At 44.9% G+C, this 72089-nt stretch overlaps 1 protein-coding gene across 1 annotated transcript; it reads right to left on the bottom strand.

The window, feature by feature from the left end:
• Positions 1–49315: 49315 nt before the first annotated feature.
• Positions 49316–58522, bottom strand: LOC147684863 (parvalbumin beta-like). The gene is made up of 5 exons (XM_086940732.1): positions 58395–58522; positions 56512–56579; positions 54387–54519; positions 51082–51191; positions 49316–49638 (listed from the first exon to the last, which is right to left on the bottom strand). Exons 2-5 carry the CDS (start codon positions 56570–56572, stop codon positions 49613–49615), a joined length of 330 nt encoding a protein of 109 aa, XP_086796858.1. The 5' UTR covers positions 56573–56579; positions 58395–58522; the 3' UTR covers positions 49316–49612.
• Positions 58523–72089: the final 13567 nt, after the last annotated feature.

Raw genomic sequence — 72089 nt, 5'->3', positions numbered from 1 at the left:
CCCGGCTTGCTTGAATCCAGTGGCAAAGTGAGCAAGGGACTCACGTCTGAGCATACCCTGCCGCACTTATGGCGGCCAAAAGCGGTACAAAAGGGGGTGGTGATGGACGGAGCATATGAATCAATCAAACACTCACACCCAGTCAAAAGATCTGGGTTTAATCCATCACCGTTCTTTAGCCCACTCTGCCACCCCAGTTCAGACATGGCTATATGCAAATCAGTCTGACCCTGTGCCTCATGGGAACAGTCCAGCCCGAACTGTCAAGCCATGTCTTCCCTGGACCGGAAACAAGCTTCCGAGGACAGGTTTCTGGCATTCCAGCCGTCTTCAGCCCGGCTTGCTTGAATCCAGTGGCAAAGTGAGCAAGGGACTCACGTCTGAGCATACCCTGCCACACTTATGGCGGCCAAAAGCGGTACAAAAGGGGGTGGTGATGGATGGAGCATCTGAATCAATCAAACACTCACACCCAGTCAAAAGATATGGGTTTAATCCATCACCGTTCTTTAGCCCACTCTGCCACCCCAGTTCAGACATGGCTATATGCAAATCAGTCTGACCCAGTGCCTCATGGGAACAGTCCAGCCCGAACTGCCAAACCATGTCTTCCCTGGACCGGAAACAAGCTTCCGAGGACCGGTTTCTGGCATTCCAGCCGTCTTCAGCCCGGCTTGCTTGAATCCAGTGGCAAAGTGAGCAAGTGACTCACGTCTGAGCATACCCTGCCACACTTATGGCGGCCAAAAGCGGTACAAAAGGGGGTGGTGATGGACGGAGCATCTGAATCAATCAAACACTCCCTGACCACAAGGGAGATTCTTCAGTCTTCTACGTTGAGTAGGATGTCGAAGGGTCCAGAGTTTTGTTTCAAAGTTTCAGTCAGGATGATCTAAATAGCATTGGCACAGCTCCTACCTTTATTCCAAATCAAGGGGCTGGATCACCTGCTAGGTCCCTCCTATGGGTGGGACCCAGGAAGGGGGTGGTTACACCCCTTTCCCTTTGTCCAGTTTCGCGCCAGAGCTGGGGCTGGAGTGCCCCAGCACCGGTTTGAACTGGGCTATGCATGGGACGCCTTGTGCGCCCCAGGCAGTGTCTAGTTTCATTCAAACCTTCCTGCTACAATCCACTATCTCCTGTCTGGGGTGGTGTAACACCTCCCTGTGACAGGATACCATTTGTCCAGGCCTCTCCTGCCGGAGTTCCGGTCAGCAGCAGGAGGCCAGACTTGTGTCTGTGGCAGCAGCATCCATTTTGTGATGCTGGGGCTCTGGCTAGATTTAACCGCATTTAAGCAAAGTAACATGTCTTCTCCCTCTAGAAGGGTGGAATGCTACCCCCGTCACCAGAACTGGCGAGGGGGTAGTATTCCAAAGCGTATGACACCTTACACGACATGTTTTGATAAAGCCAAACGAAAGTTAGCAAGTAACCGCGAGTATTATAATGCATTTAAAAGTATATGGTATAGCAATATCCCAGAACAGCTAGGGGAGTTTGTCCCGAAAGCTGCAGACAGGCTCAGCTCATGCTAGAGCACCATCTCACATAAATCCAAGCACTCTGCCTCCAGGATTGATAAGGCCTGCCATAGGAGTGACTTATAGGTGCATATGTGTCCAGATATTTCTTAAAGATAGTTCTGTAGTAGGGGATCTCTGTGTATAGTCATAATCTAGTGAATAGTCCCGCCCATGTGCGTGGACCCCGGCAATCAAAAATAATCTCTTAAGTTGTCAAATCATGCAGAAACTGCAAAGACACTTAAGAGAGAATTTAAAGACAAATAATGCAGCCTATATCCACAGGCTACACTGTCCAGTACTTCAACTAGAAATTCCACCAAATAACACCACACATAATACAGCCAGCCCAGTTTCTACCATAGAGAAACTTGCCTCCACCATTAAAAGACTCTGGAATGATAGAGAGGAAGGCATGGACAGACAAGCCCCATAGGCTGCCATTATGTGGCTTAAATAGGATACTGTGCCTTTAAGAGAGCCTTCTAGAACTTTCGCCCAGTATCCCAGAATGCATAGCAGGTCCCTCTACTTTCAGTTCTTTTTTCCGGCTCCTGCTAACAGGACCCTGGCATTGAGCTCTCCCTTGTTTCAAGGGTTTATTGGATATTTTGGCACTTTTGTGTTTTAAAAGTGTTTCAGTTTACTTTCTTGGTGTTCTCTTTCTCTTTTGTGTGCTGGTTCAGGCGTTTTAGGGCTCTAAAATGCCTGGTCTTTTTGATAAGTGTCCAGCATGTGGGAGGAAGAAGGCCAAGAGTGATCCCCACGACGTCTGCATCGTCTGCCTCCCTGAAGATCATGTCCCTGAGGACTGTGTCATCTGCCAGCAGTTTACTGCTCGGACTCTGAGGGACAGGATGAAGATTAGGCTTTCTGGCCTTGAGGAGAGGCGTCTGCAGGCTGCAGGTGGGTCTGGGCAGGCTGTAAAGGTTCCCTCTGCCTCTGCTGAGGCCTCTGGGGGGCCTCCCAGAGGCAGGAAGTTCAGCAAACGGTCCCGGTCGACGTCGATTGCATCGACGACGACGTCGAGAGGGATGACGGCGGTGTGTTCCCCTTCTCCCCGGGGCTCCGGGTCGAGACGGCGTGACGGCTCGACGTCGAAGGGCCTGGAGAGGTTGCTGTCGAAGCCACCGTCGACGTCATCGTCGACATCAAGGTCTTCCTATCGACGTCGGAGACGAAGTGACAAGCATCGGCGCTCGCCGTCAAGGCGACACCGCCGATCGCCGTCGAAGCACCGGTCGACGTCGAGGGGCTCCTCAACGTCGAGGGCATCAAGACGGAGGAATCGACGCTCGTCGTCGAGGACGGAACGTTCGATGTCCCGGAGACGGCATACGACGTCACGGAGGAAGAGGTCGACGTCGCGGGGACGGCGTTCGACGTCGAGGAAGAGGAGGTCGACGTCGCGGAGGTGGCGTTCGACACCGGAGTCGCAGAGGCGACGTTCGACGCCGGAAAAGCGACGGTCGGCGTCGAGAAGGAAGAGGTCGGCGTCTAGGAGTCGTTCTGTCTCTCCAAAACGGCGCAGAGGGATTCTGGTCCAAAAAGTCAGACTGCTTCTAGTGGAGGACGCAAGAGGAAGCGATCACCGGCTGATGGGGCTGGATCTCAGCCCCCTTCGCCTAAGGAGTCGCCGGGCTCAGTGTACTCAGAGGTGTACACGCCATCTCGGCCTAGGTCGCCACCTCCGCCTGTACCTAAAGAGGATCCTCCCCCCAACCCTCCGCTTCCATCAGGCGACCCTCCAGTTCCTCCGCATGGGCCCGCCCCTCGGTTGGTGGTTCCTCCGCCGAGGTCCACTTCGTTGCCTTCTCTACCTGTACCTCCTAAGGGGACCCCGAAACCTAAACCCCGAGAGGAACCAAGGAAGACCCCACCACGGAAACCGGTGGAGCGGCCACGGGCTGGCAGGTCTCGCTCTCGCTCTGGGAGGAGGGAGAGATCGCGACACAGATTGTCCACGCGGTCGAGACGCCGCCATAGGAGGCGCGATTCTCGCTCTCGCACAAGGTCCTCTGGTACCAGGACTATTCTCCGACCTTGTCGGGGTCACCAGACACGAGGGTGTCCCCGATTGATGACCTGGTGGCGTTCCATGATGTCCTTTTAAGGGGCGCTGCGAAGTTGGGCATATCCTTGACGGTGCCTACCCCTAAGACTTCAGTCATTTTTGAGACATTGCATCAGAAACACCTGTCTCGTCCACTCCTGCCTCTGGTGCCGGGCCTGGAGGAACCGGCTATGGCCCTTTTTCTCACCCTTGCGTTGACGAAAGTGGCTCCATCGAGGTTGCTGAAAAAGTACCGGGCTCCCGATTCGGATCCGGCCTTTCTGAGGGCGGAACCCCCTCCGGACTCTGTAATTGTGACGGCGGCCCGCAAACAACATGCCACCACCCCGTCATCCACGGTTCCCCGGGAAAGGAGTCCAGATGGATGGATTCGGCAGCGAGGAAAGTGTGTGAAACATCGGCTACCTCCATGAAGGCTGCGAGTGCCACGACGCTGTTGGGCGGCTACGACCGTGCCCTCTGGGACTCCCTCGAGCAGTTTGCGGAGCACTTACCTCGCGAGAAGCGCGAGGACTTCCAAGAAGTGCTGAATGAAGGGATGCTGGTGTCGAACCAGATTATCAGCGCTGCAGCGGACTCTTCCCTGTTGGCAGCTCATGGGTTTTGCCATGGGGTTAACCAACGACGTCACGCCTGGCTCCGTCTTACGTCCCTGAAACCGGACGCACAGCAGAGGGTAGCCAACCTGCCATTCTCCGGCGAGACCCTCTTCGGGAAGCATGCGGACGATGAGATGGCCCGCATGAAGGCGGAGGCCGAGACGCTCACGGCTGTGGGCCTGGAGAAGCCTAAAGATACGAAGAAGACGTACCGCCCTTTCCAACGGCGGTTCTGTGGGCAAGGCAGAGGACGTGGCCAGGCTTCGGGACAGTCACAACATCAACAACAGTTCCGTAAGCCGTTCCAGAAGCGCCAGAAGGGCAGGGGAGGCCAGCAGTCGGCTCCGGCGCCCAAGGGCCAGGCTGGGTCTAGGCCCTAGGAACCTACTTCCCCCGATCTGTTACCCACTCCGGGAGGGGGAAGCATTCAATTTTTTCTGGCAGAGTGGAGAATAATTACTCAGGACAAGTGGGTGCTGAATATTGTTTGCAATGGATACAGTCTTCGGTTCACAAGCCCGCCTCCAGCGATCCCTCCGGTCAGCTCGCAGTTTCAGCTGCGCGAGCTTCAGGCGGAAGCGGATATCCTGTGAAGGAAAAGGGCGATAGAAGACGTACCTCTGTCCCAGAGAGGAAGAGGTCTGTACTCCCGGTTCTTCCTGGTTCGCAAGAAGGACAAGAACGAGTTCAGGCCCATTCTGGACTTGCGACAGGCAAACAAATGGACTCGCAGGGAAAAGTTTTGCATGCTGTCGTTGCATCAGATTTATCCTCAGTTGCAACAGGGAGACTGGCTGTGTGCTATAGACCTACAGGATGCTTACTTCCATGTGCCCATTGCACACAAACACAGGAAGTTCCTGCGGTTCCAAGTCGGCGCCAATCATTATCAATACACAGTACTCCCATTCGGACTGAAGTCTGCGCCGAGAACATTCTCGAAGTGCATGGCGGTGGTAGCAGCACACCTGAGGAAGAGCAAGGTGTTTGTCTACCCGTACCTGGACGATTGGTTGATCAAGGCATCCTCCTTCTCGGAAGCGTGAGCGCACTTCCAGAAGACGTGCGTTCTCTTGAACAAGCTGGGGTTGCACATCAACATGGCCAAGTCTGTCCCGACTCCGGTCCAATGCATACAGTACTTGGGAGCCTCCATCAATACGCTGTCAGCAAGTGTGTCTCCTTCGGAAGAGCGACGATTATCTCTCCTTCGAAAGGCTCAGGCTCTTATGACAACTCCATCTACAACAGTGAGGACGGTGTCTTCTCTACTGGGATCGATGGCCTCTTGTATCTTCCTGACGCCACACGCACGACTGCACATGAGACCGCTGCAGGAGTGCTTGGAAGACCAGTGGGATCAGAGGAAAGGATCCTGGGACGACAAGATACGACTGTCTCTGCATGCTCTTCAGTGTCTGAAGTGGTGGTGTTCGGCGGAGAATCTCCTGAGAGGGGTTCCCTTCCACAAGAACATTCCCTCGCAGACTGTTGTGACGGATGCTTCTCTCCTGGGATGGGGAGCGCATTCCGGGAACCTACAGATTCAAGGAACGTGGTCACCGACGGAGGCCACGTATCACATCAATTTCCTGGAACTCAGAGCTGTTCACTTGGCACTGAAGGCCTTTCTTCCGTCCTTCCAGACCAACTCCCTGCTTGTACAGACGGACAATACTTCCACGATGTACTACCTCAACAAGCAGGGGGGCTCGAGATCACGCACTCTGTCACAGGAGGCGCAGGCGATCTGGCACTGGCTCCTAGCCAGAGGATTGACGATAACGGCTACCCATCTGCCAGGTGTGCAGAATGTTCAGGCAGACGTACTGAGCAGGCTGGTTCAGGAAAACCATGAATGGGTCATAAACGACGAAGTACTAGGAGAAGTCTTCGCAAGGTGTGGAACTCCAGACGTAGATTTGTTCGCCACCGCTGAAAACAGCAAGTGCAGAGACTTCGCCTCCAGGTACTACCAGCAGAGGACGCCTACAGGAAATGCCCTTCACAGACTTCCTTTTTCCAGATCCCTGTGATCAAAGATTTTCTGGAAGGATTGAAGAAAGTATTCCCTCCTGTCAGTCTTCCCTCGCCTTCATGGGAATTGAATGTGGTGCTGTCCAGATAGATGAAGGAGCCTTTTGAACCCATTCATAAGGCTTCATTGCAGCACCTGTCCTGGAAGGCGTCGTTCCTCGTGGCCATTACATCGGCCCGCAGGGTGAGTGAAATTCAGGCGTTGTGTTGTACTGAACCTTATATTGTCTTTCATGCTGCTAAGGTTGTTATGCGTACTCACCCTAAATTTCTTCCCAAGATTTCATGTCAACCAGACCATAACTTTGCCTACGTTTTTTCAGAACCCTTCGTCTCCAGCGGAAAGATCTCTCCATTCCCTGGATGTTAGGAGGGTGTTGAAATTTTATCTGGATAAAACCAAAGATATTCGTAGGCCTGACCAGTTGTTTATTAATTATGGATCAGTCAGGACGGGTCTTGCTACCTCTAAGCAGTCCATCTCTAGGTGGATTGTGTCCTGCATACAATTATGTTACCAAAAGGCTAATAAGACCTTAGGAGGTAAGCCTAAGGCTTATTCCACCAGGGGCAAAGCTGCCACGACGGCCTTGCTCCGTAACGTGCCGATTGCTGAAATCTGCAAGGCAGCAACTTGGAAGTCGGTCCATACCTTTGCTAAGCTTTACTGTCTGGACACTGATGCCAGAGCAGATGCTCAGGTTGGGCAGGCTTCGCTGCGGAACTTGTTCGCACAGTAGTGGCGTTATTTTCTTTCTCCACCGCCGCTTTGGTGTGGGGATGGGCTTGCCATTCTATTCACTAGATTATGACTATACACAGAGATCCCCTACTACAGAAGGAGTAGTTTCTGTCCTGTAACTCCAGTTCTGTAGTAGGGGTATCTCTGTTATAGTCATAAGCGCCCGCCCTCCTCCCCGGTGGAGATAAATGTTCATGTAAGGAATGCTACAGGTCTGGCGTGCTACGCCTGTCAAAAAGAACTGAAAGTAGAGGGACCTGCTATGCATTCTGGGATACTGGGAGAAAGTTCTAGAAGGCTCTCTTAAAGGCACAGTATCCTATTTAAGCCACATAATGGCAGCCTATGGGGCTTGTCTGTCCATGCCTTCCTCTCTATCATTCCAGAGTCTTTTAATGGTGGAGGCAAGTTTCTCTATGGTAGAAACTGGGCTGGCTGTATTATGTGTGGTGTTATTTGGTGGAATTTCTAGTTGAAGTACTAGACAGTGTAGCCTGTGGATATAGGCTGCATTATTTGTCTTTAAATTCTCTCTTAAGTGTCTTTGCAGTTTCTGCATGATTTGACAACTTAAGAGATTACTTTTGATTGACGGGGTCCACGCACATGGGCGGGACTATTCACTAGATTATGACTATAACAGAGATACCCCTACTACAGAACTGGAGTTACAGGACAGAAACTACTCCTTCTTAAAGATCTCACTACCAAGAGAGCCCCAGCAGCTGAAATCCACTCAGTGGCCCACTGTGAAGACTTAGCAACTTTTTTGCATGAAAAGATACAAACCATCTACCGCTCCTTCCCGAGGCCCACCTTACTGAGTGAGATTATGAGGCCCAGTTTCACCGTCGATGTAGCCCTTTCAATCCTCCCTGATAGGTCCGGGGAAGTATTTGATAGCTTGGCAACAAAGGTGAAATCTGGGTCACCTGCTGACCCACTTAGACCAGCACACCTGAGAGAATCCTCAACTCGTTGTCTGCCCCATGTACGTCATTTTATTAATCTATCTCTCTCTTCAGGCACAGTCCCTATCAAATGGAAACAGGCCTATGTCACTCCCATCTTGAAGAAATCCACATCAGATCCTCTTAAATTAGAGAATTATCGACCTATTTATCTTCTTCCATGGGCCGCGAAGGTCGCTGAGGCCCATGTAAATAACATCTTGTCTGAACATCTACAGAGGGTCAATATTTTGGATTCTTCCCAGAATGGTTTTCGTGCTGGCCACAGCACCGAGACAGCTCTTCTCTCGATGACTGAATACCTGCGGACTGTGGTGGATTTTGGTCAAACTGCGGCACTGGTGTTGCTCGACCTCAGTGCCGCGTTTGACACAGTCTCCCACGCGATATTACTGCAACGGTTGGGAGATGCATGTGTCTCTGGCATGGCACTCGAATGGTTTCGGTCTTTTCTGGCAGACCAATTTTTAAGGTTGCCACTCTGCCCTATGAGTCTAAATCTTACCCTCTGGAATTGGGAGTTCCCCAGGGATCGGCACTGAGTCCCACATTATTCAATCTTTATGTGCAGCCGCTGGCTGCGGTCGCCAAGCTGTAGGGTATGACTGTTGTCTTCTACGCTGACGACACACAGCTGGAGGTTACTCTTAGTGGGAATTCTGACCTCCACGCCCTACATAACCCCCCCAAACGCAGGGACATTAAACTTAAACTTGACCAGATAAGTCTTCATGTTCTAAGTGGAAATACCTGGAGAGACCATCTGCATTAACATGGTCAGTCCCTGGTCTGTGTTCCACTGTAAAGTCCATCCCCTGTAGGGAAATGGACCACCTGAGCAGTTTGGGATGTTTACCCTTCATCTGATTTAGCCACAAGAGGGGCTTATGGTCTTCTGAAGTCTGAAGTGAGTGCCAAACAAGTATGGTCTCAACTTCTTCAGGGCCCAAACCACAGCAAAGGCCTCCCTCTCAATGGCTGACCAACGTTTCTCTGTAGGGGTCAGACTTCTGCTAATGAAAGCAATGGGCTGGTCTTGACCATCTACATTAAGTTGTGAAAGCACAGCTCCCACCCCCAACTCAGAAGCATTTGTTTGGACAATGAACTCTTTGGAGTATTCAGGACTCTTTAGGATAGGTGCAGAGCTCATGGCCTTCTTCAAGTCATCAAATGCCTTTTGACAGCTAACTGTTCAGTGAACCTTCTTTGGCATCTTCTTGGATGTCAGATCATTCAATGGTGTCACAATGGACCCATAGTTGTTTACAAAATTCCTGTAGTACCCAGCCAGGCCCAAGAAAGCTCTGACCTGTGTCTGGGTGGTTGGGGGAGCCCAGTCCTGTATGGTCTGGATCTTACTCTCCAGTGGTTGAACCTGACCCCCACCTACCAGGTGGCCCACGTACACAACCTTGCTCTGCCCTATCTGGCACTTGGTAGCCTTGATAGTCAGGCCTGCCTTTTGCAGGGCCTCCAGAACTTTCTTCAGGTGGATCAGGTGATCCTCCCAGGTGGAGCTGAAGACAGCAATATCATCTAGATATGCTGCACAAAAGTCATCCAACCCAGTAAGGACTTGATTCACCAGCCTTTGGAAAGTGGCAGGTGCATTCTTCAAACCAAAGGGCATTCCCACAAACTGATAATGTCCACTGGGGGTTGAGAATGCTGTTTTGGTCTTTGACTCCTCAGCTAACCTGATTTGCCAATAACCCGCTGTCAGATCAAATGTGCTCAGAAATTTGGCAGAAGTCAATTTATCTATGAGCTCATCTGCCCTTGGAATAGGCTGAGCATCTGTTCTAGTGACAGCATTGAGACCTCTGTAGTCCACACAGAACCTCATTTCTCTCTTTCCATCTTTGGTACGAGGTTTTTGGCATAAGGACTACTGGGCTGGCCCAGGGGCTCTCTGATGGCTCAATTACTCCAAGTTCAAGCATTTTCTGCACCTCAGTCTTTATACAATCCCTGACATGGCCAGGTTGCCTGTAGATGTTACTCTTCACAGGCAGACTGTCACCAGTATCCACCTCATGGGTGCACCAGTTAGTTTGACTGGATGTGAGTGAAAACATGTGTCTGAAAGACAGTAGAACTTGTCTGCAGTCTTGTTGCTGCTGGTCAGTGAGGCTGCCATCTAAGGCCATACCATCAGCTGAACCATTTATTTATTTTATTTATTTAATTTCTTGTATAGAGCAAGAATCGACCCCGTACGGGGTATCTCTGCGCTTTGCTCGCTAAGTTGGTGCAAAAACAGGGACATTGCAAATGAGCTAGAGGTTACAGTGGTGGGACTACAGTAGTAACCATCATCAGGGTTATGGGATAACAAGTCTGGGAGAGGGTCACTCTCTTTCTCTTGCTCCCCATCTGTAGCCGTGAGCAAGCCCATGTCTGCCCTGTCAACAAATGCTTTCAATCTGTTTACATGGAGCACCCTGTGGGGACTCCTAGGGGTGCCAAGGTCCACCAAGTAGGTGACCTATCCCTTTTTCTCAATGATGGTGTGGGGTCCAGACCATTTGTCTTGGAGAGCTGCTGGGGCCACTGGCTCCAACACCCACACCTTCTGTCCTGGCTGGTACTCAGTCAGCACAGCCTTTTGGTCATGCCAAGCTTTTTGGAGTTCTTGGCTAGTCTCAAGGTTTTTGGATGCTTTCTTCATGTATTCAGCCATCCTGGAGCGGAGACCAAGTACATAATCCACTATGTCAAGTTTAGGCTTTTTGAGAGGTAACTCCCATCCTTCCTTCACAAGACACAAGGGACCTCTTACAGGATGCCCAAACAAAAGTTCAAAAGGGCTGTAGCCAACCCCCTTTTGTGGGACCTCTCTGTAAGCAAAAAGAAGGCAGGGTAAAAGGATGTCCCATCTTCGCCTAAGCTTTTCAGGTAACCCTTTTATCATCCCTTTTAGGGTCTTGTTGAATCTTTCAACAAGCCCATTGCACTGTGGATGGTAGGGTGTAGTGAATTTGTAGTTAACACCACACTCCTTCCACATTGCTTTTAGACATCCAGACATGAAGTTGGTACCTCTGTCTGAAAGAACCTCCTTTGGAAAGCCCACTCTGGAAAAAACTCCAAGTAGGCCCTTGCCACAACAGGAGCTGTTGTGGTCCTCAGGGGAATTGCCTCTGGATACCTGGTGGCATGATCCACGACCACCAGTATGAATCTGTGCCCAGATACTGTTTGGGGGTCCATTGGTCCAACGATGTCTATCCCCACTCTTTCAAAGGGTACCCCCACCACAGGTAATGGTATGAGGGGGGCCTTTGTGGTGCCACCTGATTTGCCACTGGCTTGGCAGGTGACACAGGAGCGACAAAACTCCTTGGTATCTTCTGACATGTGAGGCCAGTGAAAGTGAGGGACAAGCCTGTCCCAAGTCTTGTTCTGACCTAAGTGTCCTGCTAAAGGAATATCATGTGCCAAGGTTAGAAGGAAGGCCCTAAATTTCAGAGGTATAACCAACCTCTTGGCAGCACCAGGCTTGGGTCTCTAGCCTCTGAATAAAGGAGCCCTTCATCCCAATACACTCTATGGGTACCTGAAGCATTCCCAGCAGCCTCAGCAGCAGCCTGCTGTCTGAAGGGTTAAAGAGAAGGGCAAGTTAATTGAGGCTACCCCAGATCTGCCATTGAGGGTCCCCCTGTCCCCAGAAACTCAACCTGATCATGTTCAAGCTCTTCAGGGACAGTCTCGTCTTGGATCCCAGAATCAGCCTTTTGTGAGGTCTGATTCTCGACCTGGGGCAAGTGGGAAGGCACTGCCTTAACCCTCTTGCTCTTTCTCTTGGGTTGTGCTTGGTCTATTGTTCCAAGATCAAGCACAGGTTCAGGTAAGCACTTTTTGGCCTGTGACCTGGTCACAGCAAGGACATGTGCTGAAATACCTAGCATCTCTGCATGAGTCCTGTACTCCACTTCTGTCCACAGTAAATCCTCTAGATCATTGCCCAAAAGACAGTCAACTGGGAGGTCTGCACTTACCACCACTCTCTTGAGGCCATTCACCCCTCCCCAGGAGAAGTTAACGACTGCCACACTATAGGGAGTAGTGACATTTCTAGCATTGGTCACCAGGTAAATATCACCCAGTATGAATTGTCCAGGGTCCACAAAGTTAGGTGTCACCATTGTGACACTGGCACATTGTCCCTGTAGGCCTGAGCCACTTTACCATTAATCAAAGGCGTCTGCCTGTACTTGCCCAGAGTACTGGGACTCATAGCAAGGGACATGTCCATGTCCCCCTCACAGATCAAGACTGCCTGAGTAGGAACTCTGACTAGTCCAGGCTCCATCTCAGTACCCATGGTTAAACCCACTATAGCTTTAGTTTGGGGACCACCACAGCTGACTGTACTAGGGGGTGCAGTTGCCTTAGGGGCTGCAGTGGCAGGGGCTCCACCTTTCCTAGTGCAATCACTAAACCAGTGAGAAACGGACTTACAGTAATTACACCAAGGTTTCTTTGGGCCATCATTCTTCTTCTTTTTTCTATTTTGGGACCCCCCCCCTCTTTATTACTATTTTGGGGGCCTGAAGAAGACTTCTGGTCTTTTTGTTTCTGATCTCCACCCTTCTGGTCTGCCTTCTTCTGATCACCACCTTGGTTCTGGGGTTTCTGCTTAACCCTAGTTCTGACCCATGTATCTGCCTTCTTTCCCAATTCTTGGGGAGAGGTCAGATCTGAGTCAATCAGGTGCTGATGCAACAACTGGTTCTGGCAATTATTAAGGATCTGTTCTCTCATTATTAGATTGTACAATCCTGTATAGTCTGTAACTTTTTTTCCCAGCAACCAACCTTCCAGAGCCTTAGTGGCACAATGAACAAAGTCAGTCCAGTCCTGAGTCTGAGTCTTTTGGGTGTCTCTGAACAACAACCTGTATTGCTCAGTGGTTAGGCCAAACCCTTCAATCAGAGCACTCTTCAGGACAGAGTAGTTTTTAGCATCCTCAGGTCTAACAGTGAGGAGCTCTTCTCTCCCTTTTTTCTGAAAAGGAGAGCCACAAGATTGCTGCCCACAGATCCTGAGGAACCTGCTGTACCATGCAGGCTCTCTCAAGAGCGGTTATCCATTTGTGGATGTCATCCCCATCTCTGTAGGGGGGCACAATCTTACTCAGGTTTCTATGATCATAGGACCTGTCTTTATCCTTGGGGATAATGCTGCCACCAGTGGAATCTAATCCACTTAATTTGTGCTCCCTTGCTAAAGCAATTAGCTTGGGCCAGGGCTACCTCTTCCCTTTCAATCTGGAGTTGGACAGCTCTCATCCTAGCCTCATGTTCTTTTCTCTGGGGGGAAGTCATTCCCCTTTGAGATCCCCTAGAGGCATTAGACTGGTTAGATTCCATGGAAGGAGATCTAACCCTTCTATTGCCAGGGTTAAGTCTACTATTGGGCCTGGAAAGGTGGACACCTTCTCCATTCCCATGTAGACTTAAGTTGGCCTGGTTCAACATTCTAACTTGAACCTGGTCCTCCTCCCCCTGATCTTCTGACTCATTTCCATCCTCATCCTCGTCTACCTCTTCAGGATCAACTTCTGGAGCATCAGAATTCTCAGGTGGGTTTCCCTCTCCTATCTTACTTGAAGGACCTGTAGCAGATTCCTTCTCAAGATCAGCTTTCTCTAGGATTGCTATGAGGATAGGGGTGGTGGGGTTGTGACCCCTTTTCAGCCCCCTTGAAGTACATAGGGCACTCACGTCCTTGTGGCTGAGTTTTTCATAACTGGATGGTGCTTTGTGAGAGTCACCCACAGGTAGAGAACTGGAGGGTTCACCTGTGCCAGGCATGACTAGTGAGGTGAAAGTGATGCACCAACCTACACTATTTGTTTTCCTACTGGAACCTCCCTAGAGGTTGTAGTCAGGGTGTGCTAAGCCCTTCGGTCTACAACCACTAAGTTCAGTAGAACTTAAGTATGCTAAGCTTTGTTTATATGTACCTAGGTACTTGATGTGATCTTTCAAATGATATTGTCAAAGATTACAATTGGTAAAACAACAGCAAGCTCAAATCCCAACCGCTGCACACCAATGTGAGAAGTTGGCCTGGTACATGGTGTTCACTATTCTAGTGAGCACCTTGCACCAGTCCAAACGACCCTTATGGTGATTGGTTGTAAGTCAACCTTCTAGACCAGCTATCCTAATGGTAGCGTGGACAAAGCAGTCTTATGCTAAACTCAAGAGAGCATGTGAAGCCAGCTGTTTTACCATATGCAATCCCTTTAATATCAAATGAAAGGACACCACACAAGTTATATATTACAAAATATATGTATTTATTTCTAGAATATTCCCCTTAACTCGTTATGAGCACAGGAGCACAAGCCTTAAACAAAGAACACAGTATAACATACAATAAGCTGCACAATTAAGGATAGGCCGGGTGGCCACTCAAACCATATATTAAGAAAGTGGTATAAGTACCACGTCACAAACAATGAACAGGCCTAGGGCCTTGGGAATCGCTGGGCCTACACTGGACTAACGAAAGTTAGGTCGGGAGAGGTCCACAGGATACGGGTGCAGAGTCTATAGGCAACCGCGTTTACCATACTAGTCAATGGTGCGTAAAAATCAGAAAGTTATAGGTTTTGGAGACTTCTGGCTGGACTAGAACTTATCCACTTAAAACTAGGACACTAGAGGTGTAATCCACTATAGGAGCACCGGAGTTAGATCGTTACCTCACCCACAGAAAGCGGGTGCATAGGTGCCAAAGTGTGTCGGGTTTCGTCATGAAGTTCTATGGAGCCTGGAGATGAACATGCTGCAGGCGGCCAGGAGAGAAAAGTCCGGTTGGATCCAAGGGTGGATCGAAGATGTAGAGTACCTGAAAGCAGAGGGGACAATGTTCAGGTCACTAGCCAGTGACCAGCGAGGAACCAGGAAGGAACCAGGCGATGTCGGGTTGCAATCAGGTGATGTCGAGGTGTTTGTCTCCGCTGTCACGTGGACCAGGAAGGATCGAGGATGACGGGCTGGTGAACACGAGCTGTCCCACAAAGGCTTTTGCTGTCGGCAATGTCGGTACTCGATTCAGAGTCACCAAGCCTAAGCAAAGGCAACCCAAGCAGGATGCAAAGATGTCTTCTTAATCGGACCGGGAAGGTCAGATCGATGGTTCCTTTTCAGGGGAGCTGGGGCCAGTCTGGAGCAAACAGACCAGCAGTGTAGTTTTGATGTTTCGTTGTCACAGAGGCCACTAGCCAACGGGCAAGCGACCGGACAACGCATCGAGCAGGAAAAATGCAAAAGGGCCCCACGCAGCACTCGGAGAGTGTGGAGAGGTGATCTTTGGAGCACAGGCTGCTCGGGGCTGGGGCTTCTCAAACCCCAAAGCACAGCATCGAGGGAACCTCGGGAGCTGCACAGAAAGCACACTGTTGACTTTTCAAGATGGCCGGTCCCGCGTCTCTCGTCGCCTCCACGGGTCTAAGCTTTGCTAGGACTGTGGATCGGGCTGTTGGAAGTGTAGGATTCCAGGTCTTGTTGGTCTCTGTTGTTCGAGCTCCGGCGGGAACAGCAGCAAAGAAAGTCTCGTCGCGCTGATGGTGCCTGCTTGCACAGGGGCGCCACTCCTTGACCACAAGGGAGATTCTTCAGTCTTCTACGTTGAGTGGGATGTCGAAGGGTCCAAAGTTTTGTTTCAAAGTTTCAGTCAGGATGATCTAAATTGCATTGGCACAGCTCCTACCTTTATTCCAAATCAAGGGGCTGGATCACCTGCTAGGTCCCTCCTATGGGTGGGACCCAGGAAGGGGGTGGTTACACCCCTTTCCCTTTGTCCAGTTTCGCGCCAGAGCTAGGGCTGGAGTGCCCCGGCACCGGTTTGAACTGGGCTATGCATGGGACGCCTTGTGCGCCCCAGGCAGTGTCTAGTTTCATTCAACCCTCCCTGCTACAATCCACTATCTCCTGTCTGGGGTGGTGTAACACCTCCCTGTGACAGGATACCATTTGTCCAGGCCTCTCCTGCCGGAGTTTCGGTCAGCAGCAGGAGGCCAGATTTGTGTCTGTGGCAGCAGCATCCATTTTGTGATGCTGGGGCTCTGGTTAGATTTAACCGCATTTAAGCAAAGTAACATGTCTTCTCCCTCTAGAAGGGTGGAATGCTACCCCCGTCACCAGAACTGACGAGGGGGTAGTATTCCAAAGCATATGACACCTTACACGACATGTTTTGATAAATCCAAACCAAAGTTAGCAAGTAACCACGAGGATTATAATGCACTTAAGAGTATATGGTATGGCAATATCCCAGAACAGCTAAGGGAGTTGGTCCCGGAAGCTGCAGACAGGCTCAGCTCATGCTAGAGCACCGTCTCACACAAAACCAAGCACTCTGCCTCCAGGATTGATAAGGACTGCCATAGGAGTGACTTAAAGGTGCATATGTGTCCAGATATAGGTTTAGATATAGGTATACTATATCCAAGCAAGGGGTGTTTACACGACCTTGCCCCAGCTGAGTGATCAGCCAGTTGTGTCAGCAAAAGATATGCGGCAGCCCCTGGTAGGCCTTGGATGCACCTATGCCCTGGGTACCTATAGTACACTGTACAGGGGATGATAAGGTGACCCAATGTCACAAAGTACATGGATGTGAATTTAGAGAGAGAACAGCAGGCTGTGGGTCTGATTAGCAGGCCCACAGCCACATTATGTCGAAAAACCAGTTAAGCAAAAAGCAAAAAAATGGGGTGACCATAGGAAAGCAGACCCTACTCTCCTACAATTCTTTTCATCTTCAGCAACTTTTGAAACCAGATGATACATCAAAGGCTTCCAAAAGCACCTCAACCTGTTCAGGCGACACGAAGAATTGTCACCACTGATGACTTTTAGCTGTGCAGGAAATAGAAGCATATATTTCAGGCCGTGCTGAAGGCGTTAATTGATCAAATCCTGTCCTCTTCTCTGCCTCTGTCCCATCTGGGTAAAGCAGTAGAGAATAAACACTCCCCTTGGAGCCAAGAATACTACCCATTGGGTATATCCCATCAGTCAAACCACTGCACTCAACCACATCAACGAGGGTTCAACTAGTAAAAAAAATACCACCAAGGAAGAAATTCCACATAAAGCTTTAATTAAAAATAAAACATCTCATCATATTTTCTTAATGCATAAAAAGAGATATATAGTTGTTACAGTTCTCAATAAAAAAACAATCCTAAATTCAATCCCTCCCCCCACAATAAACAATACGGCGCACTAAAATGCACTTCATTTAAAAACATGTGAGTTACAAAATAAATCCCTAACATCAAATGGGAGGACCCTAATGGACAGTATACACAATTTTGTTACTGATTCAAGAATAAACATCAAGCCTGCGTCCTGGTGAAATTAATATTATTCATCGCAGTTTCTCCTTGTAATTGTATTCATTCAAACCAAGCAGTTAATCTTCAATGCAGATTAGGGGCTCAGCCTTCTAGGGATCTTCATAAATAATCGAAAACTGGACACCGACCAGTATGATTCCACATCCTGTATGTTTTTCTTGGGGAATACATTCTCCTACCCCTTTAGCCACTTTCCACCTCAAATGTTCTGTATCATTTCTCCAAATTGCAGAGTATCTTTGTTTCTATCTTTCTGGATGGTCTTTCTGGAATTATATTTAAAGAAACCCCAAATCGTATCTATAGTGGGGTCGTCGTAACTCTCCCCAGTTTTCCACTCGCGGCTCCAATGTCTCTCTCACCATCCAGTTCTAAAGTCGGTAGCTATGGCCATTACGCCGCATCCTCTCCTATTTAGTTAAATGTAAATGACTTATATGACAGATGTGCATGCATCAGATTTCTTAAAGGATATGTTTTGGGTGCATCTTGGGACAATTTGTGCCTTTTGAGAAGTTGTAGTCATTGACAGATGGAGTGTTTTTAGTGTATCTTTGAGTTCTTTTTGCATTTTTTTATGGTTTAATATAGACTTATTAGGCCATCGGTATGTATGTACAAGCTAATTGTTAGTTTTCCAATCAGGAAATAATTATTTCATAAATCATATTTACTTTACTCTTGAAGAACGATTCTTGCGGTACCCAGTATACATCAGGTTCTTTGCCAGAATTGGAAACATAAAGCTTTGCTTGTGTCTCAGACGAAATCTAATGAAGGGTGATATAAGCACCTAAATATGATTGAACGTACACTCTGTGCTTTGTAAATTACAAAAACAAATCAAGTACCATTTGAAAATCTGTAGTAAGAAACTATTTGCCTACTGAAAGTCCGCCTTGTGGTGTTTAAAGTGCAGATGTGCCCTGGAGTTCAGCCAAGCCAGAATGAAAGAAAAGCTGAGCTGGGATTAATTGTGTAGCCTGTCCGCCTGCCATGGCATTAGAGTCACTTATTGCTTGGATTTCCGAGTGGCATTTCAAATGCGCTCCCTGCCAAACAGGCCAGCTGCCGACCCAGGGAAGGAGCGAGGAGTGGTGTGCAGAGCCCTGTCTGAACAGGAGAACTAGTCCTGGACAGCACAGCAGAGGCCAGGGTGTGTTATTACAGCACGGATGCCAAGGCCTGCTCAGATCACTGGCCTCGCCATCTGTTGGAGGGCATCTCCACTCACAGCAAACTCAAAACAATCTTCAGAGAATTGCTACTCTCCATGGACTGATTCCCAAACTACATTTTGTAGTAAGTAAATTAGTTTTACAGTATTACTACCCAATGATACAAAATACAATCTAGACACCTATCGTTTTCATACAAAGAGCTCTGTCATGGTGACAGCGATCTTCCCAAACATAGGTATACTTCCTTGTACTAAATGTGGGAGGGCATGTGGGAGTACTGGGAAAATATAGAATATTTACCCCAAAATGGATGTGGTTTTATGGAAATTTAAGAGGGATTTGGGCATATGTGCTAAAAGTAGCGGTGCGGGTGGTGGAGGGGCGTGGAGGAGTGCGGGAGGGGAGCGCAGGAGGGGGAGCGAGCACCAGGGGTTAATAATAATTAGAAGAAGAAACACTTACCTGGACCTGCCGACCACCTCCCGCATCACGGCTCGTCCTTCCTGGTCCCAGCAAGTACTGGGCCCGCATCATGGAGTCTCTGCAATCCCTGCACTGCTCTCATACTAAGAGAACAGAGTGGGGATTGGTCTGAGGGGCTGGAAAGACGCTCCACTCAGACCAGGGAGTCTGTGGGGGTTTCTCCAGCCTGGCTGTTCAATGCAGCCAGGCTGTAGAAACTTAAGTGTGCATGTATGTTTGTGAGACAGCCTGCCAAACACATATGCGCTATTAGGGAGTGCACAAAGCACTCCTCCTCCCCTTGCCCATTCCTTCCTGCACAAGCTGGCTCAGAGCAGGGAGATGAAAAATAAAACAATGACATTGTTCTATTTTTCATTTGCTGGCTCTGAGCCAGGCAGTGGGGCGATGCTCCTCCGCCATTGCAGAGGAGCCGCCGCTGATGAGAAATAAAAGTCCTTTCAAATGTTGTTTTTATCTTGTCACATTTGTCCTGCCTTCAAATGTTGGCAGTATATTCTGAGAAATTGTTGCTCATTCTTTTAACAAAACTGGAGTGTGAAATGAAAGGCTGTAGGGTGTCAATTGTTTTCTAACACACAACAAAATTGAAATCCTTGAATGAACTATGCACTTATTTTAAAATATATCCGCAATTATGAAGGCACAAGTGGCGCCTCTTTTATGTAATTCTACCATGTGATGGAAACAAAGATTTTAATAGGATCAAAACAAATCAAGGCTCCTTACTTTGTGATGTGCAAATGATAAATATTCACTGAAACCTGCTTTCCACACATTATGGTTTTTGCACTATATAGTTTTAGCAGTACAACATCGTGTCTATGTCAATTTAGTGGCCATTTCAACAGAAATGTGCTCTGTGTAAATAACAATGGAGTGCTCCAAAATTCACCCTTTAGACTCTCCTGCTGAATGGGCATGGCTCATTTGCTATAATTGTTCTTTGTGTGATGCTTGGATTTTTATCATAATCCCTATGACTTCACTGATATAACATTAATGGCAACACCTGCACTTTTAACCCGTTTACCATGGCCGCAATTCCATCACGGTGTGACGGCTTTGGAGAGTGTGTGGGGCCGCAGCAGCCAACGGACGTGCGCAGCACGACGGAGGTAGTGCTCACGACGGCCGTTGGCCGACAGAAGCACGCAACGGGTTAAAATTGTTTATGCACTACTGACTTTAGGAGATCCATGCAAACACAAAACACACACCAACAAAAGAGTAAGACAATTGTAATTCCCAAAGTGCACTGCCAAAGTCACTACAGTGCTAAAGTCCTCAAAGCAGATTTGAATTTAATCCAGCCCAGCCTGTGCATAAGTCAAGCACCACACTTAGCCACCCCTGGTACTGCAAAACACTCCCACTGAAATCAATAATGGCAGGGAAATAAAATAACACCACATGGGAAATAATATTAAATTAATTCCTTTATTTCAACATGTAAATCATTTATATACCTTAGTGAAAATAGGTATGTATTGGTATTGATTCTTTTTTAAATTTAATAAACGTAATTTAAAAACATTAAATTGAAATGTTAAACTTCAAAAAAAATATATATAAAAAGCATTTAAATTAATTAAATATCTAGAGCCTGAGTCACAAACTGCACCTTTGAGCAAATGTACACTTTTGTAGTAATTTATACTTTTATAGTAATTCCAGCACTATACATGGCGAACCATAGGTACCGCAACACACATAGAAAATAATGGAGGTAGGGACTTAAAATAAAACCAGTTACAAAATGTTAAATTAAATTATTCAAACTAGTTACAAATATTAATAAATATAATTTAAAAATCTATAGAAAAAGAGTACATATTTATTATTTATATATGGAATATGATATAAAAAACAGACACTGCCACCATGTGATGAGCTGTTATAATAAAGTGTTGGTGTTTGTAAATAGGAGCCATTGCAGAGCACCGGCAAATACCGACACAAATTAAGCACTGCCTTGATGAATGTGTAACTATCAGGGAAGGTTTTTTACCCTTGATTGTAGGGTTGAACTCATTCTTGTTGGAAATATCTAGAATGAGATACTAACGCTATATTGAAGCATGCAACAAAATGTGGGCGAGGGCTTTTATAAATAATGAAATGGACTCCTTGGCAAAATCTCTCAATACAAAAGCATCTATGTCCTTGTTAAATTACATTGTTCGCTGTACTTTTAGAATGTTTTTGTAAACAATAATTAGCACTCAATATTTTTGTCAGGTTATATTTAAGCCTTGAGATTCTGGTACCATGCCTTGCTGGAATAAACAGAAGAGAGCAAGAAAAAGGCCGAAACTTGCAGGACATATACTGCTGTATGCTACCACCATATACACTATTGCAACTGCCAAATTTAGTATTTTTAGGGCTATTGGAGAAAATCAGTAATAGGATTAAAAGTGTCATGTACCAGACATAAGAAGGAAACCAGTGCATGAGAAAAAATATTGTTTGGAAAGGGGGTTTTTGTTCTACAAAAGCGCTCAGGATATTTGAATCTGATTGTACAACATTATATGTGGTTGGTGTAGCAAAGTACCTGGCATGGTCGTGGCTAATTCGTACCCGATCATTATTGGCTACTGTATCATAATGGAAGTATGTATATCCATAAACTGTTTTACTGCGACAAACTGCTCGTTTTTTAACCTATGAAATGTGTTTCTTAAATTGTAATAATGTGATTGTAATTTTATGACTTTTTATTATGTCTTATTCGACATCAAATGTTTAATATGTATTTTAGAAGTATTTTTATAAGTAGTATTTATTGTATAGGGTTAGGCGAATGCTTTTATGACAAAATGTCGAATAAAGCTTATAAATTGAATTGTTCTACAAAAGAGATTAATATTGTACAACTGGTCAATGGTGCTTATCCAATCAGCCTGGGAGGATGAAAGTGTGAACGTCCACAATGGGATTCAAATTCGAGACCATGGTGTCAAACACAGCTCCTGCCTGCTGATTCATTATTCTACTGAACCGCTGGATACCAAGACTAAGTACAATGAGTGAGCTTGAAAAGGGGCGAGTCTGTGCTGAAGCAGGTAGGGACATTGGCAGAACGGGTGGCTCTGTGGATCCTTATCTGGAAAACAATACGTCAGGAACAAGGGGCCCTATTTCACTTAGGGTGCACCTTCCCTGTTTGCGCCACGGCGCACCTTAAAACTGGTGCCCCGGGAGCAAAAAGGGAAAGTGCCCCCTATTACATTGAATGCGCTGCCCCCAGCGTAGCCGCAAAGTCGTGCTGCCCTGGGGGCAGTGTATTTAGGTGAAAAACTGTGAGGCTTTGAAGCAGCTGCTCTGTGTTTTACTGTGCAGACAGGAACCCGCCTGAACTTTTAAGAGTGGCAAGAGATCCCTGTGTAAGCGGGAGCAGTGAGTAACTGCACCTGCCTGCAAGGGGGTCCATAGGAGCCCCTTACCCCTCTCCAGAGGGCTGCCATCAGGAGGCGCACTGACACTCCACCTTTTCAGTGCAACTCCTGACAGCTTCTTTGCCTCTACACGCCGTCCATAATAGGGCACAGGCACTGAGACAAAGGGATTTTCTCATTTCACACCTTCATGCAAATGAAGGAACACCCTCTGGTGATAACACAGGCGCTATATGTGTTCCAGTACTGTCTGTATTACAGAAATGGACACACAAGCGTCGGAAGCCCTTTTTATAATACCAAGGTGCCCCGGGGTGCACCAAGCGGGCGCACATGCCCATTGCGCCCCCGGGGCACGTTCCATAATATCCTCCAAGTTGTTTGATGATGCAAGAACAGAGTTGCAGAAAACTCAGAATTAAAATGATAAGTTGACTGTAACATAATGGAGTTAGGAAGAAGAGAGAAGTTGTTGAGGTATGCTATGAGGGTGTTATGGAGTTTGGAACAGGATAGGGAAGCAATAGGATATTATACATTTGCATAGTATATAAAACTGCAAAAATAATACATAAATAAACAAATAAATAAAAAGATATATAAATACCAAAGTGCTGCATATTAAAACAACAGGGCAGAAAAGAGAAGTACTAGTTTGGATGCAGATTTAAAGAGGACCGACTTACTCTTGAGTACCTTCCACGTATAGTGATTTCTGCATTTTTAGGATGACAAACTTTTGAGGCAAGATGTTTACTATAGAAATGCTTCCCCAAGATGAGATTGGTTTCCCTAGGGGATATTGTGTGGGTGGAAAGCAGTGTATGTTACTGGGGAACCCCATATATGTGATAGCTGTCATGTTGAACCAGTGCATCCATATCACAACACTAATGGGCTGGCCAGTGGCGTAACATAAATTGAGTGGGCCCCCCTGCAGGGTACTTGGAGGGGATCCTTCCAAACTCAATCTGGAGCTCTCCAACCGAAGTGCGGTGCTGAGGGGGCCCCCTGGCGGTTGGGGCCCCCGCACCACTGGGCCTGTGTTACCCCCCTGGGACTGGCATAAGTGTGGTTACAAGCTCTGTCATCGACACATGCTAAAGGCTTCCTATAATCTTAAAGCCATAAGGCCCTGTTCACCTAGTTTTTTTTACTGGTAGAACACAGCACAGACGGAACATCAGAAGATTCCACCTAGCCAGTCCATTGTTGTCCTAATACCTCATTTAAGGTCTTCAGTAGTCGCAATTAGGATGTTCATCTCTTCTTCAGTTGTATTCCATGTAAGGTGGCATGGCAGCAGTCTTCAACTGGCAACACCAGTGACTATAAAGTATCAGTATCAAATAGTTCTGTTGAAATGACTACCCCTCCGTATGGGTCTGGAGATGTGCGCATCCAGATTCTCTTATTAGGCAACCAGACAGAAGGTAATGATCAGCATGCCGGGTTTTCATCATACTAAATGTTACATTCCCCATCCGTTCACATGGTCACCTCAATATATGTATAAAAGCATGTTCCTGTGACATGGCCTCCCCCTCCTCCCTTATGATCTATAAGTCTCACAGTAATAAGTGGCACTTAAAAAAGTTACAGGCTCTGTATATTTCCTTATAGGTATTATGTAAGGTTGTGGCTTCCTTGATCTCACATTATTGTTTTTTCAGGTAGCTATTATTGATTGATTGATCTATATAATGTGATGGGGCCTGGGTTATTCCTGGTCAGCCATTCCTATTACATAGGACTTTGCATTGTTACCTCCTGACGTGCAGTCAACATAGCCGTCTTGTACAGCTCCAAGTACACTCGCCATTTCATCTTCAAGGTGTACAATTAGCATCTACTGCTTCAAATCAAGACACCAGTAACTTTGATGGCTGGTATCTCGTCGATGAGCCAGTCCAATTAATTCCTTCTATTTGTCTAATCCTGTATACAAATGTTTTACACTAGACCATAGCTATTGGCCTGATTCACAAAGGTAAACTTAGACTTTCGTGTAATGTTACTATTTTTTGGGTATTCACAAACTGCAAGTTTAATTCTACTAACAGTAGTTTTGCAGCTACACTCCACACATATAAATATAGAACTGTCCAATATTTTTTATAAACCTAACAACAAGACAGTCTTTCTGGACTAAAGCCCTATATATTAGCAGGAAGAATAACTCAAGACATTTCTGGAGGTTGGTGAACAGTCTTAACCGGACTTCAAATGTCATAAATAATTCAAACCTTACAGAAAATAGATGGACAAAGTTCATACATAATCACTTTCATCAATCTTGAGATGGACCTTCATGAATCCAGAATGAACCAAAAGGTCCAAGTCCAACAACAACTGTATCACTGGAGGAGCATGGCCTTAGCTTCTCGGAAGACTAGGTCTGCAAATCAATCCAGAAGTGTAGACGTGGTGGAGCCCCTGGCCCAAACAGGATGCCCCAGGAACTATATAAAACCATCCCTAAGTTCTGGGCAAAAACGCGGACCCTTGTGATCATCAGTACACTACAGCTATAAAGCATATCAGACTCATGGAAAGATTCAATTATCAACCAAGTATTCGAAGGGGGTGACCGAGCACAGTCAGAAAACTATTGCTGCATCACCCTCATGGATACTGAGGGTAAGCACTTCCGAGGTCTCCTACTAACAGAGCAAACCTTCTGGGCAGAAGGGAAAAACATCATCCCACCAAATCAAACCGGGTTTATACTAGGTGGGGGCATGCCAAATAATATCCTGGCACTATCAATCATAATAGATAAATTGAAACTAATTACGCAACCATGCCACCTCTGCTTTGTGGACTTCAAGTCCGCATTTGATTGAGTTTGTGCATAATCCGCTGTGGCAGAAACTGTCACAGTCAAGCATTCCATCGAGCCCTTTAAAAGCGACTCAGATGGTATATACAGACACTTGGATAAGAGTAAGAATTGGGGATGGTTCTTTCTCATCTAGAAAAATATATACCTGCCAGGGCCTAAAACAAGGTTGTGTACTGGCGCCATACTTATTCAACTTGTTCTTGGCTGATTTGACCACAGCCCTTGAATAGATAAATGCCCATGACCCAAAGCTAGGGTCATGGGCATTTATCCACATCTCCAATCTTCTATTTGCGGATGATGCGATTCTCCTAAACCAAACAAAAGTTGGCTTACAACATCTGATTAATAAGTTAGCCAACTACACAAAGAATAATGGAATGACCATAAATCAAGAGAAAACAAAGGTTATGGTAGTGAGTAGCAAGATTCCAATGGTATCTACAACATCATCAGCTGGAATTGGCTAAAATGTACAGAAATCGTAAGATTCTGTTCGACGACAAAGGTAGTTTCAACCAACACAGGCAGGAGCTACAAAGGAAGGGCAGACAATTCATTAATCCTTGCATTTCAAACATTAAGGAGATCCCAGAATTGCCCATCTTTCACACCACTCCTGAAGGAAATAGCTGTGAAATTGGTCCCAAATCTATCATATGGGAGCTAGGCCTTATGTGGCAAAGATGCAATGACTCTAGACGCAATTGTTGAAAAAACCTATAGGCTCCTCTTCTGTCTCCCCCTAGTACATCCCAGGCCCAGATTAGCCTCGAGTTTGGTAAAATAAACCAAGAACTTGTCAGAAAGGAAGGCATATATTGAAAGCTGGAAAATAATAAAATCCACGCAGAACAACTTACTAAATAAAGCCACTGGCATGAAATACAAAAGAATCCAACTGCTCTCCAGCCGGTAACTACCTAAATACAGGCATTGATGATTTGGGAGTTTGAACACAACGGGAATCAACTCTCTCGCAGGGGGGGCGTCAAAAAACGTATAAATGCGGTGATTAAAAAGATCTCTGTTGTGAGAAGTTGGCCTGAAGTATGATGTCCACAATTCTGTGGGCACCCTGTATCAGTCCAAACAATCCCTTATGGTGATGGTTGTAAAGTCAACCTTATAGACAAGCTATCCTAAGGGTAGCATGGACTAAGCAGTCTTAGGCTAAACTCAAGAGGGCATGTGAAGCCAGCTGTTTTACCATATGCAATCCTGTAATATCAAATGAAAGGACACCACACAAGTTATATATTATAAAAATATATGTATTTATTACTAGAATAATCCTCTGTACTCTTTATGAGTGCAGAGGCACAAGCGTTTAAACAAAAGCACAGTTAAACATTCAAAAGTTTCACAATTTTGGATAGGCCCGGTTACCACTCAAACCATATACTAAAATAGTGGCATAAGTACCACCTCTCGAACAATGGTAAGTACTAGGGCGTTGTGAATCGCTGGGACTACTCGGGACTAGCAGTGATGAAGTCGGGAGAGGCCCGCGGGACACGGGTGCAGTGCCTAAAGCACATGCATGCACCAATGCAAAGTTAATGGCGCGTAAAAGTTAAAGAGTTACTGTTTTGGAAGTCTTCCGACTGGAATAGAATTACCACACTTTAAACTAGGACACTAGAGGTGTAAACCACTACAGGAGCGCCGGTGTTAGATCGTTACCTCACCCACAGGAAGCGGGTGCAGAGGTGCCAAAGTGTGTCTTGTTTCGTCGTGTAGATCTATGGAGCCTGGAGATGAAAATGCTGCAGGCGGCCAGGAGGGAAGAGTCCGGTTGGATACAAGGGTGGATCGAAGATGTAGAGTACCTGAAAGCAGAGGGGACAGAGTTTGGGTCACTAGCCAGTGACCAGGATGGAACCAGAAAGGAACCAGGCAATGTTGGGCGCAATCAGGTTGTTGTCGTGAAGCTTGTCTCCGCTGGCACGTGGACTCTGGGGCATCGACGATGACCAGGAGTGGAGCACGAGCTGTCCCACAAATGCTCTCACTGTCGGCGGTGTCGGCTTCCGGATCGGAGGTAACAAGCCTTGGCAAGACCAACCCACACAGGATTTGAAGATTGCTTCTTACTCGGACCAGCAAGGTCAGAGGGGTGGCTCCTTTTCAGGGGAGCGAGGGCGAGTCTGGAGCAACCAGACTAGTAGTGTAAATTTCAAGGTTCATCGGTTCTGGGGCCACTAGCCAACGGGCAAGCGACCGGACCAACGCGTCAAGCAGGAAAATGCAAAAGGGCCCCACGCAGCACTCAATGAGTGTGGAGGGGAGTGTGGAGGGGAGATCTTCGGTGCACAAGTTGCTCGGGGATGGGGCTTCTCAAACCCCAATGCACAGCTTCGAGGGTGCCTTGGGAGCTGCACGGTCAGCACTTCGCAGTCTTTCCAAGATGGCCGGCTCCACGCTTTATGTCGCCTCCACGGGTCTCAGATTCGCTGGGACTGTGGATCGGGCTGTTAGAAGTCAGAGAAGCTGGGTCTTGTTGATCTCTGTCGCTCGAGTTCCAGCCGGACCTGCAACAAAGCAAACCGTTGGGCGCTGGATGGTGCCTGTTTGCACAGGGTGGTCACTCCTTGACCACAAGGGAGATTCTTCACTCTTCCATGTCGAGTGGGATGTCGAAGGGTCCAGAGTTCTGTATCAAAGTTTCGTTCAGGATAATCTAATGCTCCTGGGGACAGCTCCTACCTTTATTCCAATTCAAGGGGCTGGATTACCTGCTAGGTCCCTCCTATGGGTGGAACCCAGGAAGGGGGTGGTTACACCCCTTTCCCTTTGTCCAGTTTCGCGCCAGAGCTGGGACTGGAGTGTCCCAGCACCGGTTTGAACTGGACTATGCATGGGAAGCCTTGTGCTCCCCAGGCAGTGTCTAGTTTCATTCAACCCTCCCTGCTACAATCCAGTATCTCCTGTCTGGGGTGGTGTAACACCTCCCTGTGACAGGATATCTATTATCCAGGCCTCCCCTGCCGGAGTTTCGGTCAGCAGCAGGAGGCCAGACTCGTGTCTGTGGCAGCAGCGTCCATTTTGTAATGCTGGGGCTTTGGTTAGATTTAACCGTGTTTAGTTAAAGTAACATGTCTTCTCCCTCTAGAAGGGTGGAATGCTACCCCCGTCGCCAGGACTGGCAAGGGGGTAGTATTCCAAAGTGTATAACACCTTACACGACATGTTTTGATAAAGCCAAACCAGAGTTAGCAAATAACCGCGAGGATTATAATTCTCTTAAGAGTATATGGTATGGCAATATCCTGGAACAGCTAAGGGAGTTGGTCCCGACAGGTGCAGACAGGCTCAGCTCAGGCTAGAGCACCATCTCACATAAAACCAAGCACTCTGCCTCCAGGATTGTTAAGGCCTGCCATAGGAGTGACTTATAGGTATATATGTGTCCAGATATAGGTTTAGATGTAGGTATACTATATCTAAGCAAGGGGTGATTACACGACCTTGCCCCAGCTGAGTGATCAGCCAGTTGTGTCAGTTTGGATAGCCAGCCAGGGGTGGCAAAAGGTATGCTGCAGCCCCTGGTAGGCCTTGGATACACCTATGCCCTGGGCACCTATAGTGCACTGTACAGGGGCTGATAAGGTGCCTCCCGCTTTAGCAAGGGCCCCAGGTGCTCTCATCACCCTGTGCAAATGCTGCATCCCCTAGCCGCTTGGAATCACCATTTTGGTCCGATAGCTTCCCTGAGACTACCACACTATTCTATGATGGTGTCCTTCCGCAGCACCACGTGACAGGTTGCTCTTACCCCTTACAAATGAGGGTTTTCACTCTGCTATAGATCACCCCCACATTAGTCTGAACACCGCACATGAGGTGTTACTATTTACTTGTAATGGACCGACCCCATCACGCATATCCCTTACATTCTAATAGCGTCATGGAGACTATCACCCCACTCCAAGATGGCGCCCAAACCCAGAATCACGTGACCGCTCGGTTGCGTTAACAAATTGGTCCGCCCACCTCCCGACATTGCACCGGTAGTAGGATCTGGGACACCGGCAGTCACGACGAGGGCATTCGTCAACTCGGTAAGCCTTCTCTGTTACACCCCAAATCCTTAGCTTCGCTCCTAACAAGATGAGCAAGAACTCAACTCCCTAACTTTATCATTACAGCGGATCATTCACGGCAGTGACCGCAACGCGGCGACGGCCATCGAGCCTTCCCCGCCCAACTTTCTCCCCACTCGGAGCAATAATTATTTAACAGGTATGTTTTAGACATCAACTTTCACCACACCAAAGCGCGCTTTATCTCTAGCTAACGCGCCTCATTATATTCTGTAGATCGGATTTACGCCGCCCACGGGTCCTGCACACGGCATAAAACGAAGCCGGGCAAGTCTTGAATTGAAGCAACCAACGGGCAACCAACCACTTAGCCGAAGGTACGCCGCGTTTTCGCCTGCAATTTGATAAAACACAACAGAGGCAGAATTATTTGTTGACCGTGTCAATTCCTTTACTACAGGAATTCGAACTCATCAACATGCATCACCCCTAAAGCCCTTGCGACGGCATCAGCTTCGCAACCCGATACCTCCACTAAGAGGTATGCTTTGCGCCACGCTCAGGCTGTAATTTTTCCCCCCTGCCCCGTCCACACAGAACATGCCGATTTGTTACCTTGATAGATTTATGTGCACTTTGCTAACCTCAACACTATGCCACAGAGGTTCGAGCAAATTGTGTAGTCACTTTTCTGCACGGACTCCCAGACCAGCCACCGTAAGCATGAGCTGTTCACTGCGATTCTGAGGAGATTGTTTGTATTAAATGTAAAACTTGACTTAATGTACTATCACTTTCACCAGCACTTTTCACACACTGCGATTCCGATTAGTGCAAGTGTCAAAAAGGGTATGAACTGACCTCTCTCCTGGATCTTTTAAATTGACAATCTCCCATTTTCTCTGTTCCTCATTGTTCTCCCAACAGGCGGTCATAATCCAGGCAAAACTTTTATTTAAGTCCTGAAGATGATCCCCTTTATTAATTGAGCGAGGGATCGAAACGTCGACACCTATGAGTGGCCATACATGAAAATAATTTGTATTTGAAGTTTTATGTACTACTACGATATAGGTATACTATATCTAAGCAAGGGGTGATTACACGACCTTGCCCCAGCTGAGTGATCAGCCAGTTGTGTCAGTTTGGATAGCCAGCCAGGGGTGGCAAAAGATATGCTGCAGCCCCTGGTAGGCCTTGGATACACCTATGCCCTGGGCACCTATAGTGCACTGTACAGGGGCTGATAAGGTGAACCAATGTCCAATTGGGTATGTACCTAAAGTACATGGATGTGAATTTAGAGAGAGAACAGCAGGCTGTGGGTCTGATTAGCAGGCCCACAGCCACATTATGTCGAAAACCAGTGAAGCAAAAGCAAAAATCTGGGGTGACCATAGGAAAGCAGACCCTACTCTCCTACAAACCCCCCCCCCCCCCCCAAAAAAAAAACAGGGACATTAACTTAACCTTGACCAGATAAGTCTTCATGTTCCAAGTGGAAATACCTGGAGAGAACATCTGCATTGCCATGGTCAGTCCCTGGTCTGTGTTCCACTATAAAGTCCATCCCCTGTAGGGAAATGAACCACCTGAGCAGTTTGGGATTCTCACCCTTCATCTGATTTAGCCACAAGAGGGGCTTATGGTCTGTCTGAATTAGGAAGTGAGTGCCAAACAAGTATGGTCTCAACTTCTTCAGGGCCCAAACCACAGCAAAGGCCTCCCTCTCAATGGCTGATCAACGTTTCTCTCTAGGGGTCAGCCTTCTGCTAATGAAAGCAATGGGCTGGTCTTGACCATCTACATTAAGTTGTGAAAGCACAGCTCCCACCCCTAACTCAGAAGCATCTGTTGAACAATGAACTGTTTGGAGTAGTCAGGACTCTTCAGCATAGGTGCAGAGCACATGGCCTTCTTCAGGTCATCAAATGCCTTTTGACAGCTAACTGTCCACTGAACCTTTTTTGGCTGCTTCTTGGGTGTCGGGTCATTCAATGGTGTCACAATGGACCCATAGTTCTTCACAAATTTCCTGTAATACCCAGTCAGGCCCAAGAAGGCTCTGACTTGTGTCTGGGTAGTTGGAGGAGCCCAGTCCTGTATGGTCTGGATCTTGCTCTCCAAGGGTTGAACCTGACCCCTACCTACTAGGTGGCCCAGGTACACAACTTTGCTCTGCCCTATCTGGCACTCGGTAGCCTTGATAGGCAGGCCTGCCTTTTGCAGGACCTCCAGAACTTTCTTCAGGTGGATCAGGTGATCCTCCCAGGTGGAGCTGAAGACAGCAACATCATCTAGATATGCTGTACAAAAGTCATCCAACCCAGCAAGGACTTGATTCACCAACCTTTGGAAAGTGGCAGGTGCATTCTTCAAACCAAAGGGCATTACCACAAATTGATAATGTCCACTGGGGGTTGAGAATGCTGTTTTGGATTTAGACTCCTCAGCTAACCTGATTTGCCAATAGCCAGCTGTCAAGTCAAATGTGCTCAGAAATTTGGCAGAAGCCAATTTATCTATGAGCTCATCTGCCCTTGGAATAGGATGAGCATCTGTCCTAGTGACAGCATTGAGACCTCTATAGTCCACACAAAATCACATTTCTCTCTTTCCATATTTGGTATGAGGTTTTGGCACAAGGACTACTGGGCTGGCCCAGGGGCTCTCTGATGGCTCAATTACTCCAAGTTCAAGCATTTTCTGCACCTCAGCCTTTATACAATCCCTGACATGGTCAGGTTGCCTGTAGATTTTATTCTTCACAGGCAGACTGTCACCAGTGTCCACCTCATGGGTGCACCAGTTAGTTTGACTGGGTGTGAGAGAAAACATATGTCTATGAGCCTGCAACACTTGTCTGCAGTCCCATTGCTGCTGGTCAGTGAGGCTGCCTGCCAAGGCTACTCCATCCACTGAACCATCATCAGGGTTTTGGGATAACAGGTCTGGGAGAGGGGCACTTTCTTCCTCCTGGTTCCTATCTATAGCCATGAGTAAACCCATGTCTTCCCTGTCCACAAATGCTTTCAATCTGTTTACATGGAGCACCCTGTGGGGGCTCCTAGGGGTACCAAGGTCCACCAAGTAGGAGACCTCTCCCTTTTTCTCCAGTTTGGTGTGGGGTCCAGACCATGTGTCTTGGAGAGCTGCTGGGGCCACTGGCTCCAACACCCACACCTTCTGCCCTGGCTGGTACTCAGTCAGAACAGCCTTTTGGTCATGCCAAGCTTTCTGTAATTCTTGGCTGGCCTCCAGGTTTTTGGTTGCCTTCTCCATGTATTCAGCCATCCTGGAGCGGAGACCAAGTACATAGTCCACAACATCAAGTTTAGGCTTTTTGAGAGGTAACTCCCATCCTTCCTTCACAAGACACAATGTACCCCTTACAGGGTGGCCAAACAAAAGTTCAAAAGGGCTGTAGCCAACCCCCTTCTGTGGGACATCTCTGTAAGCAAAGAGTAGGCAGGGTAAAAGGATGTCCCATCTTTGCCTTAACTTTTCAGGTAACCCTTTTATCATTCCCTTTAGGGTCTTGTTGAACCTTTCAACAAGCCCATTGCACTGTGGATGGTAGGGTGTGGTAAACTTATAGTTCACTCCACACTCTTTCCACATTGCTTTCAAATATCCAGACATGAAGTTAATACCTCTGTCTGAAAGTACCTCCTTTGGAAAGCCCACTCTGGAGAATACTGCCAGTAGGGCCCTTGCCACAACAGGTGCTGTTGTGGTCCTCAGGGGAATTGCCTCTGGGTACCTGGTGGCATGATCCACTCCCACCAGGATAAACCTGTGCCCAGATGCTGTTTGGGGATCCATTGGTCCAACAATGTCTATCCCAACTCTTTCAAAGGGTACCCCCACCACAGGTAGTGGTATCAGGGGGGCCTTTGTGGTGCCACCTGATTTGCCACTGGCTTGGCAGGTGACACAGGAGCGACAAAACTCCTGGTGTTTCTGACATGTGAGGCCAGTGAAAGTGAGGGACAAGTCTTTCCCAAGTCTTGTTCTGGCCTAAGTGTCCTGCTAGGGGAATTTCATGGGCCAAGGTGAGAAGGAAGCCCCTAAATTTCAGAGGTATAACCAACCTCCTGGTAGCACCAGGTTTGGGGTCTCTAGCCTCTGAATAAAGGAGCCCATCATTCCAATACACTCTATGGGTACCTTGAGCATTCCCAGCAGCCTCAGCAGCAGCCTGCTGTCTGAGGGGTTCAAGAGAAGGGCAAGTTAACTGAGCCTGCCCCAGATCTGCCCTTGAGGGTCCCCCTGCCCCCAGAAACTCAACCTGATCAGGTTCAAGCTCTTCTGGGACAGTCTCCTCTTGGATCACAGAATCAGCCTCCTGTGAGGACTGATCCTCAATATGGGACAAGTGAGAAGGCACTGCCTTTACCCTCTTGCTCTTCCTCTTGTGTTGCGGTTGGTCTATAGTTTCAAGATCCACCACAGGTCCAGGTAGGCACTTCTTGGCCTGGGACCTGTTTACAGCAAGGACCTTGGCCTGGGACCTGTTTACAGCAAGGACATGTGCTGAAATACCTAGCTTCTCTGCATGAGTCCTGTACTCCACTTCTGACCATAAAGAATTCTCTAGATCATTGCCCAAAAGACAGTCAACTGGGAGGTCTGCACTCACAACAACTTTCTTGAGGCCATTTACCCCTCCCCAGGAGAAGTTAACAACAGCCACACTATGTGTAGTAGTGGCATTGCTAGCGTTGGTCACTAGGTAATTCTCACCTAGTACAATTTTTCCAGGGTCCACAAAGTTAGGTGTCACCATAGTGACACTGGCACATGTGTCCCTGTAGTCCCGAGCCAGTTTCTCATTTATCAAAGGCGTCTGTCTATACTTGCCCAAAGTATTGGGACTCATAGTAGTGGGCATTGCTGCTATGTCCACATCATAGAGCAGTACTGCCTGAGTAGGGATTCCGACTGGGCCAGACTCCATCTCAGTACCCAGGGTCAACCCTACTAAACCCTTTGGTTGTGTACCACCACTGCTGACTGTACTAGGGGGTGCAGGTGCCTTTGGGGCTGCAGTGGTAGGGACTGGATTTTTCTTGGTGCATTCACTACCCCAGTGTGAAACTGATTTACAGGTATTGCACCAAGGATTCTTTGGGCCATCATTCTTCTTCTTCTTGTTTCCATTCTGGGAACCACCCTCCTTATTAGAATTATTTTGGGGGCCTGAAGAAGACTTCTGGTCTTTTTCTTTCTTATCTCCACCCTTCTGGTCTGCCTTTTTCTGATCACCACCTTGGTTCTGGTTGTTCTGCTTAACCCTGGTTCTGACCCATTTGTTTGCCTTCTTTCCTAATTCTTGGGGAGAGGTCAGATCTGAGTCAATCAGGTGTTGATGCAACAGCTGGTTCTGGCAATTATTAAGGATCTGTTCTCTCATTATAAGATTGTATAATCCTGTATAGTCTGAAACTTTACTTCCCAGCAGCCAACCTTCCAAAGCCTTAGGGGCACAATCAACAAAGTCAGTCCAGTCCTGAGTCTGAGCTTTCTGGGTATCTCTGAACAACAACCTGTATTGCTCAGTGGTTAGGCCAAACCCATCAATAAGAACACTCTTCAGGACAGTGTAGTTTTTAGCATCCTCAGGTCTAACAGTGAGGAGCTTATCTCTCCCTTTCTCAGAAAAGGAGAGCCATAAGATTGCAGCCCACTGGTCTTGAGAAACCTGCTGTACCATGCAGGCTCTCTCAAGAGTAGCTATCCACTTGTGGATGTCGTCCCCATCTCTGTAGGGGGGTACAATCTTGCTCAGGTTTCTATGATCATAGGACCTGTCTTTATCTCTAGGGATAATGTTGCTGCCACCAGTGGAATCTAATCAACTTAATTTTTCCTCCCTTGCTAAAGCAAGTTTAGCTTGGGCCAGGGCTACCTCTTCCTTCTCTATCTGGAGTTGGACAGCTCTCATCCTAGCTTCATGTTCTCTTCTCTGGGGGGGGGAGTAATTCCCCTTTGAGATCCCCTAGAGGCATTAGAATGATTAGAGTCCCTGGAGGGAGATCTAATCCTTCTATTGCCATAGTTAAGTCTACTGTTGGGCCTGGAAAGGTGGACACCCTCTCCATTCCCATGTAGGCTTAAGATGGCCTGGTTCAGTACTCTGACTTGAACCTGGTCATCCCCCCCTTGGTCATCTGACTCATCTCCATCCTCATCCATGTCTACCTCTTCAGGATCAACTTCTGGGACATCAATGTTATCAGGGGGTTTCCCTCTCCTACCTTACTTGGAGGACCTGAAGCAGATTCCTTCTCTAGGTCAGCTTTCTCTAGGATTGCTATAAGGATAGGGATGGTGGAGTTGTGACCCCTTTTCAGCCCCCTTGAAGTGCATAGGGCACTCAAGTCCTTGTGGCTGAGTTTTTCATAACTGGATGGTGCCTTTGGCTGGTCACCCACAGGTAGAGATCTTGATGCTTCACCTGTGCCAGGCATGACTAATGAGGTGTAAGTGGTACACTTACCTACACTATTTGTTTTCCTACTAGAACCTTGCTAGTGAGTTGTAGTCAGGGTGTGCTACTCCCTTTAGTCTACAACTACTAAGTTCAGTAGAACTTAAGTATGCTAAGCTTTTGTTTTATATGTACCTATAGTACTTAATGTGATCTTTCAAATGATATAAAGATTGCAATGGTAGAACAACAGCAAGCTCAAATCCCAACCGTTGCACACCAATGTGAGAAGTTGGCCTGATGTATGATGTCCACTATTCTGTGGGTACCCTGTACCAGCCCAAAAAATCCCTTATGGTGGTGGTTGTAAAGTCAACCTTATAGACAAGCTATCCTAGGGGTAGCATGGACTAAGCAGTCTTAGGCTAAACTCAAGAGGGCATGTAAAGCCAGCTGTTTTACCATATGCAATCCTGTAATATCAAATGAAAGGACACCACACAAGTTATATATTATAACAAATATATGTATTTATTACTAGAATAATCCTCTGTACTCTTTATGAGTGCAGAGGCACAAGCGTTTAAACAAAAGCACAGTTAAACATTAAAAAGTTGCACAATTTTGGATAGGCCCGGTGGCCACTCAAACCATATACTAAAATAGTGGTATAAGTACCACCTCTCGAACAATGGTAAGGCCTAGGGCATTGTGAATCGCTGGGACTACTCAGGACTAGCAGTGGTGAAGTCGGGAGAGGCCCGCGGGACACGGGTGCAGTGCCTAAAGCACACGCATGCACCAATGCTGAGTCAATGGCGCGTAAAAGTTAAAGAGTTACTGTTTTGGAAGTCTTTCGACTGGAATATAATTACCACACTTTAGACTAGGACACTAGAGGTGTAAACAACTACAGGAGCACCATCCAGTGTTAGATCGTTACCTAACCCACAGGAAGCGGGTGCATAGGTGCCAAAGTGTGTTGGGTTTCGTCGTGTAGATCTATGGAGCCTGGAGATGAAGATGCTGCAGGCGGCCAGGAGGGAAGAGTCCGGTTGGATCCAAGGGTGGATCGAAGATGTAGAGTACCTGAAAGCAGAGGGGACAGAGTCTGGGTCACTAGCCAGTGACCAGGATGGAACCAGGAAGGAACCAGGCAATGTCGGGCGCAATCAGGTGGTTGTTGTGAAGCTTGTCTCCACTGCCAAGTGGACTCTGGCACATCGACGATGACCAGAAGTGGAGCACGAGCTGTCAAACAAAGGCTCTCACTGTCGGCGGTGTCGGCTTCTGGATCAGAGGTAACAAGCCTTGGCAAGACCAACCCATGCAGGATTTGAAGATCACTTCTTACTCGGACCAGCAAGGTCAGAGCGGTGGCTCCTTTTCAGGGGAGTGAGGGCAAGTCTAGAGCAACCAGACTAGCAGTGTAAATTTCAAGGTTCGTCGGTTCTGGGGCCACTAGCCAACGGGCAAGCGACCGGACCAACGCATCAAGCAGGAAAATGCAAAAGGGCCCCACGCAGCACTCTATGAGTGTGGAGGGGAGATCTTCGGTGCACAAGCTGCTCTGGGCTGGGGCTTCTCAAACCCCAATGCACAGCTTCAAGGGTGCCTCGGGAGCTGCACGGTCAGCACTTCGCAGTCTTTCCAAGATGGCTGGCTCCACGCTTGACGTCGCCTCCACGGGTCTCCGATTCGCTGGGACTGTGGATCGGAAGGTTAGAAGTCAGGGAAGCTGGGTCTTGTTGATCTCTGTTGCTCGAGTTTTGGCGGGAACTGCAACAAAGCAAACCGTTGGGCGCTGGATGGTGCCTGTTTGCACAGGGTGGTCACTCCTTGACCACAAGGGAGATTCTTCAATCTTCCACGTCGAGTGGGATGTCGAAGGGTCCAGAGTTCTGTATCAAAGTTTTGTTCAGGATAATCTAATGCTCCTGGGCACAACTCCTACCTTTATTCCAATTCAAGGGGCTGGATTACCTGCTAGGTCCCTCCTATGGGTGGAACCCAGGAAGGGGGTGGTTACACCCCTTTCCCTTTGTCCAGTTTCGTGCCAGAGCTGGGACTGGAGTGTCCCAGCACCGGTTTGAACTGGACTATGCATGGGAAGCCTTGTGCTCCCCAGGCAGTGTCTAGTTTCATTCAACCCTCCCTGCTACAATCCACTATCTCCTGTCTGTGGTGGTGTAACACCTCCCTGTGACAGGATATCTATTGTCCAGACCTCCCCTGCCGGAGTTTCGGTCAGCAGCAGGAGGCCAGACTCGTGTCTGTGGCAGCAGCGTCCATTTTGTGATGCTGGGGCTTTGGTTAGATTTAACCGCGTTTAGTTAAAGTAACATGTCTTCTCCCTCTAGAAGGGTGGAATGCTACCCCCATCGCCAGGACTGGCGAGGGGGTAGTATTCCAAAGCGTATGACACCTTACATGACATGTTTTGATAAAGCCAAACCAGAGTTAGCAAATAACCGCGAGGATTATAATGAACTTAAGAGTATATGGTATGGCAATATCCTGGAACAGCTAAGGGAATTGGTCCCGACAGCTCGAGACAGGCTCAGCTCAGGCTAGAGCACCATCTCACATAAAACCAAGCACTCTGCCTCCAAGATTGTTAAGGCCTGCCATAGGAGTGACTTATAAATATATATGTGTCCAGATATAGGTTTAGATATAGGTATACTATATCTAAGCAAGGGGTGATTACACGACCTTGCCCCAGCTGAATGATCAGCCAGTTGTGTCAGTTTGGATAGCCAGCCAGGGGTGGCAAAAGGTATGCTGCAGACCCTGGTAGGCCTTGGATACACCTCTGCCCTGGGCACCTATAGTGCACTGTACAGGGGCTGATAAGGTGAACCAATGTCCAATTGGGTATGTATCTAAAGTACATGGATGTGAACTTAGAGAGAGAACAGCCGGCTGTGGGTCTGATTAGCAGGCCCACAGCCACATTATGTCGAAAACCAGTGAAGCAAAAGCAAAAATCTGGGGTGACCATAGGAAAGCAGACCTACTCTCCTACATCTGTGATCATTGAGAAAGAGTCTCTTTCCAACAGATCACATACCTGTAGAGTTGCAAATTAATCTAAAATCCTTAAACCTCAGCCATACCTGGGCACCAGATGGTCCATGTGGTTAAATAAGTCATTTATTAGCTACCACTTTGGCCTTCTCCCTGGTCACTCTCACATGCCCTGGCTTCGGAACAAAGAACTATGCATATGCAGACTGTGTCATGCAGCTGAGGAGAATCTCGCCCATCTGTCCGGGCCTCATGGAGGAATGGAGGAACTTCAGAGAGCGCTACGGTAACAACAATGCATTCATTCCTGCAGAGAGGAAGTCATTGCATGTTTTAAATCGATGGACACAATCCTGAAGTGTCTCTTTTCAAAATGTTTAATTCTCGCAGCACAAAAAACGAAAAGAGTGTGAACTTTCTAAATGATACAGCAATACCGCATGTATACATCCTTTCTTGTTCTAATGGTTTTATGTTTATTCACTGAGCAAGCTATATATGTGATATTAATTTAAGGTATATTATGGCTTTTAATAATAACTTGTATAATAGATATATACTTACCTTATATCATCATGCACAACAGTGTGCCTATTTTGCCCACAGCCCTCTTTGCCATGCCCCTTTAGATAGGAATGTTAATAATCAAAGTATGTCAGTCCACTAAGGCCGTTTCAGAGCTCTGTTACTTCAATAAATAGCCAAGCTGATGAATTTGCACAATTGCTCAGTGAACATTACCCTTTAATGAGATCTTAGCATTTTATTACTATCTTAAGTCTTCATTTAATAGGAGCAAATACGAAATAATCATGTAATGACCAGACTGTTTTGGAAATGGGGAACATGGCGAATTTGCACAATTGGATAATTAATTTTAACTTTTATGATCACTTTAGCATTTCATTCCTACTCTAAGGCTTCTTTAATGATAATAAATGTGAAATTGCCATGCAAATGAGAAGACTGTTTTGAAAATGTTGTATTTATTGTTAATTCATTGTGTGATTGTATTAGCAGTGAAATAGGTTTAATAAACTTTGCACTTAACAAATAAACTTGAACGCATCCTTTTATGTGCAGAGTTTTCTGCTCCAATAGTGAAATCCCCGCAACTGTAAAATTACTATTAGAATAAGCATTTGCAATGCAATAGGTCTCGCATTAGGAAAGTTTGAGTTATTGGTCTTGTACATGACAATTTTTTTATTTATGTGTAGGTTTTGAAAATAGCTAAATCAATAGCTTTGTCATTTACAATGCCAATAGTTATAACTTTCGCAAATGTGACACCTATAGCATTTGTAATGCAACATGTTTTGTATTTACGTGACTTAGATGTATTAATATTACAAATAACAATGGCTTTAATTTTTTTTTAATAATCAATACTTAAATAAAAGTGATTGTAATTTATAATGGCAATAGCTTACACTTTTGTAAATAACTTTTGTAAATATTATGTTCAGTGTATTTTATTGTGACGAAAATGCAAGAACAGAAGTGAAATATTAACATATTTTTTTGACATTTGTAATAAAGCTTGAAACATTGAGAGAACATATTTGAACCAGTTGTTGTTGAATGGTTACACTGATTGATGCTGTAATGGCGCGGAGTGATGTTGTGGTGGCGACAAGTGATGCTGTGGCGTTCAGTGATGCTGTGGTAGCGCATAGTGATGTTGTGGTGCCCCTGAGTGATGCTGTGGTTGCCCTGAGTGATGCTGTGGAGGCTGTGAGTGATGCTGTGGAGGCTGTGAGTGATGCTGTGGAGGCCCTGAGTGATGCTGTGGTAGCGCATAATAATGCTGTGGTAGCGCATAGTGATGCTGTGGTGTTCCAGAGTGATGCTGTAGTGTTCCTGAGTGATGCTGTGGTGGTGCTGAGTGATACTGTGGTGGTGCTGAGTGATGCTGTGGTGGTGCTGAGTGATGCTGTGACGGTGCTGAGTGATGCTGTGGGGGTGTTGAGTGATGCTGTGGTGGTGCTGAGTGGTGCTGTTGTGGTGCTGAGTGATAATGTGGTGGTGCTGAGTGATAATGTGGTGGTGCTGAGTGATGCTGGGGTAACGCTGAGTGATGATGTGGTGATGCTGAGTGTTGCTGCTGAGTGATGCTGGGGTGGCGCTGAGTGATGCTGTGGTGGTGCTGAGTGGTGCTGTGGTGGCGCTGAGTGATGCCGTGGTGGTGCTGAGGTGGTGCTGTGGTGGTGCTGAGTGGTGTTGTGGTGGTGCTGAGTGATGCTGTGGTGGTGCTGAGTGGTGCTGTGGTGGTGCCATGGTGGTGCTGAGTGGTGCTGTGATGGTGCTGAGTGGTGCTGTGGTGGTGCTTAGTGGTGCTGTGGTGGTGCTGAGTGATGCTGGGGTGGTGCTGAATGGTGGTGCTGAGTGGTGCTGTGGCGGTGCTTAGTGGTGCTGTGGTGGTGCTGAGTGGTGCTGTGGTGGTGCTGTGGTGGTGCTGAGTGATGCTGTGGTGGTGTTGAGTGGTACTGTGGTGGTGCTGAGTGGTGCTGTGGCGGTGCTGAGTGGTGCTGAGTGGTTCTGTGTTGGTGCTGAGTGGTGCTGTGGTGGTGCTGAGTGATAATGTGGTGGTGCTGAGTGGTGCTGTGGTGGTGCTGTGGTGGTGCTGAGTGATTCTGGGGTGGTGCTGAGTGGTGCTGGGGTAGCGCTGAGTGATGATGTGGTGATGCTGAGTGGTGCTGTGGTAGTGCTGAGTGATGCTGGGGTGGCGCTGAGTGATGCTGTGGTGGCGCTGAGTGGTGCTGTGGTGGTGCTGAGTGATGCTGTGGTGGTGCTGAGTGATTCTGGGGTGGTGCTGAGTGGTGCTGTGGTGGTGCTGAGCTGAGTGGTGCTGTGGTGGTGCTGAGTGGTGCTGTGGTAGTGCTGAGTGGTGCTGTGGTGGTGCTGAGTGGTGCTGTGGTGGTGCTGAGTGGTGCTGTGGTGGTGCTGAGTGGTGTTGTAGTGGTGCTGAGTGGTGCTGTGGTGGTGCTGAGTGATGCCGTGGTGGTGCTGAGGTGGTGCTGTGGTGGTGCTGTGGTGGTGCTGAGTGATGCTGTGGTGGTGCTGATTGGTGGTGCTGAGTGGTGCTGTGGTGGTGCTGAGTGGTGCTGTGGTGGTGCTTTGGGTGTGCTGAGTGATGCTGTGGTGGTGTTGAGTGGTGCTGTGGTGGTGCTGAGTGGTGCTGTGGTGGTGCTGAGTGGTGCTGAGTGGTGCTGTGGTGGTGCTGAGTGATGATGTGGTGGTGCTGAGTGGTACTGTGGTGGTGTTGAGTGGTGCTGTGGTGGTGCTGAGTGGTTCTGTGTTGGTGCTGAGTGGTGCTGTGGTGGTTCTGAGTGATAATGTGGTGGTGCTGAGTGGTGCTGTGGTGGTGCTGTGGTGGTGCTGAGTGGTGCTGTTGTGGTGCTGAGTGATGCTGTGGCGGTGCTGAGTGGTGCTGTGGTGGTGCTGAGTGATGATATGGTGGTGCTGAGTGATGATATGGTGGTGCTGAGTGGTGCTGTGGTGATGCTGAGTGATGCTGTGGTGGTGCTGAGTGGTGCTGTGGTGGTGCTGAGTGGTGCTGTGGTGGCACTGAGTGGTGCTGTGGTGGCGCTGAGTGATGCTGTGGTGGTGCTGAGTGTTCCTGCGGTGGTGCTGAGTGTTGCTGTTGTGGTGCTGCGTGATGCTGTGGTGGTGCTGAGTTGTGCTGTGGTGGTGCTGTTCTCTTCTCTGATGACTGCCAAAGGCATGAAATGTACATATCAAGGTTTCCAGTACGTATCAAGCAGTGCTTGTCGGCGAAAACGAATTGAAAACCTACTGCATGGTTTCACAAAGACTGTGTTTGCACTATGTCTCCGCATTTCAACAGTATTTGACAGTGAGCATTGAGCGCTATAATTACCTGAATGCTTCAGGAGGCAAGGCGCTCTGTCACACGACTGACAAAGTGCTAATGTGCCTTGGAGTGTGATGCCAGATTCTAAAATGTCCGAGCAAATGTAAAATGTCTGCTTAGCCTGGATTTAAAAACACAACCACATTATCAAAATGAAATACACGTGTGTGTTGCACATGGTATGTTTTAGCAACACAAGCGACAAAGCGCTAAAAAATGAATGGACGGGTTGATACTAAATACAGATCTAGCGCAGTGCAGAGTGAAGTAAAAATTATAGTACATCATGTAAACAATAAGTCAGATGCGAAAGAGCAAAAGATATAACTGCTCACAGGATACTTAAAAGCGGCCGCATTCCTTTGAAGTGTGAAGCAGGGGGCGGGGAGCGGATCCCTTTGAAGCGAAGCTCGTACATATCAAGGTTTCCAGTAAGTATCAAGCAGTGCTTGTCGGCGAAAACGAATTGAAAACCTTCTGCATGGTTTCACAAAGACTGTGTTTGCACTATGTCTCCGCATTTCAACAGTATTTGACTGAGAGCATTGAGCGCTATAATTACTTGAATGCTTCAGGAGGCGAGGCGCTCTGTCACACGAATAACAAAGTGCTAATGTGCCTTGGAGTGTGAGGCCAGATTCTAAAATGTCCGAGCAAATGTAAAATGGCTGCTTAGCCTGGATTTAAAAACACAACCACATTCCCAAAATGAAATACATTTGTGTGTGTTGCACATGGTATGTTTTAGCAACACAAGAGACTAGGGGCCAGATGTAGGTCGGTCGGTAACGGCCGAAAATTGGTATTTTCATCCGTTACCGATCGGTAAGTAGGTGATAGGTATGTAGGGGGCATTATTTTACCGAATCGGTAAAATTACCGATTTGGTAATTTTACCGATTCAGTAAAATAAAAAATCTGTAATTTTACTGAATCTGAGCCACCCAGATGTAGGTGGGACTCTTCAGAGTCCCAGAGGCCTTACCGAATCGGTATTTTACCATCAAATCCAATTTGATGGTAAAATACCGATTCCGGTGTGCATGCACATGTGTGCATGCACACCTATGCCATGTGACAGGCAGACTTGCCCTTAGGGCATGTATGCCTGCCACATGGCACCCAAGCCTGTTTTGTGGGTGCCAGAGGGTGTCAAAGTGACACCCCCTGCACCCTTGTGAAAATCGGTATTTACCGATTCGGTAAATACCGAATCGGTAATGCCCATTCATTCCCATGGGCTTCAAAGCCGACAAGAATGAATGGGCATTACCGATTCGGTAACCGAATCGGTAAATACCGAAATCATCCAAATCGGTATTCCAGCACATCTGGAATACCTACATGTCCACCCCATAGATTTACCGATTTTTAATTACCGAATCGGTAAAATTCGGTAATTAAAAATCGGTAAATCTATTTCACCTACATCTGGCCCAAAGAGCTCAAAAATGAATGGACGGGTTGATACTAAATATAGATTTAGCGCAGTGCAGAGTGAAGTAAAAATGATAATACATCATGTAAACAATAAGTCTGATGCAAAAGAGCAAAAGATATAATCTAACTTCTCTGTATGTGCGACACACAGTTTGGATAATGACTAGGAGGAGTGGGACGGTTATTTTTTAATTTTAATTACGGAAGCTGGCATCTGAACTCTTACCAAGATAATTAAGGCATGCATTTGCTACGTGTTGTATGTACTGGCAGTTTGTTGCAAGAGGTACTCTGATCCAGTCTTTTGAGTGCTGGCTGCGTAAGGGAGTGTTGTCATGCGGAGCTGCTATTGTTGTCTTCAAGCTTTGATCAGTTAGGTGGCAAATGGACATGGAATGTAACTATGGCAACCAGCAGCGCTCCCGGCCTGTGCTTTAATCCAGGGACAAGAAAGGACAGTTGTTGAAAAAGAGGTTGTGCCTGAGTGTTTGTATATTAAGATGCCACTTTTTATTGGTGGTGAATTCTCATTAAAAGTAAACGGTCGGTGCCGCGGGGCCATAAAAGCGACAGGGCCAGCAGTGAAAGTGAGCCGTGTGAGAGATGCGGGACTATGGGAGGGAGAAGGGGGTGTGAGGGAAACAGATTTCATTGCGGGGCGGGGTGCGCATTCCTTTGAAGTGAGAGCACGGCCTCGCAGCCGTGAAAGTGAAACTGCAGGGGGGAATTAGGGGGGAGGAGAAGTGGCTGGGGAAGCTTCAGATGCCTGTAGGAGGAAGGCTGATGGCTTTGATGTGGATGCACGTTCGGCACAAATGCACCACACGAACTGTCCGAAATTCGCGATGGTTTCAGACCTTGGTTTGCCCTCTATACTCTTGTCTATTATCCCTTGTGGGAATAATAGTTGAGACCTAAAAATTGAACTCATAGTTTGTGAATACCAGAAAAATAGTAAACTTATATAACTTAATACCATTGCGAATCAGGCCCTCAATCTTTTACGTACATTGAATTGGAGCCACTGTGATATATATGTGCAGTACACCACGCTCATGCTTCATCTCTTTCTGAGCTTTCCATTTGGTTAAAAACATTGAACATGATTTATGCATGAGATCCATTTGTTGTCCCATTACTTACAGGGTGATTGCTGCTGTTTTAGCTGCATTGTTTCTATTTTCCTCCTTAGCCCATTCTTGTTTCATGTGTTAAAAGACAACATGATGTAAGACTTACCTTTAATTGCTACTAGATTTTTCAGAGGACTCCTATTGTAGGAGCTTCACATTCTCTATGAATTTAAACTAGTTGCTCTTTGCAGGGGTCTTGTGGCCACCAGACTAACACTTTAAATGCTGAGACCAATATGCGGGCGGAGTGTGAAGCAATTAGTTCAATTTTAGTTCTCCCAGCAGGTGCCTCTTCAACTGGTGCCTGGAAAGGGTACAAGATACTTTGTTCTTGCAAGAACTAGCGACTCGGGCCAGCATTGGCTCGTACCCACATGCTAACCCAATACCCTCTTGGAGCCGCAGAAATTCAGTCAGCACTCTCACTTACTCGACCACACCATCACTTCAAACACTATACTCTTCCCAGAAGTACAGAGATAGAATGATCCTGTGAAGAAGAACCAGAGAGCAGAAAGGGGATTTGTAGCTTGGGATAAACTTAGCTTTTCTTCGCCTTTCATGGTCTGCAGTGTAACTAACAGATCCCATTTTATGTGAATACTTAACTCTGTACTCACAACAGCATTACCAACTAAGAATCACACACAACAGCCAACATCACTTGTTACAGAGAAGAGCGCACATACAAACAGCACATAAGAGATATATCTTAAAGCTATGCATTAAATTGTTCACAAAAGCATGACCTTCTTGACACAACACACACACATACACACACACATCTACAGCAGAACACATTAGACATAACATCTAACAGTAATTAATTTGGGAAAAAAGTGCCAGGGCCCAAATATTTTTCTTAAGCGTCCGCCCTCAGTATAGCCGAATGCTGGGTTGTCTGAATACCAAGGCTGCATAGACTTTATTCCACCTCATGGATATTTCCTTCACCACAGTATACTTCCTGTCTTTGTGTCTCACTCTTGCAGGCTCTTTTTCATCTTTGCTTCTTCCTTTGTCACAGTCTTCTTATCTTTCTCTCTCTCCTTCTTTCTTTTTTTTTGTCTTTCTCTATCTTGCTCTGGTTAGAAATCTAATGATGAAAAATAAGTTCCACACTCCAAAAAAGCCAACCACCTGCAATCGCCAGCACATGTATAGCTTTGCTAACTTCTACCCAATGCCTTCGAGGTAAGCTGGTAGTTGGATATCATGATTCCCCATAAGTTATCTCTAGTCGATACCGAACGCCAGGCAAGGTACATGTCAATTAGGTCAGACAGCACCTAGTGGATTTCCTAACACCAAGGACTGCACCCATCAAACCTTTCACCTCACTAACATATCAATGATAAAGCTGCACATTGTGGAAATAGTAAAATAACCACAAATACAGTAGTGATTATGAAGCTTCACAAGTCATTAATACAGGACTGGGATAGAATACTTGAAACAAAGGTTTAAGGTACTCTCCCTCTGTTAGCAATGCAAGCCATTCTAAAGCCAGAATGCATTCTCTACAATTGACTCTAACATAACACGTTGGATGCATCCAGTCACTAGTAGAATGGCAGGCGCAGGAATGCAAGTAATAAACAATTGGTAAAATTGGTGTTTCCAAATACCTTATGAAGTCTGTTACTCAACTCAATAGTATTTATTTTCGAAACTTTTGGAGAAAGAAATTATGAATGAGCTATGGTGCCATACAAAACCACGACCTGGCATATATGTTCATTAATCCATTGGGATTTTTTATTTACTATCAGTCATTTTATTTTCATTTCATTCAAATGAAAACTGTCATTCTCTAATGCATGTACACATCATTTTGTCTTCGACTAGTATGTCAAAAAAATCATACCCTATACATCTGGAATAAACCTACTGATCTTGAACACTTGGAAATGACTATAGGATATAATGGGATTTTATATTTCTGCGGACGGGATATCCGTCACCGGTATAACGGAGTAACCCATCTGCCAAGGTCGTAATCCGGCACTTTGTTTTCCAATGCAACAAATGCCAGTGGTGATGGAAGAATGTTCTGACTAGGGTGGGAGCAGGGGCCTCAGCTCACTAAAATTATGGGGATTAAAAAATATTCCGGTATTACTGAATGAGCGAGTTCAACAAATGAACAAAAAACTGTAAGTGTGACGCATGCATATGTAGAAGGGAAGGAGGTAGTTGAGATGTAAATCTAAGACATTTTTTGCAAAAATGTGGTTCAATGGTGCATTGCGGTGCAGTGTTCTTAAATATTTGTATTCATTGATTCATTTTTTTATTAAAAAATATTATTAAAAACACGTCATTAACAAATCAGACTGTGTTAACCAATAAATGTGCATTGTGTTTTTTCTCACTGTACTTCAATGTCAAATATCCAAATGACCCTCTGTTTAATTATTTGCAAACTTTAAAAGTGGAGCCATTTTTAACATTGGTGCCTTTCAAATCCCACATCTTTTCCTCCTCCAGAGAACCTCATTACAAGAGTGACAAAGATAGCAATGCCATCTCTTTGAAACCATAATATAAACTTATGTATAGGTGACATCTGGACCATCTTAGACCGAGCAGAGACAGCGGATCTCATCCTGCTCAACCTCTCTGCGGCATTCAACGAAGTGTCCCACAGCATACTTATTAGAAGATTCCATGAGATCGGCATCCAAGGACCCGCATTGAAATGGATCTGCTCCTTCCTCACAGGAAGAATCCAAAACGTCAGACTGCCCTCCTTTACATCAGAGTCCAAGAATCTATTCTGCAGAGGCCCTCAGAGATTATCCCTCAGCCCTACCTTTTTAAACGTGTACATGACACCTCTCGCTAACATCAACCAAGGCATCAACATCATTCAACTCATTCTCTCCCTGATGGACAATACTAACGCCATCAGCACCAACTTCACCAACTGCATGACCATGCTAACAGAATGGATGAGAAATAATTGCCTGAAACTTAACTCTGACAAGACAAAAGTACCAGTCTTCGGAAACAGGACCTTTCCATGGGACCCCACCGGGTGACCAACCGAGATAGGACCAACACAAACTGACTACACCAGAAGCCTGGGGATCCCACCGGACAACAAGTTCAACATGATGGCACATGCAATGTAATGAGCACGGTCTTCGTCCACATCCTACACATGCTTTGAAAGATCTTCAAATGACTGCCACAGAACACCAGACGAACCATCACACAAGCACCCATCACTAGCAGACCTGACTACAGATCTACGTCCGAATCTCCAAGCAACTCACGCAGAGACTCCAGACCTTCCAGAACGCTGTCACCGCAAGACTCGTCCTCCACCTCCCACGCGGCACCCACATCTCATCTCGGAGTGCTCCACTGGCTCCCCATTCACAAACGTAGCCTGTTCAAACTACTTCTGCACACATACAAAGCCTTGACAACACCAGATCCACACACCTGAAGAGTGAAATACACCTTCACCAGCCAGCCAGAAACCAATTCTCAGCCTCACCCTCACTCAACCCCCGCACACAAAAGCACAGCAGGAAGATGCACGTTCTTCTACATCACACCTAAAACTTGGAAGGAACTCTGTCAGCACATCAGAGCCTCCTCCTTACTTCTTGAGTTCTGTAAGAAATTGAAGACCTGGCATTTTGAATTACCTTACGGGAACCTCTCGCTTTACTCCTGCTCTAGTATCTCATGCAGGATTAGTACACTCTACAAATCAACTTAACATAAAACAAAACAGCAAAACATACCAAGCAATGAGCAGTGGTTTGCTCAAAGTTGTTTTATGGGATCACATTAATTTCCATTGCCATTTCACTGCACTTGCACAAACGGCAAAACCTGTGAAAAGAAAGCTGATCCAAAGGCCCCGTTATTTTCCATTATCTTTCTAAATTGTCCCTAGGTCTGGTGTGCTGCAGCACCTGCGCACCCCTGGTTCCAATGCCCTTGACATGTTTATAACCTTCTTTTCTATGTGTAGGCATCAATAGAAAGTGAACAGTAGATCAGACAGTTGTTGAACCCTAGAGGAGACCGGAAGTGATTTAGACATTCCCGCCCCAAAATGCACCAGAAAATAAAAGCCACATAGCACGTTGTCAAGGTTTCCTTGCTCTTTATTTGTCTTGTTCCAGCCACAACTTCAACATTTTAATTGGTCGATATCACTACACGCCTTCCAAATAAAGTTGTCAAGACGTGACAGCGTTTGAGCAGAATACCCGTACACTGAGATTTAGCAACAGTCCCGGTAACAGGAGTTCACTTCCGGGCATTGAACCAATGCCGGAGACCGTATAAAAACGTACAAATATGTGCCGACTGTGGGTGAAGTGCCTGTCGGGGGGAATTGGAGAAAATCTGTCCATGACGAACCGCTGCTCTGGATGAGTTTATGACCTCACGAGGGCCTGGAACTCTGAGGAGGGAAAAAGACAAGACAGAACTGTTAACATGGGTAGTCGGAGAAGAGAGATAGGAGGTAAGGTGAGGAGGGTGGGCATATCTTAATGATTATATGCATAATGCTAACGCACAGTCATGTGAAAGATTAAGGATACAGTAATGAAGAAAAGGCTAAAATATATGTTGTTCAGTAATGAGGGTAAAGGGGTTCAGAGTCCTCTTCCTGTCGATTCTAATCCCTTCAGCATTAGACCGGTGATCACTCCAACAGAGTTTGGCCCCAAGGTACCCCAATTTGTAAACGTTCAGGATAAGGTAAGGGTGTTTCACATGAAATAATGAGTCGCGGTCGTATCCATTTTTGGGTAACTTTCATTCTTTTATTAAAAGGTAGATTGTTTAGTATGCCATGTGGTTAAATTACAGCCAACACATGTTTCACCCCTTCGGGCGGATAAGCTTAGGGCTTACTCAGGGCTTTGAAGCAAACAGATTAGTCTCTTCACATCATCAGTCAGTATTAAGTTTTATTTGTGTAAGCATCTCATTGTTCTGGTTAAATCCCCCCTCCGAGTGTCGTCGCCGAATGGAAGTTACCCCCAAACTGATACGACCTTGACTCATTATTTCATGGGAAACACTCCTACCTTATCCTAAAATATATGTTGTTTTCTGATACTTGAATTGTGTATTTACACTATACCCCACATTTATATTTAAGCGTATTAGTATGTACTTAATCTGTTAATTTTATGTTACTCAGCAACTCAATAAAAACTATAATAACAAAAAGGAATGGCTAAAACTGGGAGAAGGAGGGACACTTCTAAAGGAATGTTGCTTGTTATTGAAAGCCCATGAAAGTGCGCACCTCAAAATATTGATCACAGGAATACTGTGGTATCATAATATCGTAGACAAACTATTGAAAGGTAAGTACATATAGAGGAACTATAGATTTACTATTCTTAACTCTACATACTTTGAATCTACATAGTTCGAATATATATGTGTATATATATATATATATATATATATATATATATATATATATATATATATTTATATATATATATATATATTAAAGTACATATATATGGGGAGTTAGGTATATAAAATCTATACATACTTATCTTGTGATATTTTTTCCCTCGATAATCTGTTAACAATAGTAAGTTCCCAAAAAATTCCTTTCCCAAAATTGAGAAGGAACACTGCAATTTACATTTGTGTATGTCCGCCTGTCGTCACAAGTCATCTTTCTATGTGGGCCACCATATATGGTGACATGTTTGAGATTGGCAAGTTAGAAGTCATCATGGTTCAAGTCAAGGCAAAGTCGCTTATGCTTCTGGCATGAGCATCATGTGCCAACATTGGCTAATGTCTGGCAGGAAAAAAAAACTCTTAGGGGAAGAGAGGGGGAGGAAAAAGATTGCAAACAAGAGTATTTTACCATCAACTCCGATCTTGCCATCACCATCAGAATCACCGGCGCAAAGGAAAGCCTTGGTCTCAGCATCGCTCAGAACTCGGGCAGATGAGCAGAAGTTCTGCAGGAAGAGCCTGGGAGAAAGAATGCACACAGTCACCTTAAATAGTAATTCATAGAGCACACTATAAAAAGTCACTAGCTTTTTGGGTAATAAACAAGGAGGACCTGCAGGATATCAGAGTAATGAAATTTTAGAGAAAATACAAATCTCTGCAGACTGTACAATTAGGAGCCTGTATGCATGCCTGGTGAAAGGAAAAGCAGATGATATGGAGAAATTTAGTAACAAATGGGCATCTAAATTGAGTATTCCAAAAGAATTATTTCAAGAGTCACTTGAGCTTGCGCGTACGGTTTTATGTTCGGCACCTTTACAATCACAGCATTATAAAACACTGTACTTCTTATACTTTACCCCAGCGAGAATAGCTAAATGGGGAGGTACTACGGGTATCACTTGTCCAAGGTGCAATCATCCAGAGGCGGATATAATTCATGTCTTTGCCACTTGTCCACAGCTGTACACACTGATTGAAAATATAGAACGATTTCTAATTAGGTCATTGAAGTTACGCATAACCCTCACACCATCAATATTATTGTTGGGGATGGATCAGGATGGAGGTATAGTACATAAAGGGTTTATCTTTGTGGCTGCTGCAGTTTATAGACTGACTATAGCTAGAGCCTGGTTAGATAAAAACCCACCTATCATGCAAACCTGGTTGGCTAATTTGTTGGCAGCCTATAATTTGGAGAAACCTATTTATTCCAGAAAAGGGATAAGAGGTAAAATGAGAGGATTAAAAATATGGGAACCCATAACTAGATGGAAAGAGAATATTGGGCCTCAGTAGGATTAAGGGCTATCCCTTTGCTTTTGGTTTTTTTTTTTTTTTTTTCCTTATTGTGTTTTTATACATACTTCAATTGATTTGTCGTTATTGCCGACCCTATGTTTTACCTTATAGGCAAATAATATGAAATGTATTATACGAAATGTATAAATGTATGATGTGTAAACTGTGCAAAGTATGGAAATAATAAAAATAAGTTAAAAAAAAAAAAAAAAGTCACTAGCGTCTAGGCGCTAGAGAGGCATATGTGTATTTTACCCTCTTTAATTGGTGCCCTGGTTGACTTAAAGTGAATGATTCAGTTAACTATTGCATATGGGTTTCTATAAATGTGCTCCTACTATCAATCGTAATTGGAGTCAGTAATGATTCTCTGATTCGCGTGTTATAGAGCGATAGGTACATCAGGGTCGCCAAACTAGTGAGCTTTGATACCATGGGTGAAACCTGTGACATGCAGATACATCTCTTAAGCAGGTGGAATCAAAGGGTGTCAATTCTGTCTATATGGAAGGAAAACCTCCTCTACAAGCAAAATCTCGGTATTCTTAACTTATGTTTTTTGTTCTTCTCTTTTAATCTCTTGTTTTGTTTGGCACTTGGGTGGCCCCTATAGGGCTTTTAAGAGGATTATCAATCGAAAGATGTGATGTTGGATTACTCCGTTCTAACACTTCCCCAACTTCAGTGTAAGTGAACTGGCAACATTACCTCATACTTTCTCCTGCAACATCCTACTCTCAGCTCTTCCAAAAAGTTGGCTTGTGTGAACCACTGACCTACACATCACACAGATCTCTGCACCAGATGCACGAACCCAAAGAGCTATCTGATCAGATTCAATATGAGCTTGGAGCAATTGGGACACTTTTAATACTAGGAATAGCAAAAACAATGTCAACATTTAAGAGCTGGAATTCAGCTTGCTTAAACTATAAACGTGATCAAAATATTTTTTCCAGTAAGGATAATAAAATCCTTAAGCTAGGTAATGACCTGTGTTTTTAATTTGAAATTCTATCTTAACCCCTTCTTCCACTCCCTTGGGCTCAGATTGGGAGTGCATTGCATTTTGGTCCTAGCCAAAAAAAGCCTGAAAGGGACAAGCTGTCAACTCTCTTAACTATTGCCTTCTAAATTTTTTAAGTAAGACATTTACTCCCAAAAGTTGAAGCTTGAAAGCAATTGGACTTACCAAAAAATGGCATGCACTCCATGTTTAGATCTGGCGTTAGACAAGATCCTTTGATTTTACCAAGAATATATGTTTAATATTCTTTTAGTGGCTTTCAGCCAGACCTCTTCTTCAATTCTTCCGCACACTACAGCAAACACCTTGGTGCAATGTGTCAGCCCATTTCAGCCATTAGTTAACCTCACTGTTAGTGATGACATTCTGTCCTTTCACACAGATGACAGGCACACGCAAAGTAGTGTCGAGGGACTGCTATGGTAATATGTGCTTTTTGAGATAAAACCAAATATTTTTGATTTTAGTCAAAGTTGTTTTTAGATTGACGAGGTCCAGGCAGGTCCCCCAAGAATAAAGTTTAGCAAAGACCATGACAAAACAAAACATGCATTCACAACGCCAAAAGGCTGGCAGGTGCAGGCCAGACCTTATGGCTTTGCCAATGCTTGTTTTAGATATTGAATGTTATACTTATTTATTCCAAAATGATAATTTAAACGATAGATATATCATCGCTGTTCATCCTCCCACCCAGTGCTTCATTTAAAAAAATAATAAATGCAGGTGCCCAAATGTTTTATCCAAAACCTGCTGCTAGCGCTGTTGAATGTTGGAGTTGCCAAATACCAAGGCTGTCTAGTATTTATTCCACCTCATGCCTCCTTTTTATTCACCACCATATACTCCTTGTCCTTCTATCTCACTCTTGCATGTTCTCTTTCATACCTGTGATCTCCCTATATCACTGTTAATTAGTCATTCTCTGGCTCTTTCTTTCCCCCCTTTTCTGCCTTTTGAATTCTTGTTTGCGGGTAAAATCTAATGACAGAAAAATAAGCCCCGTCACCAAAAAAGAGTGCTGGTAGGTTCCAACTGGAACCTGCAGTTTAAATTAATCACTGCTCAAACCCTTTCATTTGTTTCATCTACACAGACCAGTTCTACCCCAAAATACATGTCTGACTATTTGTCTACTCTAGACCTTTGAGAATAAGCAATCCTATCCTGTCAAATATATTTAAGTGCTAAAGACGCCATCAGGACAACTAGGTACTCATGCAGAACTGAACCAAGAGAATTACACAAAAATGAATGTGTCTTCTGTGGCTATGTTCATTGTTTCAGAAATTGCCAATGATGTCTGATAGTTATGCCTGATTGTTCTGCCTCCACCCTGAAATGTAAACATTTGAAATAAGAGACCGGTCTTAACTCACTTGAGCTCATCCTCCTCAACGAATCCACTCTTGTCCTGGTCAAGGATTTCAAAGACCTTCTTGACCTGTTCAGGGGTCTTGCCGCTCAAGCCAACCTTGCAGAAGAAGGATTTGTAGTTGAAGGACTCAGCAGCTTCAAAAAACAGAGAAAATCCTTGTTACTGTCAGCCTTTTCTTCACATTTCCACATCCCCCATCACTGCTCCTACACACCGGCAGAATCCAGGACCAGGGAGATAGAGGGATTGTTCTCAAAGTATTTGATTTTACATTAGACCTTTTTTTGTATATCATTCAGGCAAACATGATCCAATATAAGGTCCCAAAAGGAAGGCCGAAATCTTATAATGATACTGACTATTTTTGTAGCAATTACAATACTTAACTATTTGTTGTAGTATTTCATTAGTAAAAATAAATTGGACCTGTCTCAAAATGAAAACTAGCCCAACTTCATCAAAGGTAACTGTCTATTTCCATGCCGTTTTGTAAGCAGCACTATACTTGAAAAAACATTAGTACGAACATGCAAGGTACGGTTAGCTAAAAAGCCAGAGCTAGATAATGGTGCTGTTCATGATATGGGTTGAATTGATGACAGTCAAAACTTGTTTTTCATTGAAGCAAAATAGCCTGCCTCCTAGTTAGGCGTAAGTAGCTATCACAGGGTCTAATTACATGTTGCATTCTACAGGAGGCAAGGGAATACTTGGTACAGAATGTATGTTTCCGACCAGTACTCCCACTCGTGCACAGTGCAATTACAAGTTTTCAGGCCTAAAAGATTCTAGGATTATGGGGCTATTATTGTCTGCATCTTCCATATGCAGGGTCTGTTTACACACATACATTTCACTGCTTTCAGATGGTTGAACTGGGAATCAGAAACTCAAGTGAATATACTGGCTTCACCCAGTGAACTTGTACCTATGTTGTACCTATGTTGAACTTCCCACACATGACATTAGACAATCTAGTATCTCTGTTGATGCCCAAAATGACACCTGAAAAGTTATACATTTACACAACTGCCAAGTGGCCCCCTGGCATGAGTAGCAACTTCGGTGAACCCAGATTTACTGGTCATGGTAGGATATTAGGCTCACATTTATAATGGGATGATGAAGTGGCAGTCCTAGAATACTCAGACCTGATAGTATGTAAGGCAAGGACAGTCAGAATATAGCACACATCCCTGTATTTAGATTGATCAATAGCAACTTATTTCGGTTCAATCAGATGCAAAACATGGGTTTAATGACATTGGACTAACAATGTCAAGCAGTAAATCATTAGGAAATTCTTCTAGTTAAGTAAAACTTCCAGCTGAAACCAACAGATACCATAAATTGATTTCAGGTTGCAAATGTTCGAAAGCCCAATTCTAGGTAAATTCATCGCAGGAATCTTACCCTATCTTTTTCGCTGCTGGTGATGTCCTCAAGATGAATTCCCTGTTTTTTCCAATAAACACAAAGGAAGCGCCACCCTCTTGTCCCCTTCCCAAAGATAACAAAGATTCACCTCTACCCCATTGACAGGCCCCTTTCTTCTCCAGGGTCTTACTTTCCTAGCTGGAAGCCCCTTCATCCCTTTTCCCCTCTCCCATTTTCAGTTTTTCTCTGAGGAAGTGGTGAATATATGTTTGTATGGTTGGGCATTAGTTGTGTTTTGATTCCAGGTCGCAGACGTCCTCATTTCAGCCAATTGAAAATCTAATTTCCAGTGATACTCAATTTCAGGCAACTTGTCACTGTCCTTTCCCTGCACTGATTTTTTCCAGTGCAAATAGTTCAGAGGAGAATGGAGGGATGGGGAATGTTGGTGATGAAGTCACTGCATACCCAAATCCTAATATGCTATCACATGGGTGCAATGACCGCCATTTAGAAGTGATACAAAATGTTTGTTAAATCAGTTTCCCCTCTGGAAAACCCTAGGTATCATTCAAAATGCAAAACACTCAAGGTAACAGAGAAATAAATCCAATTGTATTTTATGAAATGCATGCATCTAGAGATTTATCAATTTTTTTACCCTACTTGTGTGCCCTATTTTCTCTAGTCTCTTTTTGTGTGCACTAATGAGAAAGTACACAATTTCACATGACGGTTTCCAGAATTACCTTTTACACTGCACAGTGCAGCTTCAATGTCTTTGGCGGACAGAATATCGGTGATAGACATGGTTGAGCTGAAAGATAGAAAAAAAACACCAACTCACTCTTAAAAGAACGTCCTTGCACTGTCCTCTGGCAAGCTCTGTGATGACTACTTAAGATGTCTGTGTGGTAGTAACAAGAGTAAGCATGGCCCAGTGCACGGTGCCAAAGACTTGATGTGATGGGGCAGAGTCACTGAGCAGGTGCCAGTCCTAATAAATGCAGCAGGATAGACAGGCGACTTGAAGAAGCTCAGTGCCCCGTGGGACAGCCTCCACCACCAGAGATTACTAGACAAGGTAATGAATATTCGTGGACGGGTTGCATTTGCAAGGGCCTGGAATATTACTCCGTTTTCATACACAGTTACAAGCCGGTGGACAAGTGTACAGAGCAAAGATTAAGGCACATTCTTCCGTTGTTTTAGTTTTAGTTCATGTGTCGAGCTACAAGTGCTTATTTTATATTTGAAGTTATGCACTGTATTTATAATATAATTTACTTGAATTTCATTAAAAGTATGCCTTAAAATGTAACACGTTTCTTGCGCAGTGAAACATTTTGTGCTCATGGTGTATCATGCATGTTTTACTCTCCTAAAACATGTGTGCTATGCATTGCCTACATACAATTTATTTTAATCATGCTATTCAACCTCGATACAGAAAAGTACCAACTGAATTGCATATATTTAATCACAGACCGTATCTAACAAATGAAATACTTCTCGTGTATTTTACTTTAAAAAGTTTTGGTATTGTTTAATGGATGCTCTTTGTAATCAGTACTGTGTTATATTACAAATTAGAAATTAAATTCAACAGCTGATTAACCGTTTCATATGTTGTTTAGCTGAATAATTGTTGGATCTAATGTTTGCATCGTAAATATTAGAAGTATATTTGTTGTTTGCATGTATTAGTACACAACATGTTGCATATGAAGTCGATAGTGTAAGCAGAGAGGGTAAACCCCCTAATGCACACTCTCTTTGTAGTACATAACTACATATTGTACATTTTAGCTTACTTGCTTGTTGTGTAGAATGCAGTGTTTATTGTATAGTTTGAACTTGAATATTCTTTATATTCATGTTGTATAACATATATATATATGCAGAATTATACTTTTTCATAACTTAATACCGTTAATTCGTGCATATAAGCTTAATATAAAAGGTGGCACAATTTCAAAACCTGTATGTAAACTTACATGTACATATTTTATTGTTTGCTATATACTTCTTACATTTTAAAGCTTTTACATAGGTAAGCTAAAACGCTACTGGTTTTATAAACTGATTATTGAATTCAAGGATGTGTACCACCATTAAAAAAACTGAATATGATGACAGTCTTTTTAATTATTACTGGCACTGGTGAATGTATTTTTTTAGGTGCCCTGCGTTGTAAATCTTTATGTTTTTCGCTTAGTTCACGTAAGTGCATATTACACACTTAGTCTATACGTAACATCAAAATGTTATTGTCATTAATCATTTGATATTCTTAGTATAGGAGTACATATTGTATCCGTAACCTAAAACACTGTTTGCAGCACATGGCATCCCTACTTTGTAGCCCATCTGAATTTTGTTTAGATTGGAAATGCATGCTCTGTGTTTGTATGTGTGGGTGTTTGTATGTGTATACTAACATCACTACATTGCTTATATCAATTTCTACTATATAGTTCTAATGTTTTAAATAAGAAGCCATCATTTAGCATAATTTAGATTCAGATACCTAATTCAATGTAAATTCCAATAGATGCTTCAAAAAATCTGTTGCAGCTCAAGTGGTAGAATGGCTAGGCCACCTCAGCTCAGAGTGATCGCTGCACCTTACCTTTGGTATCTTCTGGACTGGACGAAGAGATGATCTGACTGGCAGTGGAGCGGGTGCAGTGTGCCACCCCTGGTTCCGCTGCTGCCTTTATATACCTTAGCTCTCAACCATATACAGATCTGATGGCAGCGTCATAGCCTGGGAATGGTGTCAGATGAGCCTGCCTTACTAATCATCTCGCACTATTTTTATCTCAAGAGAATACATATGATATTTGCAAACGAAATTAGATAAGTGATCAGATCTAAGTAAGAAAATATTTTACTATTAGATTTCTTCTACATTAAGTTTAAGTTAATAGTCTAGGCTTAGAAGAAATTGACCCCAATAATGGTAAAAAGATAACATTGAAGGGGGCATCGGAAGCATCTTGGTGGGAAGCACTGGCTAAACATTTTATGTAGGAGAAAGGCACGTGGAGTAGCATATTAGGTTGTATCAAGCTGCCGATGAATTCTATGACATCACAGGGAATATAAACGCAGACACGAACTTCAGAGGCAACTTAATGCAGCTTTATACTGTCGAATTAAATGTATTTTATACTTTATTATACAAGAACTCATAAGACCATGACGTTTCTTTGGCGTCATTTTTTTCTCGGTAGCGAAAGTGATTTTCTTTTTCCTCTACCAGTGGACAGTGAACAGTCCTCCAAAATGCATTATTAAAAAAAAATAAAAAAAAACAACAGGAAGACAAAATGGACCACCAGATTTAAACTTGAAAGCAGTTCCTCGTCCTACTGCTTCATCATGTCTCCTGTCACCGGAGCAGTTGAAAAACAGCTGCTTTTACATGTACTGCTGGCTTCCTTACACGTCTTCCCTTCAGTTTTTGAAACAACTTTAAATGGCTGCATTTGCTTACATTTTATCTGCGAAGCAGTATCAGCTTAAAAGATGCATAACTGTGGTACCAGTGCAGTTGTGATGTCAGGACTGTTCTCATTTATTATTATTGGCTGAAAGAACACTAGGATGTATCACTAGTTCATGAATCGTGCAGCAATAAGTCAGAATGACTTGTGCAAACTCCATGTGGGTTAGTTAGACCTTCAATTGTGGTCTACACTTGTGAGGACAAACTCAAAGCAGTGCAATGCAACAGTAAATTAGAAAGTAATGCAATGCCAGTATAAATTGCAAAGCAGTACATTACAGAGTAATGTACTACCACAGTAAATTACAAAGGCATGCTGCACTACAGTATAAATACAAGCAATACAATGCCACAGTAAATTACAAGTTGAATACCACAGTGAATTACAAAGCAATGCAACACCACGATACACTACAAAGTAATGCAATACCAAAGTAAATGAAAAAATAATGCAATTCCACAGTACATTGCAAAGTAATGCAACACCACTGTAAAATACAACACAATACAGTTCTACAGTGTACAAGCAATGTAATACCATAGTAAATTACAAAGCAGTGCACTGTCACAGTAAATTACAAAGTAATGCAATGCCACAGCAAATTACAAAGCCATGCAGCGCAACAGTAAACCAGGATGTAATGCAATGCCTCAGTAAATTACAAAGTGATGCAATGCTGCAGTAAAATACAAAGTAATGGAATACAACAGTAAATTGTAAAGTAATGCATTACCACAATAAATTACAAAGTAATGCAATACCACAGTAAATTACAAAGCAATGCAATATTGAGGCAACATTAATATGGCTAATATGTGACGTTGGCTTGAGAAGCAGATATGGAATTCCTTTTTCACCCAAGATGCTTATGGCTTGCAGATTTCCTGCCGTCCATATCCTAAAAATGTTAACGAGCCTGCCTTATGGGCGTGGCCTTTCAATTAATTTGTTCAGCAAGATTGATACACGTGTAGACCGACAGGCTACAAGAAAGGATAAAAATAGCATGCTGGTAATAGACAGAGAGTGCCCAGCAGGCAGGGACGAGGAGGCTGGGTGCACAGGGCAGCTGGAGGGTAGAGGTCCTCCCAGACCAGCTGGCAATTGGAGAAACCTGCTTCTCAGCATTTCTCACAGATCTAAGCTTACCCTTTATAAATGTGAACACAGAAATGAGGAAAGTGAGCTCGAAGACACGTGGGAGACTTGTAAGTCTTTATCCTGTTTACCCAAGCTCCACCAATGTAATATGTATGCCCCCAGCTCTTTTTAAGTTGTCTTCATGTTGATATGCCCAAATCTGATGTCAATTTCCACCGTTTTCATGAGTTTTCTGGGCATAATAAGATATTTCACGCAAAAGTTGAAACAAAGGCAGGTTGCATATATGCGCCCGGTGGCAAAATGCAGCTGGTGGAAAATCATAAACATTTCCAAGAACAGCATGCAAAATTACACTTGCCATAAAATCCACACTGAAATCAAAGTGACTCTTACAAAAAGGGCTAAGCAGAGAAAGTTCCCATGGTTAGTAGCCATGAGAAAAAAGTCTTATTTATCATTAAATTGAAAACGCTCAAAACGAGTGTTGAATAAGTGTTCTTTTTTTAAAGTTTAAGAACTTTCTTTTTCCTTTCCCAAGACATACAGACTTAAGCTAGGTTGGAACGAGTGCAACTAACTACCAGCGTTAACATATGCAAATAATTTGCTCCTGTTCTGTGATTTGCTCCTGTGTGGGTGCAACTCTAATCTGCATTGCCTTTACTCTTTCCTATTCTCATGTGTATTCCAGCTATTGCGCCGCCCACATTTTGCCTTCCACTCACAGTTTGAGCATGTGTGTCACCCATGCAAGTAAAGATACACAGCTTAAAGTGCACATGTATGTCTGATTCTTTATGAAATATGCACAGAAAATGCTTGACCACTTTTCACATTGTCACATGCGAAATCTTTGTAGCCAAAATGTAAACTGCGCCTAAATCATGAGTAACCACAACCTGCATTAGTTCACACTATATGTTTCAGAATCTTGCTCACCACGTTGGCCTTTAATGGTGCGCACAGCTGTGAGCTCTGAATGCATAGCGTGAAAAGGGGTAATCCGCGACTGATGGGTATAGGGATGAAATCAGGGACTGCCAACGGGGTCTCATTCCCCTGCAGGTTTTGTATTACATGTGAGTTTTTTTTGTGCATGTTGCAGGACATAACTAGTAAAACTCCAAATGGATCCTCTCCATATTGCCCATTTACAAATTAAAATGCATATGATTAATAAATCTTCAATTACAAAAGACTGATGCTGATTGCACCGCTGAATAACACCCTCTTTTTGAGCAACTGTTCTCTATAAAAAAAATCCTTTTTATATAGCTGTATGACTCAGAACATAGTGTACAGTTTCTCCTAGTGATTCCTGTGATTCCTAGTGCAGTCCTATTGGTTTCTTACAGGAAGATTAAGACATATTTAAGAAAGGAGTAAATATACTTTAATTGATTCCTATTGAATAGTCTTAGCGGTCTCTTGTAAGTGCTCTTTTATAAAAGGCGTATTAGCTCTCATGAAGGTGATGGCTGGCATTTTAGCAACAACTAGGGATTCTCTAGGTGACCTATCATTGTTTCCAATTGGAAATTGGCATACAAACAACCTATCGGTTTCTTTTGAGATTTCGGCATTCTCATAAAGTGGCACAGGCTAGTGATAACCTCCCATAAATCTACAACACTGGTTACTATGAACAGAAAAGGTTCTGTGCCATACTCCCGTTAAGACACAGCTCCATAATCCCTTGGAAGGATTTATGAACCCACAGGCAGGAGCTCAGGTCTCTCACCAAGGATTTGGGAGGTGCACTGCAAGATGTAGGTGGTGGAAAGAGATCCATAACTAGTGCTGAGTGCAGTGCCTTGGGATCCGGTGTCAGTGTTTACATCGGTTCTTGTGAGCCTGCACACTCTCCATCCCAGGAATTAACTTTGTGGTCATAAATAAGATAAGGCTCACAGATCCAACAGAATACCCGCCCAAACCTCGGCCCATCGCCCTCATTTAGAGATAGGTGGACCATAATTATTCTGTCGGGAGAGCCCCATTCGGCTCTATCACTGCAATACTTCCTCCAATGGCCCGATAGTGTAGGGGCTGTTAAAAGGATGGACATTACACTGTCCGCCCTATTTAATGTGGATGATGTAGTACCTTTTCTTTCCTGTCTAAACCCACTAGAAAAATTCTGGCAGTGAGGGACAGGGGAAAAATCAATAGTGACTGTGACTCCCTGAGATCACATTCCCAGGGAGTTTGATCATCATTTTTTTTGTTTTTCACAAACAAACTATCACTTTGAGCGTATGTTTTTAAAAACTATTGAAAAGTTTGACGGCCAGCTGCCATTGCTGATGGTACTGTCCATCAGTTTTTTCCCCACATTGACAGGAACCACTATAACGGTGGTTCTTTTTTCAGTGTACAGAGATGTCCTTGGGGCTTTCAAACATCTCTAAATTTGAGGGACGGGATGTTTGTCAGGGCGATGGAGTAAAATCCTTCATTGCTTGATGGACTTTAATCCGTTGGACCATAATAGTAGCCATAGTATAAAGGAAACAAATATTGACAGGTAATCATGTGCAGATTTTCTATACTTAACTCTACACACATGTATTTTCCCAATATATCTTTAAGGTATGTAGGTGTGTAGTTAAGAATAGTAAATCTAAACTTCCCTATATTAACCTACTTTTTGATATTTTTGTCCTGAATATTTTGGCTATGATATTAAGGTATAAAGTTATACCCTAGTTAATATTCGGACTGCAGCTCTCTGTGACCCTCTCTCACTCTGGAAATAGTCAGAGATTTGGTCCTGTAAAGGGTTTGGAGTAAATCTGTTTCCATCTTTGAAAGGGGAACAAACACCTTCATGCTTTGTGGGACTCTAGGAGATATGGTTCCTCCACAGAAATTTTTTACCAGTGGAAGAAAAAAGAAAAGAAAAATCATTTTCAATTGCAAATTGATGATAGCTTCTCCCAGTGTGGATTTGTAATACGTTTGCCCTTTTATTCGCATACAAGGCCTTTGACATACCAGACAATTATTTCTAGATGGTGATCCATGTTAAATGTATTTACTCCCTAGCCAGTTGACCCTCAACACTGGTTTACTGAGCGTGTCTCTCTTTAAGATAAGAAACTAAATGAATAAAACAGCACCCAATCTACCCTGATTGTGGGCCCAGAAAAGGATAGCCAATAATTGGTTAAGCCAGAGGTACAATATGTTATTGACTGGCTACTGACTAGGAAGGAATTGGCGGGGACAAAGAAATTTTACTTCTGAAGTGTATGGAAAAATAATAAGCTAAAAGACCATCTAGATTGGAGAATGTTTTTGCATGCACTATTGTACCGCCCCCGAGGAGAGTGACCTAGCACGTTTAAAACCATTATAGGCACCTGAGAACCTTTATCTTATTCCTTAAGTGGAATATGGTGCAATCTAGCTATTGGCTAGGCGTGGGTTGTGTTGGCGTCCTACTCTTTGTTCGTCTCTCTCAGAACTAGGTACTGTATCTTGAAAGCTTTTATATGTTTTATCTGGTATGTTTGTGTTTTTGTGTTATTGTAAAACCGTAATGGAATGTATTAAAATTATGAAATTATGTTTGTTCTTTTTATGAAAAATGCACTGCCAATTGTTATTGGGTTGGGTTTTCTAGAAGATTTAATTGTCTCTTGGCTGCTCTTTATTTAGTAAGATGTTTCAAAGAAGCTCTTTGAAATGTTCAGCTGACAGTGAGCCCTGACTGCAAGTACAACATTCTGGGTCTTTAGTCTAAGGCAAATGATAACTGAACAAAGGGCAATGCTAAAAAGAAGCAGAAACTGTTGATGGTTTCCTTGTTTGATGCAGGACTCGCTGATGAGAAGGGAAGTAGGTATCAGACTGGATGAAACCCATAATTCATGGGACTGATCGAAATTCTGAGAATTATAAAAAAACAATGCATATAGATGCCAACCACCCAGTGTAATGCAGGTTTTGAAACAGTTTTTTATGTATGTATGTGCATGAATGTTTACATAAATGAAAAATATACTTTTGTGTAGAGAAATCCCGGGGTTCAAACAAAATGAAAATTAAAAAAAAGAATCACTGTTTTTAAACATATATGGGCCATAATGTAAATAATGATATAAGGGAAGCCCTAGATTTAGAGCCCAAAGATGAACTGATCCGTTCTGTTGAAGATGTCATGTCTACCTTGAAAAGATCCCTTAGTAATAAAGCTCCAGGGCCGGATAGGATCCCAGTCAATTAATTTAAAGATAATTCTGAACTATGGTCTCCAATACTGGCCAGTGAGCTCCACAATGCTGTCTGTGCTGGTCCACCTAAGTCCAAAGCAATTATAGTACCAATCTTTAACAAGCATTTGCAATGCAATAGGTCTCGCATTTGTGAAAGTTGGAGCTGTTGGCATTGCGAATAATGTTTTTTATTTTCTTATTTTTTTCTGTAAAAATATGCCAGCAATAGCAGAAGTAAGAAAAGCAAATGTACGATGCAAAGGAGGGTGCAGTACCACAGGCTGTTACTAGGTGTCCCTGTGGGTGCAGTGCCTTTTGTGGCTAATAGAGGTCCATTTACAACTCCACAGGGACACCAAATAACAGCCTGTGGTACTGCACCCTTTCCTTGGTTTGTGGATGGGGAGCTGCGACACCAAGGCTGCAAGTAAAAGCTCGAGAATGTAGTGTAGTGTCAAGGAAAGGAAAGTCCTGGTATGTTACTGAGCCTCTTGGCAGGTACTTTCCCATCTGCCAGTTTTGTGCATAGGCAATTTTGAGAATAAGCAACATTTTTATTAATAAAAAAGGAAGAGTTTTTGGTCCCGATTTACAGCTCACATCAGTTGGGGGATCAACAGGGTGGGGGTTTACAATCTGTGGGGTTTGGGCCTTTGCAAGTTAAAAATGGAAATTCCAACCTTCCCCAATTTAGGAATTCCTGGGGGTGGGTTCTTATCGAGGCACTCCGGGTGGGAGCATGTAATGCCAAGTTGCTTTATGTTATGGGTTACAGCCTGGGATGTTTAGAATAACATTCTGCATTAAAACATGTAAAACAATGTAAGGAAGAAGGAAAGAAAACTTGGAAAGGCAGAAGGAAAGACAAACCAGTGTAATAAGGAAAGAGCTAAAGCAAGAAGGGAGCAGGAAAATGAGGAAATATAATTTTTGATCGAGTAGTGTTCCCCAGCGAGTACCCCACCGTCTCCATGTACCAGCTTACAGTGCATGTTATTTCCCTCCTGTGCCAGCTACGAAGACGCAAATACATTTGCGTCCATCTTTAACTTGTCCTCTTTCAGATCCGCCATGAACGGATTGAATATTCAGTTTCTATATATGCTGTGCCACCGTCTTTTTGTGGTACACTTTACACGTTTTTCAGCTCTGGCGAAGTAGGCCCAGAATATGCCATTGAGCCTTTTTTGAGTTCTTTCCTGCTTTCTGACTCCGAGGGCCTCAGCCCAGGCTACCTCCGTACCAGTGGCCCCCACCTTACTCCTTGCGCGGCTCCGGCGCATAGCCTAACCTCTGCCTGCCAAGACCGTCTTCAACCTTCGAATTATCTGCTCCACTCCTCGAAAACACATTCCTGTCTCGTAGCTCAAGTAAACATCCTCCCAGCTGCAGGAGCAGAGGGCCCGGTTCTTCTGTCTCCGTGCAAGTAATTCTAGTGTCCGTTGCCATGGTAGGCCCATGCCCCCTCACCCTGCATGCCAACACGTAGACGCATACATGCAGACAGTATAGAGTAGTCTCCGTCCGAGAGCCCTTTTCCCTTCCAGACACTACTGTTCCTTAAACATGCGATACCAGATACGATTTGGGATTAGGTTGATCTGACACCCCAGACTTATGTCTACACTTATGTCTACACTTGTAGTGCTAAATGTCAAGTCCTTTCACCTTCTGGTTATACGTCAGACACACGTCAAGCTGCTGCGCGCGCATCTCTGCCTTATATTTCTGCTGACATTGCAAGATTTCTCTTATGTATCCACCCATTTTGTGTCCTCATGATCAATGACGTTTCTAGTGTACGCCTTCATGCACGCCTATTATACCGCCTTTTTAATGACGTTTCCATGTTTTATCTCTACTTTTCCAGCTGTTACGCCTACTATATGCTCATACATTGTAATGCATTGACTATATATATGTGTTTCTGTAAACAATATGTTGTCTGTCTTCCCTTCCTGAACCCTGTGTGGTGATGGAATGGTTATACCACCTTGGCTCGAGCCAATAACCCAATTCCTTTTACAGGAATAAAACCCTTTTGAGTTTACCTCAATATCCCGGATTTTGCCTCTTATTTTACTGAGTTATTCTTATTGATTATTGATAGCAAATTAAGTATAGGTAATCGATTTTACCACAGTTCTGGCGCCCGAACAGGGACCCCTCCCCCACCCCACGCGCCGGCGGTGCGTTGCAGGCCTAGCCCCCTGCCACAGCCGGACGGACAACTACGCGTATCCGCAGGATTTCCTGTATCTCCCTCAGGCCAACGGAGGTGACTGAGGCTGCGATCGACACCCAGACGAGGCGGTGAGGAGTGCGGAGGATCCCAACCCGAGCCTAGCTGAGAGAGCAAGATCCGAGGTATACCGAGGCCCGCCAGGTTCCGAAGTTCCGAAGTATCTGCGTCGAGTCCGAATCCAGTCCGTGTCCAGTTCAGAGTTTCCGAGGCCTTCTGTTTCCGTGCTTCCTGGTGAGTACCGTTGCTAGGGACGCATCCTGACGTGCGCATTAGTTTGTGCCGGTCTAGTCGGGTTCGGGTACACGAACCTGTTCTGCACTGTTTAGCAGTGTATCTGTACTGTATAGCAGTATATCTAGTCTGCACCGGTATAAGGTGTATCCGTGCCGTTTAGCGGTACATCCTGTTGTCACTGTTATCTATTAATGTGGTTCGTTTTTGAAATATTTTAATGTGTCATTCAGATGTCGTGGTATGAGTGAATGTTCGATTGTCATTGTTGTGCTTAGACGTGTCTTATGTATAGTGTGTTCATATCTGAGTAAGAACCAAGTAGCCAGATTTCAGAATGCCGTTGTTCTCTAAACTAAGACAAATAAAAACCCGTAAGGGGGTTCTAGAAGAAGCTGTTCCCATTCCACCTAGGGACACTCCAGGGTACTTTATGTACCATAAACATGGCCTAGATGCTGTTTTATTTCTCGACTTATGGGTAGACTACACTAAAGAATTGTCAGAGAATCAGAGATGGCCCGCTGCAGGGACATGGGATGCAGATTGCATCATGAGAGTAGAAGAAGCATTATGGAAAAAGAAAGCCAGACAGTCACAGAAAGATGCCATCGAGTTATGGCGTAAAGAGTCGCATAGACGCACAGAAAAAGCACACAGACTAGAAGAAAAGAGTAAGGAGGAACCCGACAAGGTCCGAGAAAACGCATTAGTTGAGGAAGGTATCAGAGTAAAATTAGAACAAGTAGACAGACAGCGAAATACACTTATGAATGGCATGTTCCCCATCCTATCAAAAGGCCTGCCTAAGGCCTCTCCAGAAATACCGAAGGACCTACCACCCCCATTACTCCCGACTAAGACACATCCGAGGACAGCAAAGGACGTTTTCCTTTCTTCCTACTTAGATGATGTTGCTCCCACCTATGTTGATACCCCATTGCCTGCGCCCTTGCCTGCGCCAGGGCCTGCGCCTAATGGTCAGAATCCTTATGCTCTTCCTCCCCGACAAGCTACTCCTCCCCGTTTTCCTCCTCCTGATCAACTTCCTCCTGCTTCCCTTGATACAGATCATTTGAGTCCTTTCGGAGCCGGTGCCTCAGGAGGTGCGGCCGGAGGGGCAGGTTACCAGACTCCGCCACCGAACCAGCGCCTGAGTCTTAGAGAAATAGCTCAACAGCGTACACCTAGAACAGATATTACATTTTATGGAGATCGCCTTGCAGATTGTAGATATGATCCTGTACCTGGTAAAAAGAATGATGTAGACATGTTACTTGCATCAGTACGTTTACGACGAGTCACGAACTTCCTAATGTCATTACCTGAAATGACAGAACATATGGATCGAATATATAAGTTTGTGCAGACGGGAGTAGGGCCTGAAAGCATTAAAGAGGCCATGGATCATCAGAAAGTGGATACTAAAGCCAAGTTATTACGGTTTCTTATAAACTGTTTTATTCGAGAAGCAGATAGGCCGGGTGCGAACCCGGAAGATTTGAAAGCACTCCACAAGTGGGGCCGACATATAGCCGATGGACAGCATGATAAAGAAGCTAGTATAGAGAACATGTACCGAAGAATCAGAACTTCAATAACTAAGATGCACGAGAAAAGACAGGTTGCACCAGAAACAGATGCAGATAAACAAGAATCCTCAGAGGAGGAGGCAGAGGAAGAACCAGAGACACCAGTACAAGCACAGTTGCCAGTCAGAGATAGGGTCGCGTATGTAGGTAAAGGAAGACCGTTTAAAAGTCCAGTGCGTCTAGTACGCCCAGAATGTAAAAGAATATATCAGGAAGCCATGTGTAATCCTAAAACGCCCGAACACTTATTTCAAGCCACCGACCGAGTACTTCAAGAGCGCATGGGGTATCATGCACTTGACTCTATGGATGAACAAGAACTAGCCAGGTCAGCCGTACAATGGGCTGACAATTCTGAGAAATATGGTGATGATGTGTTAGCGCATACGTTTCTGAACTTGACACCGAGTGAACAGCGTTTAGCTGGTATGTACATGATACAGCATCTCCTTTTATTATATAAAAGCCAACATTCTGATCCAGGTCCCCTGCGCGATATACTGATAGAACTGGTCACGAACAGATGGAAAGGTTTAAGTACTGATCTAATTAAAGCAATTCTAGAACACCGCCACAAGTATAGTACATTCTTATGTCCACAGATTAACGCAACACCCGTTATGGAACGAAAGACCATGTATTACATGGATAGACAGAATCCGTTGCGAGAAGTGCACCCCGTACAGAATGCAGACCACACGCTTAGACGCGTATTCGTGTATACTCCTGTGACTAAAATGGAATTATTGGAAATGAAGAAATTAGTACCCAGTCACGATAAAGACCCTGCAGGTTTTCACCGCGAAATAAAGGATATGTTATTAATGGGCGATTACACTTATCCCGACCTCATGAAAATACTGAAAGTATTACTGCCTCCAGGCATATATGAAAAACTCAAAGAAAAAGAGTGGGAGGTGGGTGATGCAAAGATTGATTGGGCTGCATTGGAGGATGAAGAGAATACCCGAGTGCCAGGCCTAGGGCTTGGAGATAAAGTTAAACTGTTACCAGGTTTATTAGTACAAGTGTTGCCACGTTTATTGAGTACGAAAAAGGAAGATTGGGGTGCGATTTCAGCATGCAAACAGAAACCTGATGAAGACACTAGTGATTTTTATACACGATTTGAGAAATGTTTTGGTATTAACAGCGGTCTGAAAGCAAGTAGCGAGTCATATCCACATCTTTTTGTAACGAAATTAGTCGAGAATTCCCTACCCCAGGTCAAGAATAGAGTACTGAAAGTAGAAAGCACTTGGCAAGCTAACACCCCTTCGCAAATGTTACAAATGTTACAGTATCACCAGAATAGACTTAGAGAAGAACAAGAACACGAACAGAGACGTATGAAGGATACGAAAATGAAAATGTTAGTTGCTCAGTCAGTTCCTGCTGATGGTCAGAAAAAGGGTGCGAGCCAATCTAGTAATTCGTCAGTTCCCGTAAAAGGTGTATGTAATTATTGCAAGCAGCCAGGTCATTATATAAATGAATGTGCCGTTTTGAAACATAATATTGCCACGGGCAAGACCAAAGAGAGACCACGTCCTCCTAGACAAGATCAGACTTCACAACAAGTACCCCAGAATACACAGCAGATCGCACCCATGCCAGCTCCTTCACAGACAGTAGCGATACCTCAGCAACAGCCCATTACTGCAACACAAACCACGACACAGCAAATGTATCAGTATGCACAGAACGATTACCCTGATTACCAGCGATACACATGAAACAGCCTAGAGAGTGAATTCCGCTTGCCTCTTATTGAAGTACCTGTAGATCAGAGTGGTCCTTATGTAAATAGTCAAGTTTTAGGGAAAGACAGAAAGTTTCTCATTGATACAGGGGCAAGCAGGACCACGATAAGTCACAATGAAGTACCAGGGGCACCCCTCTCAGGCTCACAGAACGTGTCCCTCGGATTTTCAGGAAAACCGATTATTAACGAAGTATCACAACCCCTCCCTCTTGCAGTAGGTCCTCTGACACGGACTACAGATTTATTGCTCACGAAATCATGTCCGGAAAATCTATTAGGCATAAAAACACTGAAAGCTTTAGGAGCTATTATTTGTTGTTCTCCCGAGGGAGTACGATTATTTTTGCGAGATTTCAAAGGCCATTATGTATTGAGAGATATGGATCCCCGACTACAGAACGTCCCTGCCCACCTGTGGGCGCAGGGCCCCACTGATGTAGGTTGCATGCACATTACCCCGTATCGAGTCACACTTAAAGCAGGAGTGGTATTACCACGAATTCGACAATACAAGTTACCCCCAGATGCTGTAGTGGCTTTACTGAAAATCATTGACGAGCTCATTGCACAAGGAGTGGTTGTGGAAACCGACTCTAATGTATGTAATTCTCCTATCATTCCTGTTCTTAAACGTACTGACCCAAATGCTCCACCTGTTTATCGATTGGTTATTGATCTGCGCGAATTGAACAAATGTATTGTACCACAGTACCCTGTGGTTCCAGATATCTCTTCGTTACTGACAGCTATTGATTCCGAAGCAGCGTTCTTTACTGTAATCGATCTCAAGAATGCTTTCTTTAGTGTCCCTATTGATCCGGAGAGCCAATTTCTATTCGGATTCAGTTTAAATGGACGATCTTTTAAATTTGCCCGTGCACCTCAAGGATTCACAGAAAGCCCCAGCATCTATAGCCAAGCATTGAAGAAACAACTAGACAGTATCCACATGCCAGTTCACACTGCTCTGCTTCAGTATGTCGATGATCTGCTGATCACCGCTCGAAGCGAACCAGAATGTGAAAATGCATCCCTGATTGTTTTGAACTTCCTGGCTGACAAGGGGCATAAGGTGTCCCCTTCGAAGCTGCAATTCTGTGTTCAGCAAGTTGTGTACCTGGGTCACTTGCTGTCCAAAGTGGGGAGACAGCTCACACCTGATCGCATTCAGTTAATTGTTAACATGTCACCACCCAGAACACAAAAGGAAGTGCGGGCCTTTATAGGCCTAACTTCATACTGCAGACAATGGATTCCCCAATATGCATTTCTAGCAAAACCACTCATTCAGTTAACAACACAGGAGGCAGCGACTTCGTCTGTCCTCCCTTGGACTCAGGAACATACACAAGCTTTTGAAGACTTAAAGAAAGCCTTATGTCAAGCACCTGTTTTAGCAACACCATGTTACAGTAAGCCTTTTACACTTTTTGTTACAGAACGTGATGGTACTGCATTGTCAGTCCTCACCCAGGAACAAGCAGGTTCACATAAGCCTTGTGCTTATTTTTCCAGTACATTAGACCCAGTCGCACAAGCCCTTCCAGCATGTTTGAAATCAGTTGCAGCTACAGCTTTAGCAATCAGACAGAGTGATTCCATTGTGTTAGGACATCCATTGACAGTACAGGTTCCACATTCTGTAGAAGTCCTCT

The sequence above is a fragment of the Lissotriton vulgaris genome, chromosome 10 (assembly GCF_964263255.1).
Source record: "Lissotriton vulgaris chromosome 10, aLisVul1.2, whole genome shotgun sequence".
NCBI lineage: Eukaryota > Metazoa > Chordata > Amphibia > Caudata > Salamandridae > Lissotriton > Lissotriton vulgaris.
Note: the sequence above shows the minus strand (reverse complement) of the source record. Positions and strands in the feature narration are given on the sequence as shown.

Excerpts from the sequence above, each read along its gene's own strand:
- LOC147684863 (XM_086940732.1), bottom strand. The coding sequence starts at position 56,572 with ATGTCTATCACCGATATTCTGTCCGCCAAAGACATTGAAGCTGCACTG. Across the intron at positions 51,192-54,386 it reads GTTGAGGAGGATGAGCTCAA|GCTCTTCCTGCAGAACTTCT; the intron begins GTGAGTTAAGAC and ends TCTTTCTCCCAG. Across the intron at positions 49,639-51,081 it reads TGGCAAGATCGGAGTTGATG|AGTTCCAGGCCCTCGTGAGG; the intron begins GTAAAATACTCT and ends TTCCCTCCTCAG.